The 54,774-nt window shown below is 45.6% G+C and overlaps 1 protein-coding gene across 3 annotated transcripts; it reads right to left on the bottom strand.

Moving 5' to 3' along the window:
- Positions 1-7,405: 7,405 nt before the first annotated feature.
- On the bottom strand, positions 7,406-49,622 carry SMIM36 (small integral membrane protein 36). 3 transcript variants are annotated; one of them, XR_008389986.1, is made up of 2 exons: positions 9,666-9,721; positions 7,406-7,491 (listed from the first exon to the last, which is right to left on the bottom strand). XR_008389986.1 is itself a non-coding variant. In XM_053656662.1 (2 exons), exon 1 carries the CDS (start codon positions 49,484-49,486, stop codon positions 49,205-49,207), a length of 282 nt encoding a protein of 93 aa, XP_053512637.1. In that variant the 5' UTR covers positions 49,487-49,622; the 3' UTR covers positions 7,447-7,491; positions 49,040-49,204. The 3 variants fall into 3 exon arrangements, 2 of the variants coding, with proteins under 2 accessions (XP_053512637.1, XP_053512635.1); XM_053656662.1 differs by lacking the exon at positions 9,666-9,721 and adding an exon at positions 49,040-49,622 and having other exon boundaries at positions 7,447-7,491; XM_053656660.1 differs by lacking the exons at positions 7,406-7,491; positions 9,666-9,721 and adding exons at positions 47,115-47,151; positions 47,682-49,622.
- Positions 49,623-54,774: the final 5,152 nt, after the last annotated feature.

Consider the following 54,774-nt stretch of genomic DNA (forward strand, 5'->3'; position numbering starts at 1 on the left):
TGGGATTGCCCAATCAGAAAGTAGCAGCTCTGTTCCAGACTGTGATTTCAGGTGCCCCAGGAAGGTTGCCTGAACTTCACTGCAGGTCTTGTTCTGTGGCTGGAGTTCAATTACTCTCTTTACAAAGATGACAAAGTAAAGCAATGATTAAAATGCCATGTGCTCCCAGACTTTCCCCTTTCCTGAAAAGAAGAATGCTGTCTTTCCCTCCTTCATCTTTTGTCTACATCCCATGATGCTATAGTCTGAATGTTTGTGTCCGCTCCTCCCAATATTAATATGTTGAAATCATAATGCTCAAGGTGATGATCTTAGGAGGTGAGGCCTTTGGGAGGTGAGTAGGTCAACTGCCACTCTCATGAATGAGACTAATGCCATTATAGTAAGAGGTCCGAGAGAGCCCCCTGGTCCCTTCCACCATGGGATCACACAGGGAGAAGTCAGCAGTCTGCAACCAGGAAGAGAGCCTTCACCAGAATGTGACCACAGTGTCACTCTGATCCTGGACTTTCAACCTCCAGAACTGAAGGAAATAAATTTCTATTGCTTATATGCCCCCCCGGTCTGCGATATTTTGTTATAGCAGCCCAAATAGACTAAGACCTGACCTTTGAGAAGTACTTGTCTCTTTCATGACTTGTTCCTGTACTTTCATGATGAAAATAAATGGGAGAAAAAAAAAAGATCTAGAGAGAAAAGAAAGGCCTTGGTAGCGAGGCTATATTGATCTACATGATGAAGATAAGAGGAGGAAAAAAAAAACATTTCACGACCTAGGGAACATTGATAAAGGTATTTTGTGAGGTGGGAGGAATTTAGCTAAGTAAGAGGATTCATGGAATTGTGAGATATGAGAATAGGAACAAGATTGTGAGAAGTTTTGCTAAGAGTATGAGTTGGATACCCTAATATTTTTCCTTCTTTATTAGTGCCCCTTCTTTATTCTTCACTGTTTGATTGTATTTATTTGAAAGTGATTTATTTCAGAGACAGGACTAGATGGAAGAGGGATGTGATATGATTACACAGATTCAACTTTTTGAGTGTCTAACATGGTCTTGAAACTTTTAGCCCATTTTATTCTTAAAAAAAAGATTTTATTTATTTATCTTTAGAGAGGAAGGGAAGGAGAGAGGGAGAGAAATATCAATGTATGGTTGCTTCTTGTACATTCCCTGCTGGGAACTGGCCTGCAATCCAGGCATGTGCCCTGACTGGGAATCAAACCACGATCCTTTCACAGGCTAGCACTCAGTCCACTGAACTACACCAGCCAGGGCCCCATTTTATTCTTAAAACCATCCTGTGGGGTAGATAAGATCATGTCTACTTTAGAGATGAAGACATGAAAACTTAGAAAAGTTTTGTGAGTTATGTAAATTTATAAGTGCAAATGAAAAAGTCAAGATTTGAGCCCAGGCTCTCTGGCCCCAAGCCCAGTGCTCTCCCCCTCCAGCTCTTCTCAGATTGGGGGGCGGGGGGGAGGGGTGGGGGGTAGGTCAGACAACCTGAACTCAGATCTCTCGTGCCTGCTCTATGGATTTCTTCCCCCTAGAGGAGACACAAGCCTAAAATGATTCTCTAAAAGCACAGACAAGTCATGTCAACTGTTACTGCAGCTGTTGTGAATATGGAAAAGAGAATTATTGTGCATCACCCAAGTATCCGTTTCTCCAAAGTGCTACATTCTATGGGAGCTGCCATGTGTCTCTCCCGAACAATCCCCTTTCCCACCCAACATTTCTTCCCCACGCCAGTGGGGAAAACTCTCCTCCTTCAGCAGCTCTGTCTTCACATGTCCTCACAAAAAGAAATCTGGTCTTTCTCTTTCGGCTCACATCATCTGCATCCCAACAGTCACTCTGCTGAGCAAAACCAAGGGCCTTCCTGGGGCCTATCTTCCTTAGAAGACACAGGAAGAGAAGGGGTTAAAAATAACTAAGAATGTATTATTTTTCAGTATCACACATTTGTCCAATGAGCATGTGTTGAAAGTCTAATGAGCATACAGGTGCCAGATACAAAGTGGAATAAGATGCCCCGTCCTCCCGGAACCTCCCTCCCGGTGGTGGGAGAGGAAAACAAGCATGAATCCCTGTTCATTGTGTGAAGTGCTATGACAGAGTGTTGTTCATGATGATAAGACTCTTGAATGATATTCCGGGGGGGGGAAGAGGAGAGGGCTTTGAAGAGGAGTGGGCACTGGGGGCACTTGGACTTAGTACCGAGTGATTAGATGAGAGAGAGCAAATAAAAGTAAGCGATAAAGAAATTGGCATTCAGAGAAGAGAGAGCACAGCATGTGCAAAAGCACCATCTGTTTGAAGACCCCAATTCCACATGATGCGAGTGAAAGTCATTTGTGAAGTATAGTAGGTGCAGAGGTAAGAAGGGTTCAGATTAAACAAAGGAATGCTTAAATCAAGACTTGGAGTTCGTACCGAAAGCAGTAGAGACCCACTGAAACACCTTAAACTACAGACAAGGTGATCCGTTGTATACTTAGAAAGGTCGCTGTGATAAAATTGGTTCTGAGAGCAGCCGGAAGGGACGCAGATGAGGCTGTTGGTTGTCTATGTCACCTCTGTCCAGCAGAATTTCCACCGATGATAGAAATGTTCTGTGTCTGTGAGTCCTCATAGCATAGCAGATAGCCACTTACGCCACTGAGCACTTGAAATATGTCCAGTGCATCTGAGGAACTGCATTTTTACACTTATTTAATTCAATGCATTTAAACTGAGTTGGATAGCACCAACTCATGTGGCTTATAAGTTGGATAGCACTGCTATATATCTTTCTCCTTTTCGTCTATACTAATAGAAACCCCAATTTGGGGGCACATGGCATCCCAGAATAAAGATCACATATTCTAGATGGTCTTACAGCTAAGTATGGGCCCTATCACTGAGTTCTGGGGAATGGCGTATGATCCAAAGCACAATTTCTGGGTTATGCCTTTAAAGGTAAGGGACGTTGTCTCTTTATCCATGTCCCCTTTCTCCACAAGCTAAAATGTGGACCTGGAAGCGAGGCATTTGGATTATGTGGTATAACCAGTGAGGTATTTAGAAAGAAACTGGGCCTTGATGGCTTTGATCCAAAGCAGCCTTGCCAGTCAGATTTTTAACAACAAGAGGAATAGATTTCTATTTCATTACTATCACTCTTATTTTTGGTTCCTATCACATCAGGTTATCCTAACATATCCTGTGAGTGAGGCTAGAAATAGAGTGACTGATATAGAACAGCAATTGGGGTCCCGCTGCTCACCACCACCCTCTAGGCAAAATTCCCGAGGGAAAGGTTCAGTGATAAAGGAAAGGAGTCTTTATTCAAAAGCTTCACAATTTTGGAATAACAGCTTTCCACCTGCATTGGTCATTTAAGCCTATCAATTAAGGAAAAACTCTTTAACACCTGAATTCTATCCTGCCCCATGTTAGTTTTCAATTATCTTATTTGTATAGGGTTAGTTTACAAACTAAAGCAACAAAAGATACAAAAATACACAATTTTGGAAGAACGGCAGGCTTCCGCCTCAGAGGTCATCCCCTCTAGGACACCCAAAGAAGAATAACCCTGCCACCCTCTGCCAGGCCAGCACCAGCCTAGGCTGCACCTGGAGCTCTTTCCCATCCAAAATACCATGCGTTGGGAACACACAGGCAGCTGCGCACAATCATCCAGGCATCCTTGAGGAAGAAGAGAGCCAGAGAGAGCCTGCGCCTGCCAGTCTGAGAGCTCTTCTTTTATTTCAAATCTTCTTGCCCATAATTCCATGGGCTCTGGAGACATTCAGCTTCTCAGCCAATCCCGTCCTAGACTGCTGACTATTGGCTTGGCAAACTCTCTCTACATCTCCTCCCTACTTCACCCCCGTGGTCTGATCAGATGTTTCTCCATCATCACCAGTTAAAACATGTTTAGAATAAACCCAGGCAAGAAGAGATGGCGGCTGAACTAAGGCATTGACGATGGGAGTGGAGTGAGAGAAACTCATCTGGGAAGGGTGAAAGGTTTCTTTCCATAAAGCCTGAGTCTGTGAAAAACTCAAGAAGGACTCCAGTTCCATCGGTGACTACTGCTGTGAGTGTTACGTTAAACTCACAATACGATACCACTTAAAATAGAAATATAATGAATAAAGATAAACAGAAATAGGACATCTGCTGTTCCCTGGGCCAGCTCAGATCAGCCGCAATATCAATATAATTAAATCAACATAGTGCCCCGACCTATTCAGAACCTGACAAATCTTTTTATTTCAGAGTAAATGAAGGGAGGGCAAATTAAGAGCATACAGTACAAATTCTAGAATGATTTAAGTATGCATATTTTGTGTCAACAAACATGTTGACAAGTCCTAAGATATCTTAATGAAAAAAAACATTTTAAACTGCAGCCTGTCCAGGGCTTGCCAACCATTTCCTAAGACTTAATAATATTAAGCAAGTTGCACAAGTCTCAGATTTCTATTTGTACACTAAATATTTGCATCTTCCTACACAGATTGTATAATATTCTGGTTGCAGACAGTTTGATTATAAAAGATCTTATAGGGTTTGGCATGAATGTGCAAAGATTTTCTTTACGTTTTTCAATTAATGTTTACTTCCAACTTCTTTTGTATTGGTTGCAGGTGGACAGCATGGTGGTTACATAATCACCTGCTTTACAAAGGGATCCCCCCCCCCAGTCATTCCAGTCCCCACCTGGCACCACACATAGTTATCAATGTCACTGACTCCATTCCCCATGCTGTAATTTACATCCCCATGACGATTTTGTTTAACTACCAATTTGTCAGTGGGTGAAAGAGGTGAGGGGATTAATAAGACAAATGATTATTTGTTAACCACAAGTTCCTATGCCTGGCACTTTTGAAGGTGAGAACTACAAAAGAAATCTGGGCAAGTAAGGACGTTATCTAACCCCTCCCCTGAGAGACCTGGCCAACTCTGGTAGCCTAAGGTCTTGCCCTTACAGTGGATGACCCAGCTCCCTTTTGAATTCCTGTCTGGAAAAGCTCAGGGCTGCCAGAATGATTTCATTTTTTCCTAGCCAAAATCTGACGAGAGACCCCTGACCTTCCTTTCTTAGAGCATTTACTAAAAAAACAAAATACAAAAAACTTACACTTGTAAATCCTTCCTCTGTCCCTTTGAGATGTATATGTATCTCCTACAACTCTGCCCCACCCCTCCCCTCTTTCTCAAAGACTGGAAAGCCCTCCCTTTGAAATGTGAGGTCTGTAAGGCTGGGGCCCCAGCCCCCCAGTCTTTATGCGGGAATAGAACCCTGCTTCAATAATTTCCAGCCAGCAAGGGCCTAATCTAGCCCACAGCTGCCTTAATCACACTGACAGGCCCTTGTAATTTTCACTTCCCTTACTGTACTGGACATCTGGCTCTCCCCTCCCCTCCCCCACTGTCCCTTTAAATGCCCCATCAGCTCTGTACAAATTGGAATGAAGATCAGTTCTTCCCCCTGCTGTCAGCAGTCACTGACTAAAATCAGTTTTCACCACTTTCGTTACCTGTTGTCTAGCTCTGTCTTTGACAAAGGCGTCAGTCAGGCCTGCTGTTATAGCAATTCTGTGACACTGGCTTTATCACCCTTATTTTGCAGATGAGGAAATTGATCGTCCTAGAGATTAAGGAACTCACCCAGTATCACATTTGTCCTTTATTAGTATTTGAGTCACACAATTACATAATTATTGAGCTGCAGGAGACTTCAGGGTTCATCCTGTTCAGCCTTCTCATTCTACCAAGGATTCTGAGGATGGAGAATCAAAACATCTGTTTTTAAGAGTCAGAACTGGGTAGGGTTGCCGTATTTAGTCAATAAAAAGGTGGGATGCACAGTTAAATGTGGATTTCGGTTAACGACTAATACTTTTTTAGAATAAGTCTGTTTCCTAGTACTTTATGGGGAAGTACACACTACAAAATAGATAATTGGTTGTTTATTTATTATTTGTCTAAAATTCAAACTTAACTCAATGTTCTGTATTTTATTTGGCAATCCCCGCTCAGGGCTTCTCCTTCACAGTGTTCTTCTCATTCCATAACTTAATAAAGTAAGCATCCACTATTTCATAACTTCTTCTTGGAAATTGTGGTTGTCTCTGAGTGAGCTGCAAGATAGGGAGACCATGAGTCCATGAGTTTGTGGCTTTAATGAGACACTCAGCCTTTCTGAAGTTGGGAGAAACCCACAAAATAAAATTTATGAGGGAGGCATGGTTCATTTATAAACAAACCTACCAAAAAGGTTACACTAAATTTAAAACCCTCTGTGTCTTGCAGACTTAACCGTATCAGAGAATCACACAGCTGGCTGGACTCTCTAGCCGATATCTATTTGGCCCATCTCCTTGTTGCCAAGTCAGTTTCTCCCCAGACAATTCCATTACCTTCCCGTGGCCAGGAACCACAACCCTTGTTAGGGGTGGGGAGGAGGCCATCCAGGCCCACGCTGGCAGGTAAGGTACAGTCTGGAGAGGCAGAGTGACGTGGGAAGACTCGGAGCCAAGGCCATGGTGAACCAGCCCAGGAGAAGGTTTCTGCTGACGTTTAAACAGAGCCAAGGAAAAATGAATGGGTGTAATGATAAAGAGACTGGTGTTATTCCAGAGTTGACTAATTGGTGCGAAGAAAGGAATGTGTTTTCTGGCAATACCTGTGACTTTGTAAACAGGCAGAGTGAGGGAAATGATGATAACATTACTTTTTTCTTTACTGATTGGCCCTGGGCCACTGATAAAAAGCCACGGTTTACATACAGCTCTAAGAATTCGAAACTTTAAAAAAACGCTCCTTATTTGCACAGCGTTTTCACAGACTCTTGGGTAAGCAGCAGCCACACTCTTGGCTAGAGGTAGGAGGCAGGACAAGTGTTTTGTTCTTGGCCCTCCCTGTCCCGACAGCCATTTTACAAAGGAAGCTGTTCAGGTTCAAACACTTCAGGGACCACTTCAAAGTCAGCACGGCAGAGCCAGAAGTCCAACAAGATCCTCCGACTCTGGGTAAGGAATTTCCTCCAGAGCAGGAGGTTCTACAGGGTCGGAGGGGAGCTGAAATGAGGACCCTGCAAGGGGCGTGACTTCCGAGTCCACCAGCTGGACATGCCATCTGGAAACACAGGCTTTAAACAAGCACACGGTTCTTTTCAATGCAAAAAAGCCCTGGTTGGTTTAGCTCTCGCAAAGGTCAGTTTATCATAAACAGTCATGTTCACAAAGTCTTAGGGCAGGAAACGCAGGACTTGCCAAGCCCCTGAGAGTTGTACAGCTGGCGGAAAATGAGGTCTTTCTGTGGTATGTCATCTTTAGGTTTCTCTCTCTGCTCCTCCTGTTGTGGTGGTTGGTGTTTTCCTCCTGAGACGGCTTCCTCTGCTTCCTCTGCTTCCTCTGGCTTGTTTGTGACCCTTGAAGGGTGCCTCATTTGTGAGTCTTCAGGACATTCCATCCTGTCCTTCCCCGTCCTGGGGAGATATTTCAGTGCACAGGTTAAAGGCACAGACTCTAGAGAAAGATTCCCTGAATTTGACTCCTGGCTTATGACTAACTTCTCTGGTTCCAGTTTCTTCATCAATAAAGTGAGGTACTATTAGCAGCCTCCACCAATCGTGAGGAGTAAATAAGGGAAGGTCCTTAATTACCAAGCACAGCAATGTCACATACTACATGCTCAATACATACAGCTGTGTTTTTGTCATCATCATAGCAACTCTGGTGTTCACAGCTCCTGGTTGGGTGTTTCCCAGTCCCAGTGTAGACTTCTTAGCAGAGAGAACCATTGGCTGAGCTCAGCTTTTCCCATGAGTTCATAGGTAGCCAGGCTTTCTGATCCAATCAACCCAGGCTGGAGGATGGACTTGGTGTATCAAACACAAGGCACCTGCCCATCAGTTCATCAGGGGCTGTGTGTGTGAGGCCATCCTTTTAGAATGGGATATGAGTGTAGCCAGCACCTGACAGATGCCTGATACTATACGTAGGGATCTTTTCTCAAACATTAAATATATAACTTTAATAAGTGCTCCCAACCCCAGGATTAGAGGCATCTGCTCTCTCTTGCCCAACTTGGGCCCAGTAGAGAATTCGTCCCAATCTCCATTCCAGTGATATGCTTTCCTATGTCCCAGAGACTCACCTAGCTGGTCCGCATTTGTCAAATACCTACCACAGGGTACCAGCCATCATGGTCTGCAAGGCGATGACAGTGGGCTCGGGTCAGAGGATAGGGCATGAAGATACACGAGGATCAATCTATCTTTCAAGGCTCTTAAAAGCAGGTGGGCTTCACACAACAATTCTAAGCCAGGGGAGTGAGTCATAAATTTGATATTGGAGTCCTAACATGTTAAGCCACCGCGGAAAATGCTAGGTACATCCCACCTGCTGGGGTTCTGAAGAAAGTCTTCATGAGGGAAATTATTCAGCTGGATGGTGATGATGGGAAAGTACTGACCAGCCAAGGGGAGAAAAATATATATTTCAGACACTTTAAGTAAATAATGTGAATAAGTTTCCCAAGCTGAGGAGGTTTAGAGTCTGTGGGAACCACAGTTAATGGTCTGGTTTGGTTCAAGTACAGATTATTGACTGCTTGAGGAAGGGTGATGTTGGGTGGTGGTTTGATAGGGTTTCAGAACCGCTTGCTTATGCCCCAAATGAAGCTGTTTTCAAGAGGGGAGTGGTTTGACCTAAGACTGAAATTGTTTTTGTAAGTACAGTTGTTTCGATATCAGAGGGAAGCTGCTGTCAGGGTGTCACTGGTGTCTGTGGTTGCTGCTAGACTCAGCTGCTGAGGGGTGTTGCTGGCGTTTATTGATAACAACTCATGAAGAAGCAGCTATGGCCAGAGGACATTTAGACTATGAATGCATAAAGTTTATGAGGCTCATCCGAGCATGTTCAGTCTGGGCAGGGCGACCCATTGCCAATGTCAGTAGCTCTCCAGAGACCTTGGAGTGTTCACTGCCATGACAAGGGGACTCTTTACAGGCAGTGGTGAGACCATGACGTGGCCCTTGAAGGGACTCATCCTGCCCATCAACATGAGCCCCGCGGTCCCCTAGCAACTGTGCTCTAGCAACAGAGACATTGGCTTTTGCACTGACTACTCTTAGTTGGTTCAGCCCCCCTCCCGAGAGCCAACTCACAGAAAGACACAACTGAACTAAATTTGAACTCTGCCCCTCTCACTTCCCCTTCCCTGGAACAGCAGTGGAATGAGTCTATCATCGCTTTAGAGGATGTTATTTCTTCACTGAAAGACATCACCGATATGCTATTGGCTTGTCAATTATTATAATTCCTGAAGTAAGCCTGCATTGAATAAATTGTTGGTAAGGACAAGCTTAGTCTCTGAGCATAAATTTGCCTCCTGTACAAAACAAGTGTGCGACATGTGTAGAAACGTTAGCATGAGACCATGAAGGGCTTTGATGCCAAGCCAAAGAGTCAGTGCCTGGTTTTATAAACCAGTAGAACCTACAATAGAGAAATAAAATGGCTGCTACCTCACTCTGTTTTCATTTTATGGGCTTATTCTGTTGGCTGCATAAGTTGTAAATGTCCACGTCAGTGTATCTTTCTCCCAGCTCCTAAAAGATAGGAGCTATATAATAACTAACAAAGGCCAGACACTCACCTTTGTACCTGCCAGGTGGTACTCTAGACACTTGCGTCCTCATAGCAATCCTCTGAAGTAGGCATCATTATTGTCCTCCTTAGCAGTGAGTGATGAGGGAGGCGCTGAGCAGAAAACAACCTACTTGAAGTCGCCACCTGGGAAGTGGCAAAGCTGGTGCCGGAACCCAGGCGTACCGCTGTGTGACACAGCCTCCCACTAGCACGGACATGCCTTCCCAGAAACACCACATCTCGCTCAGACAACAGTTCTGGGCTTTGGAGAAAAGACTTTCCTGTAAGCTATGCAGCAGGTGATGCTTTCCAGAGCCACAAAGACAGGAGACGGAGGGAGCCTGTTTGCCTGTGGCCTAGCTACGCGTGGGTAGGTGGCCTTTCTCTAGATGGGGGAGACAAAAAATGCAGCCTTGGCCCAGACTTGGGATCTGGAAGAAGATCCCTGCCTTTAAGGCCGGAGAGCAATTTTCGAAAGGACTTCAAGCCCTGAATAATTTATGTACTAATGCCTCCGCTCCTTACATGAAGCTTTTACTTTCGAACCACAAGAGCAAACAGAAGCACAGGTGTTTTCTTAGAACCCCCTAGTATCAGAGTTGGGAGGACTTTTCCCCGCCGTTGAACCTCTTCTCTCTAATTTCAAGTTCTGGATCCCTCGCTCCATTTCCATCCGCTTCGGCAGTTCGCAGCCCCTTGGTTTCCACTGCCCCACAGTGATGCATTACCTCGGCTGATGCGATAGGACCGTGGTGGGTTCTGTGCAGTTCCTGGCACACTAACCCTGTACCACGCCTCTTTCTTCCATTCAAAGCAAATCAATAATGCAAATCGCTAGAAGGGGTGCTGTTGCAGGGACAGACTGGATCGTATTCCAAAGAGTATTTAGAAAGTCACTCATGTGCAAAGGGTGGCAGTTTAATTGTTAATAGCCAAAATAACTAGTAATGCTGCACTCCGCTGTCCTTTATGTTGAATACGGAACTTTTGTAGCTGAACAGGGCTGATTTTACTGGTGGGTGAGATCATCCAGTGACTGGGAGTTCATCATTTCCGATCCATGACGGCTTTGGACAGTTTCACTGCCAGCAAATTCTTCCTCCTGAGCAGTGGGAAACCGTCTCTAACGGGAACTGGTCGGTGATAGCTCTGGAACGTCCATGTGTCCCCTGTTCCGCCTCTTCTCCTAGTGTTCTTAGAACCTGTGCTAAAATTTCACAGTTTTGTTCAAGTCCTTTACCTCCATTTCCTGTACTCAGCAGACGACCTTCCCTGGGACATGCCACATGCTCAGAAAGCGTTTGCTGGTTGACTGTCCCCTCCTCTGCAAAACAGTCACCACGAATGAGCCAAGCTCTAAATTCTATCCCACCAACACCTTACGTTTGTCTTCTGGCCACAATCTCAGAGGAAGAGGCTCGTCCCTTCTACAAGGTTTATTTGTCCCTCTGGGCTCTAAATCTAATCTGTTTCGGCTAATTCAGGGATGTGGTTACTCTACACACAAGAAACAGTGCCATTCCTCTTGGGTAGAAATGATTTTCCCCTCTCAAAGGATAATTCGCTCTGAGTGAATGTGCCGTTTTAGGAATTCAAGCAGTGAATCTCATGTGTATCAGGGAAGAGACTCCTGAGGCATTTGTGCGTCCGTTGCGCCGCATTCTTCATCGGAGCCGCAGCCCAGAATTACCCGGGAGCTTTTAAAAATTCTGGTGAGCAGGCCCCCTCAGGGAGATCAGAGTCCCAGGGCGTGGAGGTAGGAACCAGGCCCTGGCATTTCTGAAGCTCTCCAGGTGATTCCAGGGTGCATCCAAGGTTGGGAACTACAGGTCCAAAGTCAGTCCTTGCTGCTCCGAGGGTGGTCCTAGACCACCGTCCTCGTCCTTAGGAGCGAGCTGCTTAACAAATGTAGAATCTCCAGCCTCATCTACTGAATCAGAATCCACATTTTAACATGATACCCTGGGGATTTCTATGCATGTTGACATTTGAGAAGCAGTGGTTTGGACCGGACTTTGGAGCAAGAGTCAGCAAACAAATCTGTAGGCCTGATCCAGCTCCCCGCCTGCCTTCACAAACCAAGTTTTATCGAACAAGCCACCCCCATTCATTTCCATGTTGTCTATGGCTGCTTTTGTGCTCCAGCGGTGGAATCAAGCCGTTGTAACTGAGACCTTATAGCCGGCAAAGCCTAACATTTTGCTATCTGGGCCTTCACAGAAAAAGTTTGCCAACCATTGCTTTAGAGGATGGAGTTTTAAGTCCAGCCAAGAAAGCATCTCCAGGCTTTTGTCACAGTGGAGGGCAGGACAAGATGTATCTATCTGCCTTTACGCCGTTGTCATGTCCCTTTTGAGGACAGTTCTGAACAGGCCTTTTATATTCACATCTACCAGGGGTTTCGCTGCCAAATGAGCCTCTTGTTTCTGGTAGAATTAATTCTGGATACATTCTCCAGAGAAACAGATGGGCCAGCACAAATCCGCCCTCAGAATCACGCTCACACACACGCAGACCTTTTATGTCATTTAAATGATGTTGCAGAATCATTAAGCTAATGCGATATTGCAAAGCCTCTACTGGAAAAACAGGACCGCATGGACCAGGAAGATGAGCTCCGCCTGGCAATCAAAATAATCTCTTACATTCTACTTCCCCTCAAAAGTAAGAAGGTTGCTACTTTTTTTCTTCTCTACATATCAGCTTGACTAGATCTTTTTAACAAACGTGTGCCCTTTACATTCATAAACCACTGGCCCCTGGCTAGAAAAGCAGAACCTATTCGGTTTGTCCAGTCAAGGAACAGGTGGGGCTGACCTACTCTGCAAGGCACACTTTTGCAAGACAGCTGGCGCAGCCTGGGTTTCAGTCTTCCCTCTGTCCTGCCTGGCCTCGCCTTGATAGGATCTGTCATCTTGCTCCAGTGGATACTTTATAGCATTCTTCTTGAACTCAAGCTTATGAGAAACTAACATGATCATCTCATTAAATTGCAGCTTCTGATTCAGTAATTCCCGGGATGGGCCTGAGATTCTGCATTTTCTGGCAGGGTCCAGGGTGATGCTGGTGATCTCAGGACCAAGCCTCGAGCCAAAACCATGGCCGATGGTCACACTCAGACCACTGCTTGTTGTTATAAACCAAGCTGTTCTGGTGCACGGTCATGCTCATTTGTCTCACATATTGTCCGTGGTTGCTTTCCTGCGAGGACAGCAGAGTGGAGTGGTCATGGCAGAGACTAGATGGTCTGCTAAGTCTAAAATATCCCCTTAGATATACCTGCCCCTTACAGAGAAAGGTTGCTGCTCTCATTCTCCATGAGTGGTCCAGGGATGGCTGGCACCAGCATCATTTGAAGGGTTTGTTATAAACATCGATTCCCAGGATTAACCCAGACCCACTCCTAAGGCAGCCCCGGGATGGTCCTGGGGAGCTCCACTGTTTTCAAGCTGCTCAGGTGATGCTGGTGGGCCTCACTTTGAGGTACGAGACCACCCCCAGTCCTCCTGAGGGAACCTGTCTGAATCATTGCTGGGAAGGACATTCTCCGGGCATAGGATGTGTTTGTTTACGGGCCTCAGGCTTCCCTAGATGCATACATCTGGGTCTAGCTGAGGTCCTCTGAGCTGTGCATGCCTCTCTTTCCTGCCATCAAAGTCCTGATGAGAGAGAGGCAGGCTCTTGGAATCACAGTGGTGCCGGCTGGGTCCCCAGGAGGCTGACTCTGAGTAGAAATGTGTGTGCAGGAGGTATATTAGGGAGTGTTCTTGGATGAACACCTGTAAAAGGGAGGGGGGGGCTTTCCCAGAATAAGCTGTAATGCAGTTTCAAGGGGGGAGTCTTAGCCAACCTCATGGAAAGCTCTAAAACTGGCATGGCCCTTTATACTGGTCCCCAAATAGGGTGAGAGTCAGACCTGTGTTCCCTCCAGAGCTGTCCTAAGGATGGGGCATGTCCTTGGACCAGGCGACCAGAAAGCTGAGAGCTGGGGCTGTCTTTAGGCAGCGTCCCTGGCAGTTGGGGAAATAATTCCGAAGGGGGATCTGCAAAGGGCCTTACAACATACATTCCAGGAGGTATCATTTGTATTATATATATTTAAATATTTTATTTCTTTATTTTTAAAGAGAGGAGAAGAGAGGGACAGAAACATTGATATGGCACCTCTTGTATGCACCTCCCCCCCCCCGGGGGACCTGGCCCACAACCCAGGCATGTGCCCTGACTGGGAACCGAAGCGGCCACCTTTTGCTTTGTGGGAAGATGCGCAACTGATTGTCACACCATTATTAAGTGGCAGTTACCATTTACCTTGCCCCCATCAGGTGCCTAGCAATATCCTCACTTATTTCATCCTCACAATTCACTTATGAGGTTGGAATTACTCGTTATTTTTAAACATGGCCCATGGAGGCTCAGAGAGGTCACATACCTTTCTCAAGGCCCCAAAGCAAGAAGGGATTCCAATGTAGACTCGCTAATACCTAATGTCATGATTTTCCATTAAACCAGCACTTCACAATTTGTATTCCCCAGAACAAGTGTTCACGGGTGTTACATCGTAGAGAGCAAAAAGACTTTTTTTTAAAGCTATTTGTATGGTCAAATAGCTTTAGGAAATCTTGCATTACATATAAACAGGTTTTGGGTAGGCTTCCTCAGAACATTTAACACGCCCATGCGCAGTGAGAATCTCCAAGAGGGCCATTAATATGCATGATTCCCCAACCTTACTTAAAAACGGAACTGTTTTGTAGAAGAAAGTACATGGGCTGCATTTTGGGTCATGATGCTTTATACCCTATTCAGTCCTCTTTCGAAGGGGACTCCACACTCCTTCCCTCTCTTTCTTGCCAAGAAGGGAACTTGCCCAGGGCTTCCTTGCAGAGGAATGGAATGTAGAGTTTAGACTTTGTTGCCTTTTGTCCTGATTTAGAAATACTGGTGCTGAAAGGTCCTGGGCAGGGGGAGGGAGGGCAGCCTCTGAGCAGGGACAGCGCGATCAAAGTGAAGCAAGGCCTCTGCACATTCCCACCGAGTTTGGCAGTGAGCAAGGTCAGTTTCCCAGGCAGCTGGGCGTCCGTGGTCAAGGGCCGCCCTACTCTCTGCAGGGCTCTTTGGGTTTCATGCCACAGTGTGCAGTTGACATACATACTCTCAATATAATGTTTAAAATGACAAGTGACAACAAGCCAGACGGACAACCTTAAACACCTTCCAAGAGAAGTTCAACATGCCTCTACTTAAGAAGTGTGAAATAAAGGTGAAAAAATCAATCTCACGGCAAATTACTTTTGCTAAAGACCCTTTCCTAAGTTAGGAAAATGCTACAGAGCCCCTCCTTGGGGGGCCTGGGGTGAGGCTGCCAGTAGCAGGATGAGGAGAAGTAGGCAGATGGTGGTGGGGGCGGTGCAGGCTCCTGCCTTGGTGCCATTCTCATGGCCAGGGTTCTAGCAAAGCTCACCCTGCATTGCAGTTTTCTTCCAGCTTCTCACATGAGGTATGGGGCTAATCACAGACCCACATGCAACTTGTCCAAATCAGACCCGGGACCCATTTTCAATCATGCAGGTAGAGGACTATAGAATCCGTATGATCACTAACATCTTGGAGGGGTTGGCCTTGGTCACGCTTGCTGAACTTCGTTAAGAGGGAAAGGCTCTTTTTGGCCGGGACAGTTTTGGAGACAGCAGATTTCAGCAGAATTCTTGTGCATCCCACTCACCAATGCAACCGTTCCTCCCCTGTAGGTAGCTGAAGGTTTACATAGCGCCCTTCCTCCCATTGTTGGAGCAGGACCCTGAGGAAGTGAAGAAGGCTGAGACTTGACCTTAGCATGCCCGACCGTTTCAGACCTGACAGGTAGACTTTCAACTTAAAATCAACCCCCGCCCCTAACATGTCCCACTGTTTGAACCTTGAATCTCTTGCCTCAGGTCCCAAGGGATGTCTGCCCTTGGCTATTAAATAAACAGACTGAGGGGGTGAAAAATAGGCCAGGGGACAGCCACAGAAAAATAACTTTTAAAATAGAACATAAAATTTCAGAAGGGAAGTGATTTGTCTAATCATAACTTTCTTTCAAGACGTTTCATAATGAAACAACACAGAAGAGATTGGTTGTGCAACCGCTTATTCTAAACTCTGGCCACAGCAAGGCAAGGTTGGAAAGAATCTCATGCTGTGTTTGTGGCCAAATTCTTCATTTCACAAGAGAAGGGCCAGAGAGGCAAAATCACGTTCTCTGGGTCCCGTAGCCGGCTGTTAGCTGCTGAGTCCATGTGGCTTCACTTCACTTCACTTTCCCCTTCCTGCTTTCAAAACTGAATGAGTTGACCCCTAAACTAAACCTTGAGCAATATTCTGGCAGGATTGAGGTCATTCTATGACAGCACGTCTTAAGAGATGGGGCTTTAGCAATAGCAATCGCTGCATTAGTCAATATTTAAGGGGTACAAATGGAAGATGGGTTTCTTGGGTCAGGAGAGCATGGAATAACCAGGGATGCAGGTGGGGGCGGGCCAATCTGAGCTTGCTGTCATGTTTGTTTTGGGCTTCTATTGTAAGGGGAATAATTCACTTTAGGCCTGTCAGCATTTGGCCTTGAAATGGCCCCGTGTTCTGTCTTTGAAAGATTGGGGCTGTATGATTGAATATTTCCCTTGTCACTGAAGTGAGAAGAATCTTAGCACCCATCTCACAGAGTTGTTGCGGAGATCAAATGAGCTGCTCTGTCAAATCTCACAGCGCAGCCTGGCACTTAGCCCACTCTCAGGGAACTAGCTATTTGTTTTGTGGTTGTCATTTTTATTTTATTTATTTATATAAAAGGCAGTATTTTTAAAAAAATTTTTTTTATTTATTTATAGAGAGGAGAAAGGCGGGAGAAAGGGAGGGAGAGAAACATCAATGTGTGGTTGCCTCTCATGCGCCCCCTATTGGGAATTTAGCCCGAAACCCAGGCATGCGTCCTGACTGGGAATCAAACTGGCCACCCCTTGGTTCACAGGCCGGCACTCAATCCACTGAGCTACACCAGCCAGGGCTGACTTTTATTTTGTGAAATAAATTTTTAATTTGGAAAAGGTCCAAATATATCAAAAAGTTGAGACAATAGTACAATGATTACCAAAACACCCAACATCCTGATTTAACAACTGTTAATATTTTGTTGTATTTGCTTCACCTACATGCAGGGCATGTGTGTATGATGCGTATTTATTTATTTTTTGCTAACCCTTTTGAAAATAAGTGTCAGACATCATGGTACTTCAGCCCTACATACCTCAGCATTCATGCCTTAAAAAGGATGATTTCCTTCATAACTGTATCATTAACATAATAAGAAAAAGAGTAATAATTCCCTAATAGCTCATTTCTGGTCCATATTCAGTTGTTCTTAATTGCTCATCTTATAGTTTTGTTTTTTTTGAGTCAGAATCTACTGGAAGTTGACATGATACATCCTGGTGTGTGATATCTCTTTGGTCTCCGCTAATCCAGAGCACACCGGCCCCTACTTTCCCATGGCGTCGCTGTGTTAGAGAAAGAAGGCCAATTGTCTCGAGGAATGTCTTAGGTTTTGTCACTGTCTAGTGGTCTGTGGTGTTATTTCATTTTTTCCACTGTCTTGTATATTTTCTATCAGATGAAATGGGGCCTGAAGGGCTGATTACATGTGGGATAAATATTTTGGGCAAAAACACAACGCTTTCTAAGTCATGCTGGCTACTTCATGTCACTTTGCTCTGGTAGGTGCATCCCGTCAGACTGTCACGATGGACCTGATAATAATTAGCTATTATTATTTCCCAGGAGAGAAAGCAGTACTTAAACCTTCGTTGGTGGCCTTTGACAAACTTGCCCAGGACATGGAGCCAAAAAGGAGAGTTAATCTCTATGGGCAGGGGAAGAAGGTGGAAGAGGGGGGTACGGGGGCAAAGCAAATAAACCAGAAACCCTAAGATCACTGATTTCCATGAGAGATTTTGGGTAATTCAGTGTCATGGCTGGTGTCTTCTCAGGTGTGGGGTTAAATATCAAAGTTAAGTAAGAAAATGGCTAAGTCTTGTTATTGGCTACATATTGTGCCAGACACTTGGGGTGGGAGACAAAGATGAACTTGAACATGAAAGTCCAGTGACTTTTCAAAATTCTCTGACACTGGCTAAGGGAATCACTCTATAGTTGACCCTTGAATAATATGGGTTTGTACTGTGTTGGTTCACTTATACATGGGATTTTTTCAATACATGCCTTTACTGTTTTTGATCCATGGTTGGAAGTTTGTAGATGTGAAGGGCCAATTGTAAGCACTGATTGAGAACATTTTATATAGGGAATTTCCTTACACCACAAGTGGTGATATTTGCGGGGGCTTCTGGAATCAATCCCTCAAGCGTACTGAGGGGCACCTGAGCTTCTGAGGTATCACAAGTTCAATTTTAGCCCTGGCTGGTATGGCCTAGTAGACTGAGCTCTGGCCTGCAAACCAAAGGATTGCTGGTTCGATTCCTGGTCAAGCCACATGCCTGGGTTGCCTACCAGGTCCCCAACGGGGGGTGTGTGAGAGGCAACCAATGAATGTATCTCTTGCACATTGATGTTTCTCTTCCACTCTTTCTCCCTCCCTTCCCCTCTCTTTCTCTAAAAATAAATACACAGAGTCTTTTAAAAATGGTTCAAATGGTAAAATTTATGTTATGTATATTTTACTACAATTTAAAAAAAAAGGATACAGAAACAGTGAGATGAATTGTCCAAAGCACACAGCCGTTATGAGGAGAAGTTGGGGTTTGAACCTCTCTGTGTAATATGGGGTAAAGCATCATGTGGAGAAAAAGTAGTAAGTGGACAGTAACGACACCGATGTCCAGACGAAGCAGAAACTGCCGAACACACGTCAGCGTCTCATGTCTACTCCGGGCCAATGTCCTGACCTGAGGTGGCTTCTCAGAAGAAGAGTGGGTGAGTGGGAAAAATGCAAACGCCTCACCCACCGAACATTGTCCGACCACATCCTCATAAGCCTGTGCTGCCCGGCGGCCTTGTCTGCCGCCTTATCGCCTGGTTCCACCTCTGTTTGAACTTTGACAATAATTAAAGAAGAAAAAGAAAAGCAAACATGCCTCCTACAGCCTGCAAATAACCGCTTTAATGTGAGTAAATAGTTGACGTTTAAACAACATGGGTGTTAGTAGCATCAACCCCCCGACTCTGTCCAGATGGAATTTAACGTTCTTTAAAAAAGATTTTATGTGTTTGCTTTTAGAGAGAGGGGAGAGAAACATCGATGTGTGAGAGAAAACACTGATTGGTCGCCTCTCACATCCCCCCCAGCAGGGACCTGGCCTGCAACCCAGGCAAGTGCCCTGACTGGGAATGGAACTGGTAGCCTTTCAGTCTACGCCAGTCAGGGTTACCATTGTAGCCAATTTAAATGTGCAGCTTAGTGGCAGTGGCAGTAAGTACATTCACAACATCGTGTGACCATCAGCACTATTTTCAGAGCGTTTTCATCACCCTTGACAGAAAGTCTGCCCGTTAACCCGCAACTCCCCCTTTCTGCCTGCCCTCAACCTCTGTGAGTTGCTATTCTGCTTTCTGTCTCTGCAGATCCGCCCAGTCTGGGCACTTTATGTAAGTGGTGTGGATGGGGAAAACAGTTTCCGTGGAAAGTGACCTCAGATCAGGGTGATCTGATCGTACATTCCTAAGTGGGCGGGTCATGGTGGTATTTGCACCCCAGGCCTGTAACTTCTGTAGTGAAAGGTTGTACAGCCAGCCCTCCCCACTGTTCTCGTGCATCTAGGTTAGTGCACCTTTGAGATGCCAGAATCGTCCTCAGAGTGGGTATTAACCCTCCGGAGAGCACACAGTCTCGTTAATTGTCCTGTAACCCAACCCCTGCCTTGCTTTTTCCCTTCTCGATATAATCTTCCAGTAACAGTGGCTGTGAAACTGTGTCCTTCCGAGCGTCTGAGACCTGGCTCCTTGGCCTGTGTCGTCAGTATGACTCAGAGAAACTCATAGAAATTCTCTACATTTTGGGGTGCTCCTTACGTGGACTGTGGAATCCTACACTATTTGTCCTTTTCTGTTTGACTCATTTCACTTAGCATGATGTCTGGCTGTCTCATCTGTGTTGCAGCATGCATTAGAATTTCATTCCTTGAGGCCGAATCATAAATACCCAGTGTAAGTGTGCACCGCATTTGGTTTATCCATTCATCGGGCGACACACATATGTTTCCACGTCATCGTGGCCATATGTTTTAAAGGGGACAATGACATCTCATTCCCAGGGTTTTGCTGAAAATAACTAGGAAGAGACTTGGAGAACAGAAGGTGCTCCATTAATGTTATCCTATTTTCTTTCTTTCTCCATGATGCGAAAGCTCACATCATTCTTTTAGAACGCAAGTAAGGGCCTGTGATGAGGAGGATAATTCTTTTCCTTTCCTTTTCTGATCCTCTGCTACTACTTCTTTAATTGACATCTTGGCTCTTTAAATCATTTCAAGGAGGAAGTTTGTCTGAGGCTATGCTGGGGTTTGGGAAGGGGTTCCCAAAGGGGACAGGAGTAGGGTTAGATAGAAACACGCATTCAGTTGGTTACATGTTGCCAAACCTAAGAACATGTGTTAGTTGAAGGGTTTTTTCTCACTTTTTCCAAAACAGCAATGGAGCTTTAGTGGAGATAGCGATCTTTGAAACCTGACCCTCCTTATTGCAAAAGCCTCCAGTGTTCAGATCTGGGCCATCAGGACTGGGAAATGGAGATTAATCTCAATTCAGTCCTTTTCTTCTTCCTAGAGCAGATGGTCCCCCCTCCCCCCACCCACATTGTAGGAGAAAGGGCAAAGGCTGTGTTTTCCTAATGTAACTTAGAAGAAATATGTGTTTCCAAGGATCCCAAGAAAAAAAAACCTATTTCATCTTGTCTTTGAAGGGCTTCCGAGTATGCCACCCCAAAATATGTCACTCTGACCTAAGGACTGTTTTAACCTCACTGCAACTGAGAGAAAGCAGACCCAAGGAACCCTGGCTGCCCTTGGCCTCTCTCCTAGAAAGGGCCGGGTGATTCTTCATCAACAAGGACAACTCCAGACTCGTCCCAGCCCCTGGCTGGCACCAGAGATATCTGCATAACAGACTAGACGAATTAACCCTTATTTTCCGTGTTTCCCCCAGTACATTCACCTGCCTACAATCTGTTGCCCCTAAAAATGCAGGCCTTCTCCTTTGTCTTGTCACCTTTCTACAAATTTATTGTCAAGAACAATAAACGTGTCTGTTGTCAGTCTCTCAGGGCCCAGTGAATGAACCTAAGATTGTTAGAGGAAAAACCATTTTTTTCTTCCTGACAAATTCTTCTTGTGTAACCTAAGTGATATATCTTTAAAAAAAATAATAAAACAGGTAGAGGGACAAGGAAGGAATTGTCTTCCAGAGTCCCTGCCACAGGTCTCCTGACAAGTTCAGTATTGGTCCTTGATCTGGAAAGGAGCAGTCCCCAGTTTGGTTTATTTTTAATTTTTTTAATGTTTTATTGAAGTATGCATGTACCACACAGCACATATATGTACACTGAATGGATTTTTAGAAGCTGAACACACCCTTGTAACCAGCACCGAGAACAAGAAACAGAACATTCCCAGTTGCTCAAAACCCCCATCTCTGCCCCCGCCTCCTGCAGGAATGAACCTACCACAGTGTACCTACCCAGTCTGTGATTAACGGCAGGTCCCCAGGTTTTTTTTTTTTTTTAGGTCCCCAGGCTTTAACAGTAAATCCCACAGGTGTTCAGAGCAGCTGGTCAAGACTATTTAAACATGGCAGTGGATGGATCTTCACTGGGTCATATCAGGAACAACCTATAGTTGTTCTCCGTTAATTTACCCACAAGGCATCATGGGAATTTGCCTTCTAGTTTGACCCCATCAGTTCCCCGTGCACAGAGAGGTCAGACTGGAAAGACATGAGGACAAGTTAGAGCCAAGCTGATTTCCTCTTTTCTCCAGTCATGGGGTCATTAGCAGCTGATCGCTTAGGGTCAGCGATGCAACTTTTGACAGCGCCAGAAGTCACTTTCCTAGGAAGGTTTGGAATGTGAGTGTGATAGGCATCTTTGGAATATTCGTATTCAAAGAGCTGATTCACAGAGATGCTTACTAAAGGGAGGGAGTACTAGGAGGTGAATGAAGTCCTGAAACAAATTATCCGAGACAAAACACATCTTCAAAATAAGACAGCGAGGCTTGAGAGAGGGACGTGACCCATGGCATTTTGCTACATGTCACCAAAGACAGAACTGATGAGGTCAGAAACCGCCCTGGCTGTGTTAGCTTCCTCACTAAAAATAAACAACCCTTGGGGATTAGCCTCTTTTTAAAAATAACTCATTTTAAATTTTGTTGCAACTTTTTATCAGTCAGATAGCTGCTCCCAACTTAAAAAAAAAAGAATATGACACCTGTTTTATTTTACTTTTTACAGTATCACCTGCTACCTTTGTAAACCTAGAAAATACAAATTTTGAAATGTTAATTTCCCAATCAGGGATAACTTCGAACTTTTTTGATGAATATCTTTTTAGTCTGTAAACATGTATTTATATACCTCTTTACACTAATGACAACAGCGTATTTACTGCTTTGCAACTTGCTTCGTTTCTCTAAAAAGGCGTCGTGAGGTTTCTGCGCAGAGAAGGCCCACAGAGGGGCCAATGGCTCTGCTTCTCATGTGAGAAAAACTCAAGAGGGAAGGGAAGGTAGTCAAGCAAAGTCAAAACCTTCCCAGTTTATCATGAACACTTCCCCTTTTGCTATTCTTATCCAATGATATTGAATAATCATATTTTTCCCATCATGAGGAAGAGTCACGCTTTATTTAACGTATCCCTTACGTGTCTCAGTAGGTGATTTCCAATCATTCATCACTGAAACACACACTGCAGTGGACGGACTCACAGAGAAATCTCTGTGCACATGCGTTATTGTTTATTCCAGTACACCCCTACAAGAGGTATTGCCCACTCCAGACCTACGTATCCGCTCTCCAAAGCATTTCGATACTGAGTCCCAAAATCGCGCCCCAGAGCAGTTGTAGCGATTTACAATCCCACCAGCACTTTTCTGAGCCGTTGCCAGTGCTGAGTAAGTACGGAAAATATGAGCATCCAAAGAAGTCTTTGCAAATTTGTTGGGAAATACACGGTACCCTGTGCATTCTTTAACTCGTGTTGTGCATGGACGTTAAGTTCAAATTCTCATCCTGTCTTTGATGCCTTTTGTTTGGGCTACTACCTAGCCTTCCAGTTCTGTCTTCTTCATATTCTCTCTCTCTCTCTCTCTCACACACACACACACACAGTGATTTTTGTTCGAAGGGAGTCATATATTCCTAACTCTATTTTTCCTATGCTTCTTCTCCCCAGAAGAAACTCACCCTCCATCTACTCTCACCTTAGCCTTCCAGCTGTATGTCTCAAAATTCCTTACTTGAGACTATTTCAAAGGCCACTTCCCTCATCAGGTCCCTTCTTGACACTCCCACGCAAACGGAATCTTTCCCTTTTTTTCCTGTGATTCTTATCTGTTAATGACCTTACCATACCCTCGTCACAGCTATCGTCATTTCCAGAAGGAAGGCTGCAGCCCGTTTTTAATTCTGTCTGGCACTAGGGAAGTCGTGTTTCCTCATCCTGTCTGTGTTCTCATCTGGACACTGAAGGCTGATTCAGAGTAGATGGCTTCTGAGTGCTGGTTTACTTTTAACAATTTCTCTGCTAGTCCTCATATGCGCCTCATTCCACAGCTAGAGCAGTCAGTGATCCGTATGTTTCCCGAAGCCACAGCGGCCTTTGAGAACCTGATGACAATTTTGAGCCCTAATTCCCCTCACATTGATTTAGAGATAAAGATATTTGGGGGGGGGGTGGTCAGAACAAGCCACCCCGAGATGTGCCTCAGTGGTATGCAGATTATTTTGAGCTAAAAGGAACTTTAGCTTCAGGCTCAATAGGAACTTTAGTCTTTACCTACGATCTCTGGGGCAGGACACACTTCTATTTACTAAATGTCCGCTTTCCTTATCGTCCTGCCCTGACCCTTTGAAGCCCCAAGGGGCATTGCCTCATCCCTCACTCCAGACGTCTTACCCACCTCCGTCCTTTCTGTCTCGGAACCAACCTCCCGTGCATATGGGGTCTCTGACTCTCATGTATGTGGGGTCCCCACACATAGGTATGCATCAGATGTGGTTATTTCTTTCTTTTTTTTGCTGATCTGTCACATGTCTATTTGATTATTAGATGGGCCAGAAGCACCTTGCACAAAAAGGAAAGTTTGTTTCTCCCCCCCAGTATTTAATAGATATGTAGTTATTCAACCAACAGTACAAGTCCATTTGTGGACCTGAGGTTGAGAGCTGTGGCTCTTGAAGGCTGCGTTGTGTTCATTTTTGTTTCACTCTTGACTAGAGTGAGAAGGCTCATTGCGTATTTGTTACTGTGAGTCCTATTCAAACCACTAAGGTGATAAGGCTGAAAAATAACGAGGTTTACTCCTTGGGGCTAAGGATAAATTTCTTTCTAGCCACCTTTGGCATTAATTCTCCACTCATGTCACCACCTTAAAATGCCAAACTGAGAGGCTTTGAGAACACATTTGAATAAGCCACTACCTTTCTTTTTAGGCCCCACTACCCAGCAGGCATTTTGGTGAATTCCGGAAAGCAGTTTGCGATTTCAGATTTCCTCAGTCAGAGGGTTGCCAATCAGTGAGCAGTTACAACGTAATGTTATTCCTCCAACAGAAGGTCGTGGATTTGTAAGAGATTAGTTCATGGGGTAGGAGTTGATTGGGAGAGGATAGACCAGGCAGTTTTCAAGTAGGTCTCTATTATTACCAAATCTGTATACAAATGCTCTAAATGAAGAACAGAGTTTATGTGGGCTTGTGTTAAAAAAAATCTTGTTGATAATTTTCAAGATCTTTATCTGGCTATCTCAGTAAAGGGAAAAATATTTGCCTTAAAAAGTATATGCCTCTCCCCTGGCTAATGTAGCTCAGTGGATTGAGAGCGGGCCTGCGAACCAGACACTTGCGGTTCGATTCCCAGTCAGGGCACATGCCTGGGTTGCAGGCCAGTTCCTAGCAGGGGACGCAGGACGCACGAATGGCAACCATACATTGATGTTTCTCTCCCTCTCTCCTTCCCTTCCCCTCTAAAGATAAATAAAATCTTTTAAAAAAGTATATGCCTTAACCCAAAACAGTGCTTGTTCTAGAAACTAACAGGGTTAGAGTTGGATTTGCCTGCTGTCTGAACATCCACACTTGGGAATGTGCTCCTGTTAGTAGGTTGTGCATTTTCCTCTTTTATTCCTCCTTCTTCCTTTATAGGAGATTGAAATTAATGCCCTGTGACCTGCTTAGTCAGTTTGAGGGCATTCTTTTTTGTTTTGAACTTGGACTTTTCTTCCTCTGGGCACGAGCCAGTGCTAAAGCCGAGAGTCACGACTCGGCCTTGCGTCTGGGTGTTCCATCACGTTCTGGCTCTGACTGCTCCCCAATCCACGCGACAGACACAACGCATGGTGACGGGGTTTCGTCACCATTTCTCGGGATGATGCTGATGTGCTGCTGATGACATCTGCTTGCATGAACTCAGAAGTCGACTCATTCTGGATGATTCCAGGTGTGAGTGGGCCGTGTAGCTCCAGCTCATCCTCACCTCACGCACGCGGGTTTGACGCATCTCTCCAAAGTGGTCATTGCAACCGGTTTTCTGCACCTCAGTCCTAGATTTTTCCTGTTTAAACTTACTGTTCTGAAAAAAAAAAAAAAAAGCAAAGCCCACCTGCCCCATGCACAGTATGCATGGTTTATAGGGGTCTTTTACGAGTCAGAGACACTGTCCCTGGGTCTCAAAATGAGGTTGGGCCCTCCTGCTGCAAACTGTCATCTCAATCAGTTCTTTACAATTTTAGCAAAGCTGCAATCATGTTTGTATAGTTAAATAGCTAATTATTTGTCTGCTGTATTTCTCCACAAAGTGCCGTCTTTTAACAAAATTTCAAATAAGTCATTTAATTATCCAGAGATACTCCATTTGTAATTTTTTTACAGTTTCTATTCAGTGTTACTCTGTATTGTTTTGAGGTGCACAGTATAGTAGATTAGACAATCATATTTCACAGGGCAGCCCCCCGATATTTCCTGTACCCACCTGGCCCCATACGTAGTTATTACAGTGTTATTGACTGTATTCCCCGTGCTGTCCTTTACATCCCCGTGACTATTCTGTAACTACCAATTCACACTTCGTAATTCCACACCCTTTTCACCCCACCCAGCAGCCCCCCTCCCCTCTGACAATCGTCAGTCTGAAGAATAGTGTCTTTTTAAAAATTACTTTATGAAACACAGGGTCTGAAAAAGTACTTAGACTATAGTTGGTGCTCAAAAAGATTTCTTGAATAATTACCATTACTACTAATAATATACCATTAATATCACTGCTAGTAGTAGATATTTGTAGCGTTCCCAACAGTTTGCAAAGCACTGCACATTCACTCATCATGGAGAGACCTTACGAACACAGTGCTGAGGGCGGAGGAAGCAGTACAGACTCTGCTTCCATGCATTTGAGACAGTTGTGCAGTATGTCGCTCGGCACCGGGCAGACTGTAAGGATCCGTCTACAACTAAGCACAGGTAATGAACACCTGAGCGAGCCTGGGGAGGCGAGGAGAAGAGTGGTGTGAAGATTGAATTGAGGAGCTTAGCAAAGTTAAGCAGGAGTGAGACCTCACAGAACTTAAGGGAATTAGGACCCTGGGAACAGAGAAGTATGATTATTTCAACTCGGATCTAAGGCCACAAAGGGAAAGAAGGGGGAGATTTTCTAGACTGAATTTTGGAAAAATCTAAAGTAATTATTTGTACCATGTTTCAAGTGCATTCGCTTTCTCAGATGTGGGATTCTTGACCCAACATCACCACACTCCCCCAAACCACTGTTCTTCTACTCCTCTTCCTCCTCTCTGTCTTCTCCAGCTCCTGGACTCCCAGAACAGCTTTACCATAGACACGATTATTCATGTGGCAACACGGGGGAATCTCAAAGCATAATCGTGCTAAGTGAAAACAGCCAGGCTCAAATGGCTGCATACTAAATGGTGGCATCTGCATGCCATTCTGGAAAGGTGAAACTATGGGGCCAGAAGTCAGATCAGCGGTTGCCAGGGACTGGAGCCGGAGGAGAGGGCTTACTACAGAAAGAGAACATCTTGGAATGATGAAAATGTCTAAATCTTGACCATGACGGTGGCTACACAATTATAATAATGACAGGCTAGGGCTGCCATGACAAAATACCACTGACCGGGTGTTATTTCTGTTTAGAAACCTAAACAGAAGTTTAGGTTTCTCTTTGCTTGGAAGTCCAAGATCAAGGTGTTGGCAGGGGTGGCTCCTCCTGAGGCTGCTTTTCTTGGTTGCAGATGGCCACCTTCTTGCTGTGTCCTCACACAGCCTTTCCTCTGAGCGAGCACTCTCCTGGTATCTCCTCTTCTTCTTCTAAGCACACTGGTCCTATTGGATTCAAGTCCTACTCATTATGACCTCGTATATCTGTGATTGCCTCCTGAGAGGCCCTGTCTCCAAACAGCGTCGTGTTGAGGGTTGGAACTTTGGGAACACACAACTTAGTCCATAATGATAAGTGTGCAATAAAATTTCAAAGAATTATGTACCTTAAAAGGGTGACTATTACTCTATGTTAATTATACCACAATAAACAAAAAAAATAATTATCCATTTATGTAAAAATTGTATTGTACAGTGCAGTGGCTGGCTAGCTCGGTTGGTCAGAGTATGGTTCTGATAAAAACTGTGCTGTCCATGTAAACACAGAAAAAAACACACATTTCTAGGAGTATGCAGAAAAATAGCATGTTTATTTCTGTGCTCCTCATTTCTTTAATGAGGGAAGAAAGACTAGGCACCTCGCTGACTGCGGTGGTACTGAATGAGTTAAACGTGCCCTCGGAGTCCCATTGTTTCTGATTCTGTAACATGGTTAAGTAAATAGAACAGTTCAGGGCAGAGAGTTCTTGCGGAAGAAGGCTGCAGATGTAGGCTGCATAAGGAGTCCGCGGGGAGTTTGGGCTGCAACAGCAGATGGGAAATGCTGTAGAAATGGGTGGCAGCCAAATTCCTATTTTCTGGGCAACTTTTTTGGGGGCTAGCTGAGGTCAAACTTGAAATAACTTAGGACAGATTTGGGGCCAAGCAGTCTGGTGTTGTGGAAAGTGTAGGGCCTTGAGTTAAATCATGGATTTAGATAGGCAGACACGGGTTTCAACATTGGGTTCTCTGTGTATTGCTTTGGAAAAGTCATTTCATCACTCTGGATCTTTATCTCCTCATCTGGAAAATGGGCTAATCAATGCTAGCATGCTGGGTTGCCACAAAGATTTGAAATAAAGAGTGTGAAAGCCCAGTCCGGGAAGCTAGCACTTGGTAGGTACCAAGTGGTCTGTAGTATTTAATGCTGAGCATGCTCAGGCCTATGGGGTCACAGGCCTCTGCTGTGCTCTAGTAGCCTGGGGAGCTGCTTCGGGGACCAGTTGCTAAGTCTAAGGAATGAGGGAAGACTGCCCCATCCCACTCCCAACCCCAGAGCTACTTTCTGGAACTCGCTATTAAAATTATTTCCTTTATTATGCCCTGGCTAGTGTGGCTCAGGGGATTGAGTGTTGGCCTACAAACCGAAAGGTAGCAGATTCAACTCCCAGTCAGGGCACACGCCTGGGTTTCAGTCCAGGTCCCCAGTAGGAAGTGTGTGACAATCAACCAATCGCACATGGATGTTTTTCTCTCACTCTTTGTCCCTCCCTTTCCCTCTCTCTAAAAATAAATAAATAAAATCTTAAAAAAATATTCCCCTTATTATGACAAATTTAGTACCTATGGAGCTGTGGATTTATCTTCACTTACCCACGAGTATTTGGCCTCTGAGCTAGAAAGAAAAGGTATTTCTTCTATCCTAATTGGGGTTTCCACAGGATCCCCCAGGCCAGATAACAGTAGCACAATTACAGGGTGGGTAATCTAATGGGAGAGTGTTGATTAGTGAGTCCATCCCTTAGTGTGGTGGGAAATGCTCTGTGTTAGAACATAGCCTGGGCCATTGATCCAGAATTCTTCCCCCCTAAGCAGTTGATGTAAAGTAAACGTTCCTCTTTGGGTTTCATTTTCTAATTCTATGAAGGGAGGATGTCGAGTTCAAGGGCCTTTAAGGCCCTTTCCAATGAGGATATTCTAATATTCTATGGTTTGGAATTGCAGAAGGGCCTTAATTAATCAACTGATTTCCTCAAAGCTGGACGTAACATTCAGTCTGTGCTGAGCCTTGGGCTGTGCTCTGGGGCGTCAGGGATGAACGAGGCAGACGCGGGCCTTTCCCAGTCTGAGTTGTCCCTCCATGGCAATACTACCTGTCCGAGGTCAATTTCCTCTTTACACTCTATCGGGGACATAGAAGGCATGTTAATTCCATTCGTGGGAGGGCCAAAGCTGGGAATGTTGGCATTGTGGAATCTGAATCTTACAGAATCAGGTTAAACAACAAAATAAATACTCAAGATAACTACATAAGATACAATCAGAACAAATAGAAGGCAAGTCCTTAACTCAGATTTAAAATACACTAAACTGACAGGTGCAGGAGAAGACCCACAGGGTGTAAGCATCTGACCTGTCCTTCTGGTCAGCCAACAGGGATTGCATAGCTGCAAAGGGACATTAGTCACGACGTTGGAAAAGATGGAGTCTCTCCTAAGATCTCTCCGCCTGACCGTGTTCTAACACCAGTGACGTGGCCCAGAACTGGTGACGTCATCTCTCCTGCTCAGCACTTTCCCCTTCCTGTCTTCCCATTTTCTCCTTTGAGAGCGGGGTGTGCCTTATTGAACATTGAATCCAGTCCTGTATCTATCCAGAGTCCGTAGTTCTTTGAGTTGCACGTGATAGGCACTTAATAAAATACAAATAATCACCGACTTTATAGCAGTCCACATGAGAATAGACCAGGAGCTTTCATTGATTGGACTTAACCACATGATGGAGCTGCCAGGAAATGCCAGGCTCATCCTGGGCTGGGTTAACAGAAGTGCACGGTGGGCTGTAAGAGAACTTGGTACTCTGTGTCGGGCAGACACGTTCAGCAAACACTGTGTCCCCTTCTGGAATCACACGTAATGAGAGCTATCAGAATTGGAGACTGCCCAAAGGAGAGCCAACGAATGGATGGCACTATCGCAAAGTGGTTAAGACCTTCCACTTGGATCCACACAGATTCACACCGTGATACTGTGGGACCCTGAGGAGTTCCTTAGCCTGCCACGCTCTGCTTTCTCCCCTGTGGAGGGGAAGTAGTCAACAGCACCTATCTCACGGAGTCATGGCAAGGACAGTGATGAGCATGATAAATTGAGATTTACATTTGAAGGAATTAGAGTTGTTTAGCCAGAAAATTGAAACACTCAGGAGTGAGACTGTGCTGTCAGGGAAGTGAGTGGGAGGTGATATCTATTTTTAGATATTTGAACAACTGCTGTCAGAAAGAGGTATTGGGCTTATTTGGGGTAAATTCACGTGGAATTAGAATTGTTACCGGGATGGGGACTTGGCCCTGAGCGGGTTGGCCCAGGGCCAGCCTATAGTGTGTGGGTTCTTGATTTCATACAGGAAAGACTTCACCTCGTGAGTCTAGACACTTTTTAGAGGACATTTGTTAAAGCCGGAGACAGTGAAACCAGGAAGGGCTTGGGACACTAGGGAAAATGAGACTAGGCTGGGCTGCTCTGGCTCAGTAAGAAGTCAGAGAAAAGGGGACCTTGGGGACAGCATGGGGGGGTTAGCCTGGGACAAACCCCTGCTATCTGTTGCTGCCCTGGTGGCCAGCCTTGTGGGGTCCCTTAAAGTTTGGGAGATGGGTGCCCGTGGGGGAGGGGAGGGGAGAGGGGGAAGGAGAAGATGTGGGTGTGCTCCTGGGAGGGAGAGAGCATGTGTAGACCTTCATTCTGAGGGATTTGAAAAGTTGGGCATTTGGGGGAGGTCTTAGGGGAAGATCTCAATAGAATATTCATCAGTTTTATGCTGATGCACCAAAATGGGATGTATGCCCTTAACCTCATCTGTCCTTGGGTGTGCTTGGCCAGTGGCACTAATTGGGTTTCTGCTCTCTGTCTCCCTACGTGCAGTGGTTTAAGCTATGTGCCCCCCGGAGGAGAAGTGCAAACTATTGACTCTTAAGTTCCCTGGTTTAGGGGAGATAGGATTTGCTAGAGGGCTGCAAACTGCTTATTTAACTATCTGTCTCCACCTCCCTGTTGGGCTTTCTTGTCTCAGAATTAGGTCAAAAAGTAGGATTTGACAAGACGATATTATTGCCTCAACACATGGCAGAAATTCTGACAATCAGCATTGTTTAAAAATGGAATTCAAGATGACAGAGAGTGTTCAAGCAGATGCTGATGTTTGTTCGCCACTTAGTGCATTAGAGGAGAGCCCTGCATGGCGAGCAGGTTTGAGCTCTCAGGAGTGCTCAGACTTGGCTGTGCCTGCAAATCATCTGGGGGTAGACTACGCTCAAGGGTCTCTCTATAAGCACCTGAGCTGGTTCTTAAAAAACCTGTCTAACACTGGCAATTTAGATCCAGTGCACTGGAGGATGGGTCCCCTTTTATCTGTATTAGGCTCTGGTGGGATTCTGGTGGGAAGGAGCTTCAAGCAAGGCAGACAAAACATATTTTGGAGATAGTTAGAGTTGTTAAGGAGGAAAAAACCACAGGCCCCAAAATGGCGTCACTCGTGCTAAAAGCCCATGATATCAAACCTAGCTTTAATACCAGACCTAACTGGCATTTCAACCTTTACCAGAAATGTGATCTTAACCAACCAGTCTGGAATTTTCCGGTCAAGCACAAGGAAGGTCATCTGTCACATGGGCCCTCTATCTCCCAAAGAAAAAAGAGACAGCCTGCATGATAAAAACCCTTCCCTGTCTCTTCCCCCACAAAAGGTGGTGTCCCAGGATCAAAAAGAATCCCTTGTTTCCTTTCAACAGTTCCCTGCCCCTCTCTCTTCCTAGAAAAACCTTCCATTTGTGCAACACTTCAAGCACTCTCCCATTTGCCAGGCGGGATGCTGCCTGATTCATTAATTGCTTAATAAATCCAATGAGATCTTCAGATTTACTCAATTGAATTTTTAAAGATTATTTATTTATTTATTTAGAGAGACGGGAAGGGAGGGAGAAAGAGAGGGAAAGAAACCCCAATGTGTGAGAGATAACATCAATTGGTTGCCTCTTGCACACCCCCAACTGGGGGCCTGGCCCCCAAAACCCAGACATGTGCCCCGACTGGAAATCGAACCAGAGGCCTTTTGGTTCGCAGGCCAGCACCCAATCCATTGAGCCACATTAGCCAGGGCTGAATTCTGTTTTTTAACAGATTGGAGGTGTTAAGTGCAAGAGTAGTTGGGAGTCTAACTGGAAAAAAGTGAGGGCCAGTTTGTGGAGAGCTTCAGATGCTACTTCTGGGCGTTTGGAAGTCACCAAGCAAGGTTCCATGATAAACGTAGTCCAAAGGTAGTTACAAAAACTTCTCATTCTGGAAGGGCAAGCTAAATGATGAATAAAGGCAATTCCAGACTCAGTGTGCCTTTCCTTTCAGAGTTCCCCACCTTGGAACCTGTGACTTTAATCTTCACCTTCCATTTGCTTCATTCCAAAGCTACTGTTAGTTAGACAACGTGCAGTGATTGGCCGATCCTCGTACAATGCAAAGGAGGGCTTTCACTTACTCAGCTCTCCCAGGTGGCAACGGGGGCACTCACGAGTCTGCTCGACTGAGAAGCAGCAGTTTCAAGATCACGGTCTTGAGGACCTCAGAGGCGCCAGGGGCTGGAAGTCGAATTCAGAGTTTTCATCTTCAGGGACAGGTTTCCCCTAAGTCCAACCCACTGAATTCCTTAATGTCAGCACTTTTGTTCTTATCTCTAGGCAATTCTTAAATCAATCAGTTGCAACTGTGAGCTCTGCTGCAGTAGAACACCCCGTAACAGAAGGGGAAAGGAGGCCACCAGGGAGACGCAGCAGGGGGTTCTGAGACAGCACGACCAGGGACTGCGACTGATCACGTGGACCAGGACCCATGGAAGTCTTAAAAAAAAAAAGTCTGAAACCCAAGCCTACTCCCGAATCCTCAGAGAGTCCATGACACATCAACGTACAAGACATGAGGCAAATACTGTCCTTACACAGTGTTCCTTCTAATATCTGCCCACAGCCTGAGGCACTGTTCCTGAAAATAACTTCCTGTGGGAATACATCACAGGAGCTGGGAAAGACTGTGGGGCTTGTCAGACGCTGTAGGTTTCCAGGCTTGCTCTTCTTTCTTAGCTGCGGGGTTTGGGGCCGGTGAGTTCCATCACCTGCAGAGTGAGTATGGAGATGCCAACCTTGCAGGGTGCTGAGACCCTGGAGTGTGAGACCCCTGTGATCATTCTCTGAGTGGGGTAAATGCAGATTGAGCTTGTGATGGTCTGCACTGCAACCTGGCTCTCTGGCTTGGCTACCACACGGTTGCCTTGGTCCTAGCTTTGTGCCTTCATTGAAGAGAAACACTATTTTCTAGGGTTGCCTTTGCAATTTCAGGAACATTTCCAGCCAAATAGCTCTAGATTTGCATCTTTTCAGGGAAGGCACTATAATAATGTGCTGAAAAGTTTGGGAGTTGGTGTCCTAGGGCTGCCTTAACCCAGTACCTAAAACTGGGTGTCTGAAAACAGCAGAAATGTATTGCCTTGTGGTTCTGGAGGCCAGAAGTCTGAAGTCAGGGTATCGGCAGGCCATGGTCTCTCTGACGGCTCTAGGGAAGAATCCCTCTTCATCTCTACTGACTTCGGGGCTTGCTCTCAGTCCTTGATATTCTCCGTCTTACAGATGCCTCAGTCCAGTGCCATGAGTGTCTTCCCCCTGTACATCTCCATCTCATCCTCCCTCCGTGCATGTCCATCCCTGTGTCTGTGTCCAAATTTCCCCTTTTTATAAGGATGCCAGTCATGGAGGATTAGGACCACCCTAATGACCTTATTTTAACTCGATTACCTTTGTAGAGACCCAAAGTCCACATACGGTCCCATTTGGAGGTACTGGGGATTAGGACCTCAACGTATCTTGTCAGGGGTGTGCAGTTCCATCTGCAGCAAGAGTTATACAGACCTGGGTTCATTGCCCTGCGCTAGACATGATCTTGGTCAAGTTATTCACCTCTCTATACTTCAATTTCCTCATTTCTAAAATAAGGACTATGTTATTGGCCACTCACAGGGGTGTTATGAGATTAAAAGGAGATAGTTTTTGCTAAGTACCTGGCAAATGATGAAGAAGGGCATTTTTATAGATATATTACTCTCTTTTTTCTCTCTCTCTCTTCTTTTTCCTTCTTCCCTCCCTCCCTCCTTCCTCCCTCTGCTTGTCTTTCCAAAGCCCCATGAAGGGATGGGTCCTTTACACAAGAGAGGCTGGGAAAGTGAGTATCTGATATGTGGGGTATGGGTGGGAAATGATCACCAAGCAGGCAAGGAAGTGTCATCCAGGCCTGGGTAGCCAATGCCTTTCCTACACACCCTTCTATTTGCATTTCCGCAGTAGGACTCAGGCTTTCTCTGATATTTGCATACATAGGTGATCAGGTACGTGTTGACTAAAGGTGGGTGGTAGTACCTGCAGACTCGAGGCCTCCTCTATGACTTCTCCCGAGTCCTATGGTGCTCCATGCTCCCGGCAGAGAGGCTCTCTGCATTCCCAGTGGGACAGCAGGACCCCCAAGTTCACCCCAGACATTGTGTCAGCCCAGAGCCTGACACTGACTTCCAGGAACAGAGAATTTCTTGGCCTTTTGATGCATAAACAAAGCTTTTATTCAGTGTCCCCCACAGGGTTCAGTGTCCCCACAATGTCCCCGATGCAGAATGGAACCAGCCTTCTCAGTAGCATTGCTTGGGACCACAGGCCTGCGTTGGGGTCCTTGCCAGACCTGAATGTATGTTTGAATCCGGTAGTGTGCCAATGTAGCCCCCTGGATGAGAGTCGACTCTGCATCTGCCACACTCACTTTGGACCCAGCTTCGCTTTTTTCTAGCTGTGTAAACTTGGACAAATTCCTTCCCAGCCTTAGTCTCGGTATATATAAAATAGGGATAATAACGTTCCCATCATAGGGCTGTCATGAGTATTAGGTGAGGCGAGGTACACACCGACCCTTGTCCCCATGTGTCCTGTCAGTGAGCCCCGGGTGGCTGCAGGGGTACAGCCTGGCAGGTGTGCCTCCGACCCTGTGGAGGAGGGTGAGCTCCCAGCTGGGTCACCGTCACTGCTTTTACTATTAACATTATCCTTCAGCATCTGACTTTCCCTTCAGAAGCACGAGTATTGCTGAGAAAGCCTCCAACTTCCCTGGAGGCAGGGCTGGTTAGAATGCCCTGGGGTAACCTCATCGCCACTTTCCTGCCCAGCGTCCCAAGCAGAGGTAGAGCAGAAGGAACTTGGGTGGGATCTCATGCCTGAAGACTCTGGTAGTTTTTATGGTTTTTCTTACACAGGCTGGGGGAGGGGCTGAGGTACCCAGTGAACTGAACAGGAAAGGCCAGAGCCGGAAGAAAGGTATGCTCTGAAAAAAAAAACAATGACCTTCAGCCTTTCTGAAGCCCTGAGCCTGAATACTAAATGTCTGGGAGCATACAGACACTTTGGGTTTGTCATAAAACCAACGCCTAGTGTGATAATAGTATTGTAGTTAAGATGGACTTGGATGGGTAAGTATGTAAAGGTGAAAATCTCTCCCCAACTCCTGGTCCCAGGGCCAGACCTGCCACAACAGACTCTTGATAATGGGAGCTGAGCATTTGTGTTTTTGACAGGCTCCCTGGGGCTTCTGTTTAGCGCCCTCATTGGTTGATTTTTGGGATGCGTTGACTTTCTGCAAACTCACCTCCCTTGCTTAAATGTCCTCCCAATGTGACGTAGAAGTGCAGGCTTTCTTCTGATTTCTAATACCAGTTATCACGTGGGTAGCATTTCATTGCAGCTGAAGGAACTCTGGTTTGGGATCAGGAGGCCTCAAGTCTAATCATCATTTTCTTTCAGTTGCTCTGTGGGAATTGGACTAATCATGGAACTGCTTTCTCAGAGAGAGTGGCTGCTCCTTAAACTACTTTATAGTCATCACAGGGTCCGTGTAACAGCAGGGCAACCACAACCCTCCCTTACATAAGAAGTGACAAAATTTCCCTTTTCCTTAGATTTTTCGATGCTTTCTAATTCCTCTAGGCAGGTTGCAGAGTGCCCAGTTTTCCTTATCTTGAACTTAGCTGTCACTTGCTCAGTAAAAAACCATAAGGAAAATGCACATTTACATGTGGCCACATAGGCAGGCAAACATCTCTTCTCTCTCTCTCTCACACACACACACACACACACACACACACACACACACACATCTTTAATCACACAGCCAGACCAGATGGCCATAAGCGCCAAGATACTTTACATGTAGGCAATCTCCTTAGACCCCTACTCAGAGCTTACACTCTTATTTTTAGTGTAATTCTAACAACTTGGCTTCTCTAACTTCCAAGCCTCATGTAGTATAGAAGCAGCAACAGACAGAACACATATGGGATCCAATTGGTAGCTATGCAGAAAGCATCGGAAGCCAAGCTCTGAATGCCCAGCAACAAGGCAGGAAAAAAGAAAAACATTTTAACAGAGCAATCTGGAGCCACTGAATTTAGGGATAAATAATTGTTGCGGCCTCCATGGCTCCTGGCTTCCTGTGACACAGCACAGTCTGGTCCCTTCTGCTTTTGAGTGGGACTGAGTCATCAGGGAGGCTAAATTAAGTTCTGTCTTTTCTGTTTGGAACAAATGGACGTGGACACTCTAGCAAAGAAAGATTTCTGTCTAAAAGAATAAAAACTTTCAAGCAAGATTTGGCTTCTGAGAATCATAGAGCTGGCAAGCATCACCATGATGACAAAATTATAACTTATCGAGGAGGTATTTGGCAATGACTTTCTCCACTGAGCTGACCAGCCAGAGGTGGCCTTCTGCTGCCCACTGGTTGAATGCAGTTGGGGACCTAGGCAGAAGGAGGTCTTTTTGCCATTCCAGCATTAGATGGATCTGAGTAGTCTTTCCAGAATTGTAGAGAAAGAAGTTAGAGGTAAAGGAGATGATTCATCAGTTGCCACAATTAGCACACATCCAAACACTCTTCCTACGTCCCCCTTTCAGGTAAGTACCTGTATTTTCCACTGCGTCTCCCACGTTCCTTCCCCATTTCATGAGCTCCATCCTGCCCCACCTTGTGGGCCCAGACCCATTCCTAGTACAAAGTCTAGCTTGGCGCCATCTCTTCCAAAAAGCTACTTGAAACCTTCAGTTGAAACTGATATCTCTTCTGAACTCCCTTGGGATGTTACCGATCTCTCTCATTGTCTGTATCGTATTGTATTACAGGTTTTTATCTGTCTTTTTTTCTTCTTTACGTTGTGGCTTCTTTCTCTTACTAACCTGTAAATTGGCTGAGGGCAGAGTCTGCATTTGATTCCTTTCTCTGTCTCCAGCAGCACCTGACATAGCATCTTACACGTAATGGGTGTTTGATAGATGCTGATGGAATGGCTACATGAATGAATGGAGGCAGCCAGTCATTTGTCTTTTGCATTTGCCGAAGCTACATTGTTGACGTGGAGAACTGGGGACTCTCAGGGAAACCTGAATGTACAGGTGGAGGCACTGATGTGGAAAATGAGCACTCTGCTTCTTTCCCCCTTAGGGCAGTCACAACTTCCCCTCTTCTGTAAGTGTGGGGCCCAAGAATGACGTCCTCTCCAAATGAAGAGCAAGTCCTGGAACACCCCAGTGTGGCATTGCACTTAACAGCAGCAGCAGCAGAGCACATTTGCTCGACACTCTGTGCTTCACTGGTTCTTAACACAAAGCAGTCTAATGATACCTTATATTTGTGCAGCATGTCAAGTTTTCAAAGCTTTAACATGCACAATAATTTTAGGTAGGGCCATTGTTATCACTCTTGCTTCTCAGATGAAGATTCTGAAACTCACTGAACTAATGTAAAATGCGCAAGGTTTTATGCGAAGTAGCAGGACAGGGGTCATTTTCGCTCATGCTCAGTGATACACCCAAGCCAAGAGAACACAGAGGAATTGCTAATGCGAGCCTTTCGTGTCTGCAGCCCAGGTGTTCTTTTGCATCTTCCAACTCCCACCGTCAGCATGCATTCTATCACTCCTGTTGCATTTCCTGCTTTGTGTTGTTAGTTTATTTTTTTCACTCAGCAGAAATGCGATGGCTCATTTTAACTGTGAACTTGGCTAGGCCATGCTACCCAGATGTTTCACCAAACCTCAGTGTATGTGTTGCTGTGAAGGTATTTTTTTTAGATGAGATTAACATTTAAATGAGTAGGCCTGCGAAAAGCAGACTACCCTCCATAATGTGGGTGGGCCTCATCATATCAGTTGCAGGGCTTAAGATAATAAGACTGAGGGAACAGTGCTTCCAGAAGCCTTTAGACTTGAAGTACAACATAACCTTTTCTCTGGGTCTCCAGTCAGCCTGCCTGTCCTGCAGATTTTGAACTTGCCAGACTCCACAATTATGTAAATAAATTCCTTAGAATAAAACAAATTCTCCCCCTCTCTCTTTCTGTATGTGTGTGTGTGTGTGTATACACACACTCTCTTGGTTCTGTTTCTCTGGAGAACCCTGACTAATGCAGAGAGCTTCGAATTTATTAGGGTAATTAGTTTTATAAGTGTATTTACACTTAACATATAAGAACTCAATAAATTCACAATGATATTAAACTTTTCTAAAATGAAAGAAAAACAGAAATCTCCCCACCAAGAAACAAGCAAACTGAAAACTTCAACAAACAAACAAACAAACAAACAAAACCCTGGACACCATTGAAGGTTGTTACTAGGCTTTCAGGTCCTCACTCTGACAATTGACCATTAAGAGGAAAGAGTTAAGCATTTATTCGGTTCTTCCTATGTAAACTGCACTGAAAGTTACTAAGCTCTAGTTTGAGAGACGCTCTTCTCTATAAAAGAATTCCAGCCAATGAACGCAGGAGAAATGATAGAGCTGGACCGCTTTTCTAACTTCCGATGCAACAATTCAGGCAATGACCAACAGTCTTCTCAATGGGTGAAACCATTGAGAAGAAAGGTTGGTAAAGAACCTTCACCATGGCTTAATCATGCTGACCTCTTCTGAATCCACTCTGAAAATTTGGGTGTATTACATGGAATCACCGATCTGAGCAATGCAACCCTAAGCCAGTTATAAACTTCTAGAGTTCGGTTAATGGCTTTAACAACTGTCTGCAGTTGGTTGTGTGTATTTTTTGGAGTCATACAGCTTTGAAATTTACCAGTTAGTTGCGTCATCCTCAGCCTCTGAAGTAGAGCGGGAGACCTCCAGGAAGGTACTTGGAAAGCCTGGATTCTGGTACCGACCATGTCAGCTGGGCCCCTGAGCGGGGTGCTTCTCCTTTGCTGTTGCATTAGGCCTAGGGACCAATAGGGCACAGGGGCCCTGTCTAGCTTTGGGACCTTATGACTTTGTAAGTCAGCATGAAATCCACCTCTGTGAGCCGTGTGGTGAGAACAGGGACCACCGCTCATGTTCCCTGAAGAATCATTTTAACTCTGGCATGAACACTTGACATTTTTGAGGATGGAAAAATACAGAAAGGAGAACATATGATACAGTCGCAGCGCGAGGCTGAGAAGTGAGCCAAATCTGCCGTATCGTCTCCCAGGAGCAGAGGAGGAGAAAACCAGTTTGGGCTATGCGTTCTCTCCTGCTCTGAGCGCCTTTCAAGCAGCGGGGCAGCCATGGTGTGGAATGTCATGTCATGAGGGCACAGGGTTACATTAGGTAGCGTCCTATGCAAATCCACTGATTTTATTCAGAAAGTGAAGAAGGTACCATCTTATACCCACACTATGATGATGAATATGTAAAGTATACATAAAACTGGCATAAAATGCAACTGAACAGTATAGTGATTATCTCTGGGCAATGGTGTATGAGTGATTCCTATTTTCTTCTCCATACTTTGTTCAAAGTTTTCCCAGTGAATAGGAATTCCTTTTTATGATCAGAAAAACATTAATGAATAGTAATAAAAAAAAAACCAAGCATGTAATTATGCTAAATGTTATTGGAAATCCCTTTGGGTAGTTAAAATCATCATCATTTCTTTCTTTTCTTTTTCAGAGTTTTCAAGTTTACCTTAACAAAAATATATTAAGTTTAGGAGAAAAAGCAATCCAAAATTTGCCTACTACCACAAATTCATTCTCTCCCTTTTCCTTTTTAATCAAACCCTGATTTTTTGTGGGGGGAGGGGTTGAATATCAATGTGCCAGTAAAATTTTGCATCTTCCAGGCTTCCTCGCAGACGAGGTTAGAGTAGACATTTGGTTATGTTCTAGCCAATGATATACGGGTAGCTAACTTGATTGGCATGTGCCGGTTTGCCCCGCCCCCACCCCTTATTCTTCTCCCTGCCTGGAATTCAGGTGCAAGGTTTGGAGCTGCAGCAGACTCTTTTTTTTTAAAAGATTATTTATCTTTAGAGGGGAAGGGAAGGAGAGAGGGAGAGAAACATCAATGTATGGTTGCCTTTCATGCATCCCCTGCTGGGAACTGGCCTGCAGGGAACTGGCCTGCAACCCCGGTATGTGCCCTGACTGGGAATCGAATCTCGATTGTCTGGTTCGCAGGCCCATGCTCAATCCACTGAGCTACACCAGCCAGGGCTGCAGCAGACTCTTGTAGTGAGAAGACATCCTCAAAGATAGAAATTATGACATAAAGCTGAAAGAGCAGAAATAAAAGTGCCAGGGACACTGGGGACATTGGGCAGTCACTTTATCTGGCTGAATTATCTCCCTTTCCACTTCGGGTTGCAGGAGACAGAACAAAGTCCCATCGTGCTTTGGCCATTGTATTGGTGTGTTGTTAGTCACAGCTAAGCACAATGTCTAACGAACACACCCACTTAAAAAGAAACCAAAAAAACCCAACTTTTTCATTCCTAATCACTGCAACCATCTCAAAACAAGGTTTTAGGGGAAGTCAATTGAAATTTACTTAGGATGGAAATAAAAGGCAATGTTCTACTAAAAATGAAGGATGGTCTCCCGGGCTCTGATGCATTGAATCTGTTCCACATTGCTGACGTTCCAGGCACGGTGGTAAATTCATTATTTCTGCAACTGGGGACAATAAGTTTGTTAATATACCCCAGCAACTAGGAAACCAGTGCCTCACCATATGCCTGAACTGAAACCATTTGTCACGGTTTACGCTCCTTCCAAAGAGCACAAAAACAGACCTTGATTTGAAGAAGCACCAACTTGGGGACAGTTGTTTGAAATGTCAGATGGAAAATATGTTAGAAAACGGGGGGTGTGCATGCCTCCCATGCTAGCAAAAGACTCAGCCCTCTGTTGAGCTTCCTTTTGCAGCTCCCTGATCAACAATGCCCCCACCATAGGCAGTTTTTCAGAGCAAATCCTGTCGTCACTGATTGCTTCACTCTAAGGGGTCAAGGTGGGAAGAGAGGTGAAAGGTCAGGAAAAAGGAAGGGTCAAAAATTCCAGAGCCAGAAAGACCTTGGAAGGTTGTGCATTAACTTCAAGACTTTCTTTCTGTAGAGGAGCTAGAGAAGCCAAATACCTCCCAGGAGGTAGCGAGGAGGTCACAATTAGCAGCTGGAGTGGGAGCCTCCTGGCTGTGGGGTGAGGGCAAATGTAGGATAAGGAATGTGAATGAGAAGCACATCTGGAGTGTAAGATCTCAGAGACATGGGCTGTACCAAGTCAAGGAGAGACCTGCAGGCATTACTGGTGGTCTCCATACAGGAAAGAGTATAGAGGCAACGAGGGTGACTGGGGTAGTGCTAGAGAGGCCAAAGGACTCATTTCTGTTGGCCGGGTTTCTCCACCCTCCTCTTCACTGTGCATCATCTCAGCTGCTGCTTCATTACACCGAATCTGCTGTGTTTTCCTAGTCCCTGTGCTTAGGGACACAGAGCAGCCCAGCCTTCTCCCTGCTGTGTCCAGGACACTTTGTCTTCACAGGGGAGTAATTCCTATTCCGCAACTGAAAGTAAAAATTCTTCCTTTTCCCAACAAAGTCATCACCAAAGGATGGAGAGTTCTTACTGTGTTCAGGCCTTTACTGGGTCCTGTGGGGAGCTGGAACCCATATACAAGACACTCATTCATTTGTGGAGGTACTTAAGATCCAGCCAGAAAAGAACTCAAAAGAAATAAGGAGATTTACAAACTAACAGAGGAACTGATCAGGGAATTCTGCCAAAACACCCTTAGCAGCACAAAGATCTAATCCTTCGTACTAAAATAACTGGGAAATAATTGCTCTTCATTTTGTAAAAATAAACTTTCTAGATCAAGTCCTTAGATGGAGTTCCCACACCCACTCATCCAGCGCAAAACCCCGGGGTCAGGTGAGGGGAATTCCTGTTACACAAAGACAAGGCCAGGAGATGGTGTGGTAGAGTGTGCAGAGCAGCCAGCTCCAAGGTGAGGTTCTGTAAGATCCATGCAATGTACATGTAATTGATAAATATATGCATAGGTTTATACATAAATACGTAACTATGAATCCGTACTGATTTAAATGCATGCATATTTAAATACATGTAAGCGTATACTTAAATATATGTACATGTTTACATATACATGCACACCCACACACAGTGAGTACTAAGATTTTCTTTGCTGAAAGGAATGCGTGCTCATAGGTGTTTGGAGACCCCTGGGTTGAAGATTGGGCTTTAGCGTCTTCCCTGCCCAAAACATGTAAAAATGGGAAAATGAGAGTACCTCTTAGGGTTGTAGCAAAGCTTCAGAAAGTATTAGACAGAGTGCTTGGTGAGTTTTCCTGCTGCTTGGCAAGCTTCCTCAGCACGCAACTCGCATCTGTCGTGGGCATAGGTATCCCCCGGACCTGGGACGAGGCCTGGGCAAAACAGGTGCTTTACGGAGACATGTTCAATGGATGGATGGCGGTCAGTCAGTATATGCAACTGCTTTCGCATTAGCGTAACTCCACCTGTGTCTGTGCTGCACGAGTCGCAGCAGTGGAGTGCAATGAAGTGATAATGGCATCGCGATTGATTTGCACCCTGTATAAAAGTAGGTAAATCATTCACAGACTCAGGTAGCCTACTTTTAGTAACACATGATTTGCAACGCACCCCACAAGTGATGGTGATTCACCAACGTATTGTCCGTTATGCATGGAGAGGATGAAACGCATGCATCTGTGGGTATGAACCAACTGCAATTACCAAACTCAATTACCCCTCGTGACCTAATCTGATTGGGTTCCTTCATGAGACCTGTTCCTATGAATCACTATATTAACACTGCTTCTTTATAAAACCCAAAAGGGGAGAAGGAGAGAAAAGCGAATGTGGCGTGTAAGAACAGAAGAGATCTAGGTTAAACAAAGGGAGACTCTCTCGACAGTGAGAGTCATTAAATTCAATCTCGCTGCCATTAAAGGAAACATTAGTTTCTGTGTCTGGATCTGCTTTCTCTCCCGAGCAGGGGTCCAATGACTGTTACCTATAGCTCTTCTCCAAAATTCTATCATGATATTAGCTTTTCTTCCTCCCCTCAGGGCACGCTATTTTTCCCTGATAAGTTTCCACGATAAGAACATGCTTATCGATGCTTCTGACAAACAGTTCAGACTCCAAATTCCTCAGCCACGTCTCTGCCACGTCTCTGCCACAGAGCCACTCTCGGGCAATGTTAAGCCCTCCCTTGGAGCAGTGTATTCATCTCTCTCTTGCTCCTTTCCTCCCCCCACCCCCCAAACCAATTCGTCATCTTTCTGGTAACTTCAGAGCTTTGCAGGCCTGTCAACTTGAGATTGCAGCTGAGGCCACCAGGTTGTATCGGTGCCAAAAGGAGAGCTGGCCTATGGCTGGTGTTTCCTGCGGTAACAGCGGAGTACAGAGAAGCCTTGAGCAAAAAATAAACATGGGCAGACTACTTCCCACTATCTTGGGAGGATGTGAAATAGCTAAGATCGTCCTTCACCCGGGAGTCACAAAGAGCTTATCTGGAACACGGAGAGCCCAACGCGGTTGAAGTCCAAATGAACTGTTACCACGGAGGAAGATAACAAATGCTCTCTTACTTTCTATAATTCAACCACTTCTGTTCTCAGGGAAGATGAAGTAATGAGGAAAAGGCTGTCCTTGATACTCCTGAGCGAGCCAGGACTGTGTCTGCCCTCCAGTTCCCAGGGGACTTCGCCCTACTGGAGGGGATTGTGTTATTTGGTGCTTCCCTGCAGGAAAGGCAGTGAGGGATGGGTCACCAACCTGTGGCCTTTCTGCGTCCAGCACACTGACTCACTCTGCCACTACACGGACCCCGGGCAGCTGTGGAATTAAAGGGCACAGGAGGGACTGAGTCAGACTCTCTGGGTCCTACTAATCAGACTCTGTCAACCTTAATATTTTATGCAAGACAGTATGCACCACTCTTGTTCCTAAAACAGGAACAGTGGTTCCCTCCCGCGGCCCCTGCACGTTTCCAGGCAGATTAAATGATGTGCCTGGGATTCAGTAAGAGGCTTTTGAAATATCTGTGGGCTCTCTGGAGGGACTTGGATTTTTTTAGGGCTAATTCTGAGCTTTTTAAAAAATTTTTAATTTTTTCCTTCAACCCCAGAGGTTTGTACTGGGGTATCATAACATCTTTTCTTTGAGCCTTATCCCTTGTGCCTTGTCATAGAACTGAGAGTTCTATATCTTTTACATATTATCAAGAAAAACAAGTAATTCTCCTCTTAAAGACATTTACACTCTACTCCATCTTTTTTATGAATTGATTTGAGAGAGAGAGAAACATCGATTTGTTGTTCCACTTATTGATACATTCATTGGTTGACTCTTGTATGTGCCCTGACCAGGGACTGAACCTGTAACCTTGATGTATTAGGACAATGCTCCACCCAACTGAGCTAGCCGGCCAGGGTTCATCCTCTTTAAAAACACAACACACGGTTACTCTGCCTGTGTGGGATCTGTATTCTAGGCCGCTCTGATAAAGCTCGCCCTTCCGGCTTTTGCCCAAAGCCCCAGTCAGCATGCCACTGTCCCAGCCAAAAGAATTACGTTACTGCCCCAAAGGGCCTTGAAATGTTGACCATCGCACCCATGTTCTGAACATCCCTCTTAGACACTGCATTAGTTTTCAGGGATTGTCCTAACAAAGCACCACCAACTGAGGGCTCAACCAGCGAGAATGTGCTGTCTCTCGGGCCTGGAGCCTTGAAGTCTGAGATGAAGGTGTTGCGGGGCCCAGTGCCTCCAAAGGCACGCGGAACGACCTGTTCTAGGTCTCCCTCCTACCTTCTGGTAGTTGCTTGGCAAGCGGTCACCTAACTCCAGGCTTCACCTGGCATTCTTCTTGCGTCTCTGTGTGTGTCTGTGACAAGATTTCCCCTTTTTATAATAAGGAGAACTAGCCATATTGGATTAGGCCCACTGTACTCCAGTACGACCACATCTGAGTGAATTGCACCAGTATTAGTCATATTTCAAAATAAGTGCTGGGGGAAAGACTTCCACGAACGGACTTTGAGGAGACACAGTTTAACCTGTAACTTCCTCCTCTTACAAATGTGTCCTGCACATGGCAGCTCTCCAACCTCGGCTTCTCCTCCACACCCAGCCTTGGGTCCCCCCAAAATGACCTGAACCTGCCTGAACCTGCCAGTCTCTGGCCTCCACGGGATGAGGGTCCCCATGACCTCCATGGTATCTGCTGACAGACCAATAGTGGTGCTCACTTAGTGGACATCCCGCCATCTGCAAGGTACTTTATGTCTGTTATTCTAAGCCTCACCAACGCGAACAATACACTCATCTTTAAGGTGAAGAAAGGGACGGAGGAAGTGAAGTGATACAGACAAACCTCACTAGCAAGGAGCAGCGGGAGGAGATTTGAGTTCAGCGTTTCCGGTGCAAAGCCCTGTCTTGGTCCACTCTACCTGGTGTCGTAGGGAATGCCGATAGACAATATTCTGGCCAAGTCACAACGATCAACTCAACTTTTCTTCTGCTGGAATCCATGGTCATTGTATTCAGAGGGGAAAAGTTATAAAGACCATTTGATTTTTTAACCGACATTATTAAGCAGCTGCCCAGACCTGTGGTTCTAGTGTGGGTGAGAGAGAGAGCGGAACAGACATGGGTTTGCTAGTCTTCTTGAACAGCTGTGGGGAAAAAAAAACAATCCGAGAACAGAAGGCCACACGTCTTCAACTGACTTTAAGTCCTGCCTCCCCCGTGGACCAGCTGTGTGGTCCTGCACAAATTCTAGCGCTTCCCTGTGCCTCCATTTCCTTATCATTAAATAGCTTTAACTGGGTCTCTCTCACAGGCCGGGGGAGGGTTCAATGAGATGGGAATAAAGAGAATCTGGCCTACAGCACACCCCTGATAACTGTCTGTTCTCTCCCTCCCTTCCCTCACTTTGGACGTGTTCTGTGTGTGTCTTTCTCACAGCATCATCCACAGTAGGTCGAACATTGCATTTGCTGTAATAAAAATTGTCCCTGGTGGGAGAACCATGAATTAAAAGTAGGCAAAGAGGGTATCCTAAGCCCATGAGGAAGCGGAAAGGAGGTGGTGTCTGAATGCTTAAAGTAACTTCTTGGTTTAGCTGCCAATCCATCGCACTAGGTTTTAAGGCATTAATTCAAAGGTCACAGCAGTGCAACTAGTCATTCCATTGGGAAATAAAGCTTTATTTCAAAAATAAGAAATAAATCCCGGCATTTAAAAATACAGGCAGGTAAGAGATAGGGCTCTAGAAAGAGCTACGAAGACAAAAAGGGAAATGGAAATAATAGGGTTTTAGTCCCGGATCTGACAAGAAATGACGAGTAAAACTACTCCGCCTTCCGTTTGCTCATTGGTAAAACCCCGGTGATTCTTTTAGATTCTCAGTGCATGTTCTGTTCAGAAAAGAGTGTTGTAAATGCTGGGTGGCTGGCTTTTGCTTGAAGAACACAAACTAAATGAAACACTGGACATGGACCAGAGGCTTAGAAAAGCTTAATACCTTTTATTCTGGCATCCATCTGAGAGTCTTTGTAGTTTCCTCCTTTAAAAAAAAAAAATCTCCCCTGACTTTATTTCTGTTTCCTTTATCTGTTGATATTATGATTTTTTTTTCCTTCTCCTTTGCTTTCTTTTGATTGAAATTTATTTTTCTATCCTCCATCTCGGTTAATCAGCTGGTCCCAACATGAAACTGAAACATGATCGAAAATATTTATATTTTACAAAATGTTGGAGGATGTTTGCTTCATTTCTTAAGTTTAAAATGAGATGAGTTAAGCATTTCATATTTCTCTTCAAAAGCTCAATTAATTATCATCATCACTCTTTATAGTGCACTGATTTTTTTCCTACTGATATATATACTGCAATGGCAGGGGAAAGAAAGGAAGAGGTTGGCCTTGGCGGAGGTCACACCTGGGAAAGGGCAGGGGCTTAGTTAGAAGCGGCCTGTGGATGGACTGCATTTTCCTTCCTTTTATATTTTCATTATTAAAATGGGGATGGTTTCTTGACCGTACAAGAAAAAAATTCCTCTGAAGGATTTTTTACTAAGTATACATTTAGAGAGATAATTTTCAAAGTATACATTTTAAGAGAAGTCATGATTTTCTAAGAAAACAAACAAACCAAAAAATAAATGTTATAAATCTGAAAACAAAATAGCTGGAATGATCTTCATTTTTGTTATGACTACTTCGCAATCCAAAGGCACACTGAGACCCATCACTGAAGCTCGCACGCAGGGCAGGCCAGCCCCTCCTGTTCGGTTTTCCATAGGAAAGATGGAAATTTAACTTTTCTCTTTGTCCTTCACAGTTTTGGAAGCCACTGGGCTTTCGAAATCAGCGACCTCGATCATTCCTGCTCCCAAGCTTCGTTGATGCTTTTTTTTGTCTCTAGGACACGTCTCCGGTCCTAGGCTCCCAGCCCCCAGCACAGTTCTGTTCTTCTAGACAATGGCGGCTCCTCTTTCCGGGTGAACCATCTTCTCTTTGACGCCCGAGTCTAAGATGAAATTGGCTATTTAACGTGATCCACAGGCTCCTTGAGCACCTCTCACGGGCCGGGCACTCACCTCTCCACGAGCTCCCGCACTCTCCAGGTTTCTAGCAGCGCATTTGCGATGCTTCCATGTCCTTCATCATCTAAGTCACACCAGATCCTTCTCCTCCTGTTGGGCAGCCTAGGTGGAGGGCAGGGCCGGGCACACTCACTTCTTGGTGTTGCCACACAAGGCCTGCTTGGAGGAGAGGCGCAGTCAGTCGACCAAGCGAACACATAGGTTTCTCTGAGCTTGGGGAGGAGGCTTCATAGAAACACAGTCACAGTGGAGATAATCATTCAAAGTTGTGGCAACAGATGAATGAGCGGGGAAACAAGTGTGTTAGCTCATGACAGTGATGAAAGGGAGTGAGAAGAGGGTAAGCAGCCCCCAGGGGGACGGAAACGCCAAGCTGTGGGGCCTTCAGTCATTCTGCATCAGCCCAGGTCAGATGTGAGGAGCTTCAACTTCTTGATAAGGAGAATGAAGCAGCATAATAGTACCATCCTCGTAATGGCTAACCCTAGGTGCCAAGTACTGTCTCAAGTGCTTTCGGTGAATTAACTTACTTGAATACCTCAAACAGTCTACAAGGGCTACCAATAGCCCTGAGCCGCAGAGCGGTGGCCCTGGTCACACAGCCAGTGTCCTGGTCTGTCACACAGCTCGTAAGGGGAAGGCGCAGAGTCTGAACTCAGGCTCCAAGCTTTGTCGAGTAGCCGCAGTGCTCTGCAAGGACTATGTTTCCGTGCTGGTGCACCGTGGGAAACATGATGCAGGGAGCCAGTATGCACAGAAATCACAGAGTCTGGAAAGGCTCGGTGACCCACTTGGAAAGAAAGGACTGGCTACGTGCAGGGTACACGGGAGCTGGTCTCATTCCCCATCACACACACACGGTGGTACCGCCTTCTTTAACCCCCTCTCACACGCCAATCTCTCCCAGAACTGGTGCCACTGGGAATGTGCCAGTGACCAGCTTCACTAGACAACAGCAGCTGGAGAACCTGACCAAATACCACTTTGGGTTTCTTACCTTACACACTTGGGTTATCCATACGGGGTGCTGAGGGGGCAGCGAGGAAGACGGGGTCCGCTGCGGTGGCCGAGCGGGACCTGTGTGCTGCGAGGCCTGCAGCCCCTCGGAGAACAGCTGGTCCGGACTGTCTCGTGCTCTTTCTCTAGTGCCGCCCGGCCGGCCTCACACCATCGTGCTTTTCTTCCCCAGCGGAGCGGGATTTCCAAAATGCAGGCTGGGGCCCCTGCCCCAGGGGTCCCTGGGGGCGCTCTGCTGCATCACCACCAAGCGGAAGGAGGGCTGGGAGTCCAGAGGGGCCTCGGGTGTGTACTCCTTACTGGGGTCCTTGCCGCGGCAGTCATACAGCATGCAGGAGACGAGGAAAACCAGGAGCAAGATGACGTAGCTCGCAACCAGGATGATCAGGTTCAAGGTGACAGGGTCGATCTCCAGGTAAAACTCCATGACTTCCCTCGGGGTTGGGGAGCGGGTCCAGAAAAAGGCCACGGGGCCAGTTTGGGGATTGCAGGGAGCAGACCCCAGAGCGTCAGAATAGCTACATTGGCTCTGAAGCAAAAATACACGGATCCCCGGGGCTCTAGGAGACCTCACGGATTACAGCTGCTCGGTTTAATAACTTAAGCTCTTGCCATTAATACCACCGTCACCAAAGCACAGACACTGTCTCTCATCAGTTCAGCTAAGCAGGGAAAGGGAACAGGAAACGAGATGGCCTGAGAGTTAACCAAGCATAGTGTCCACACCCTTTATCTTCCAGGCAGGCCCTGTGGGGAGCGAAAGTAAGTGATGTCACTCAGCTCACCACGAGCCAGTTGGCTCGCCCTGGAAAAGTGTGAAGAACGGCCCCCTCTTATAGGAGGGAGGTTTAAATGCCACCTATCTGTATATGGAGCACTTGGCCATCAGGTCCCTGGGCTTTGGGAATAAATGTGCTCCTTTAATTTAGGAGTTCCTTTAATTTAGTTAAGAGGCGGATACCTAGGGCCTGCCATTTCCATCTTTTCTTCATTTGTTGGTTTTCAGAGTTCATTAATTCAAAGGCACTTTTTGAGCCCCTCCTGCATTCCAGGCACTGTGCTAAGCAATAAGAAGAGAAGCGTTTAGTCCAGCAGGGAAGACAGGTATTGAACAAATAATTGCATGGTTGCCATTTAAGAACCATGGGCATAAATTTATAAAGCACAAGGAGGGGTGACCAGGAGAGTGTGTCCCAAAGGGGGTCAAAGAAAGCTTCCCTGAGGAAGAGATGTTTAACCTCTGACCTGAAGGACTGGCAGAAGTGAGCTAGGTTAGGACCAGTGGGGAAGAGCGTTCTCACCACAGAGAGCAGCCTTTGTGAGAGACCTGAGCAGGGAGAAGCCTGGGAAACTGGAGGAATTGAAACAAGGGCCATGTGACTGGAGAGAAGAATGAGGAGCCTAAGGGACGAGGGGTCAGATTGCAAAGGGACTGGTGGGCCACCCTGGGGACTTGGCTCTTGATGGATCCTGGAGCGGTGGGTGCCACTGGGCCATTTCATGCAGGGGAGCAACGTGGTGTTATTTGGATGTTAAAGGGCACTTTGGCTGCTGCGTGGAAACAGGAAGATAAGCTGATGGAACGACAGATCCGATAGAATACAGGTGTTCCTTGATTTTTAAATCATCATGCCACCTCCATTGCAGCCCTGGCCCAATAGTCCTGGAGAGAACCAACTGCATGATAGTGGCAAGGGGACCCATGCTCAGAAGGACCCCCCCTTCACCCCCCCCACTGGGGTTGATACTCTGCTGTCACCATCTTGAAATTACCCAGAATTTTTAAATTTTGCACTGGCCTCACAAATTATGTATCTGGCCTTGGCCTCTTTGGCTACAAAGGACCATTTCTCCAAGAGCTAATGGGACTCTTTGGAGCAAAGGTCAGAACTCCCAGAGGTTTGCCAGTTTCTTATGCTCATTAAGATTTAATGGCCTAGCAGCTTCTGGTTTGGCTCCTTTATGCCCAGCTCCACGGGAGCCCGAGTGTTTGGGGATGCTGCAGAGAGGACTTCTTATTGATCTGGAGGCCTTTGTCCAGCAACATATTCCATGATGTTGTGGTCCTGGACTAACCTGTGGAATTATACTCAAGAAGATGAGTGGTTCCCAAACACCCCAGGTTTAGGGCCAGCCTCGCTGCAATCAATTGGACTTCTTTGGAAGACAGATTCTGGGATCAGACCCAGACCTGTTTGGAATTAGAACCTTTGAGGCTGGAGTCTGGGAAGCTGCACTGGACCCTTCTGATAGGCACCCAGGGTTGAGAATCGTGGCCACAGGTGAGAGTGAGGACATATAGGAAATGGACTGCCACAGTCTTGGTTGGCTGCCAAGAGCAGTCATAGAAGGTATTCAACACAGCATTCAGCATTATCCACATTCTGAGGCCAACAGTCTTGTTAGTTCACTTTGTCAGGAGGAATCCTTTTCCTGGTGGCAATTTGCATTTACCAAGCACATAGGAGACTAAATTTAGAACAGAATACCAGCATATGAAGTTACAGTGAGAAATATAACTGTCACAGGTCAGGAGGGCTTATGCTGGAATGAGTTATGTGTGCACCAGTTAATTACTTTCTGATGCCTACTCTGCACTCTGGATTCTTGACTTCCGTAGCAAACTGATGTCTGCATGGTGCAGGTTCTACCATCTAACAATATTTTAGGAGCACTCTCTGATGACTTGAAATTGATGACACAAGGACTTGCTAAAACTGACTCTGAAATGAGAACTGGGTACATTTTGGTCTTCAAAATTAAATTGAGAGATTAAACTGAGAACTTAAACTAAGAGATACATGCAGCAACTCTGTTCTATCAGGTGGAGTTTTCCCATCAGCTCCAGGTTTCTCTGTGTGACAGTGATAACCCGTCATCGTACTGGCTGGTCCGGTCTGGCCTCCTCTCTGCAGGTGGGCTGATTATCTCCACGGTGCCCTAGAATATTTTGTTCAAGGCTATTGTTTTTGGATCAGTATCTTGTTGCTATCTGCAAAGGTTTTTTTTTTTTTGTCTTTGTACCTACCTGTGCTCAGAGGTCATTGAAGTCCAGCCTTGTGGAGGCTTTGATTCCTTCCAACGTGTTGAGTGAAATGTTGGCTATTTGTTGTGCTTAACTAACTCCTGGGTGGCGCCTCTCAGGAGCATCTTTCCTTTTTTCAAGAAACTTTCCTCTTGCACCATCTAGCGGCCACAGCAGAGACAGCGAAGTAAAGAACAAAAAGTTGTCATAAGACGATTTGGAACAATAACTTCTAATCAGCTGGAGAGGGGGACATAGGTAATAACCACAAGCCGCATTTCCAAACAGCCCCTTGAGGTAGTCGGGAATAGTCCGTCCTTCACCTCTTTACAGACCTGTACTGTGCCCTTGCCCTGTGCTGGCAGGGGGCTAGGCCCTTTGGAGCTTGAGGATGCGGTGAAGACCAAAACTGTGCTAGGTGGCCAGGGCTAGCCCCAGTGAAGAGAGGAGTTATGAACCCTACTGTAGAAAGAGGAAAGCGAGTTCAGAGAGGCGATGGAATTCTAGTGAGCCGATTCTCATTCCTTTTCTCCCTCTCTCCTGCCCATCTGTTTTCTACTGACTGAGATATAAGCCAAATACCTACAGAGAACGCCCTATGCTCTGTGCTCTGGGGCATTCAAAACCCCATACGGCCGCTATTCCACGGGTCCCCAGTTGTATACATATGTACGTACACTGCGGTCCGTTCTGTCTGCTGACCTGGAACGTCTCTGAAGAATGCCAGATAGACCTGTGCTGTCTGCCGATGCATTTCTAGGCAACACGTCAGTGCAACTAGAGCTTATTCTTTAAAATGCCCACATGTTTTTGTGTTTTAACTATTCTAGATATGAATTCGTTTCTAATGTTACCCTGGGCCTTACACCCTCAACCAAATGCAATGCCCCAAATGTCTCAGTACAGTGTACGTTTTAATAACTTTGGAGGCTGAAATGTCACGAGCTTGCAAAAAAATAATTGTTAAGTTTAGTTATGTTACAGCTGAGGGTGCTGAAGCTCAAGGAAGCGACTTGCTCAGGGCCAACAGATGGTAAACGACAGAAAGAGGACTTTAAGCCAAGCTTTTTAAATTCTAATCTAATGCTTTGTTCCCTGGAGCTACTGTCTAGATAGAGGGGAAAGTGAAGGAGGGCTTGGCAATATAGACACTGGAAAAGTGACAGTGGCAAGAGCCACAGGCTGTATTTTCAAAAGGCCACCAGACCTACGAATTGGCACTAAGAGAACCTGACTCCCCTCCCAACCCACTGCTCCTTTCGAGTTCCCAGTCAGAATCTAGAGAGCTGCTCATCCCGGAGCTTCTGGAAAAACACTGTCACATTTTAATCATAGAAAGACTTCAAGACATTTTTCTACCTGGACTGGATTGGATAGAGTCTCTCTCCAAATACCCACCTACTTGGAAACTCAGAATGTGTCTTGGTTTGGAAATAGCATTTTTTGGCAGATACAATCAGTTATGAAGAGGCAGATAAGGGGGGGGGGTCTTAAATCCAATGACTGGGCTCGTTCTGTGATGGCCGTGTGAAGACAGGGACACACAGGGAGGAGAGTGGCGAGTGAAGATGGCAACAGAGATTGCAGGGAGGCACCCGGAAGCCAAGAAATTCCAGGGGTTTCTGGTGACCACCAGAAGCTAGGAGAGAAGCACAGGACAGATTCTCCCTCAGAGCCGGTAGAAAGAACCAACCCCGCTGATACCTGGATTTCCGACTTCTAGCCTCCACACTGTGAGAGAATACATTTCTTTTTCTTCCAGTGACTCAGCTGGTGGTACTTCATCAAAGCCGTTGTAGGAAACAAATCCATCACCCATCTGCTGCTTATATAAGAGCAGGTAGGGCTTGGAGCAAACTGTAAGGTATACTAAGCTCCTTTAGACCTCCCTTTACTTTCTTTGGGCATTTGTCCCTTCTGCTCCATGGCCTGGTTCCTGGTTGCTTCTTCTTACCTGTGGCTCCGTGAACAAAATGCCTGAGATAAAAGAAAATTCCTGCATGTGAAATTTAGTTCCACAGAAACAAAACACAAGACCTTCAGTTTCAGACAGCAGCGGGCTAGCAATCCCTGATCTAGCCTTTTGTGCCTTCCCAGTAAAATTCCTTGGAAGACAGGAAGAAAACCATAAAAACCTACAAAAGAAATGAACAACGGTGTAGTAGGGGGTAATATTTTTCAGAATCGAAGGCATTGCTGCTCCCCTCTCCCCTTCCCAAGAACGGTTTGAACGCATCCTTCATCATCAGGACTCTAAAAGTGGGGATTCTCGGGAGAGACACACCTGAGAGATTCAGAGTCACTGTATGTGAGCTCCTTTGTAGATTTCTGTAATTTGACACCCAGGTCCACAGACTTGGAGCCAGGCATTGTGGGAAGAGTGAAGGCCACTGTTAAAATGATAAAAATTTGGCTATGTGTATCAAAAGCATAGAATTTATACCCCAGGCCAGAATACAGGAAAGAGAAAGTGAAGAATGCAACTCTGCTGCTCTTCAGGCAGTAAGAAGAGTAGAGTGAAATGGGAACCCCAAGGGCAGGTAACGAGACCTTAGATGTTACTATGCCCCCGGTGAAGACTCTTCTGTTCTCCTGCACACCAGCTATTGGAGGAGAGACTGTAGACTCACCCAGATGAGTGTTTCAAAGCAGAAAGACTTGGGCTTCGACTCCATAGCCTATCTGTGAGG

The sequence above is a fragment of the Artibeus jamaicensis genome, unplaced genomic scaffold, assembly GCF_021234435.1.
Source record: "Artibeus jamaicensis isolate MK-2021 breed Jamaican fruit bat unplaced genomic scaffold, CSHL_Jam_final contig_1998, whole genome shotgun sequence".
Lineage (NCBI taxonomy): Eukaryota > Metazoa > Chordata > Mammalia > Chiroptera > Phyllostomidae > Artibeus > Artibeus jamaicensis.

Excerpts from the sequence above, each read along its gene's own strand:
- SMIM36 (XM_053656662.1), bottom strand. The coding sequence starts at position 49,486 with ATGGAGTTTTACCTGGAGATCGACCCTGTCACCTTGAACCTGATCATC.